This window comes from Aphis gossypii, chromosome 2 (assembly GCF_020184175.1).
Source record: "Aphis gossypii isolate Hap1 chromosome 2, ASM2018417v2, whole genome shotgun sequence".
In the NCBI taxonomy this organism is placed as follows: Eukaryota; Metazoa; Arthropoda; class Insecta; order Hemiptera; family Aphididae; genus Aphis; species Aphis gossypii.
In genome coordinates this window covers 43112945-43185033 of record NC_065531.1, presented here as the reverse complement: position 1 = coordinate 43185033, position 72089 = coordinate 43112945, and the positions used below count along the sequence as shown (strand labels likewise).

Below are 72089 nucleotides of genomic sequence, written 5' to 3'. Positions count from 1 at the left end.
AACAAGTTTTTTGATTGGTTTAAATCTCATGATCCTTTTACCAAGTCAGAAAATGTGATGTCCATAAGTACTGGAGTGATAGGAGACAAAGAGATAAATTGCCATCTAGCATATGAAATAGTCATTGGATCAATGTCAAATGTAATTGGAAGTAATTTTGGACAAGTCAAGTTTCAGCGAAAAAATCGAGTGATGCCTCTACGAGGTTTTACTTCAAAAGTAAAAATTTACGATGAAGAGATTCCTGTTAGTCCTGATGTTATTTTTCGACGAATTTCATACATGAAAAAATCGGATGAAGAATTTAAAGAATATTTTGAATTTGAACTGGCTCCCTATTCGATGAAAAAGGAATGCGGAAGACTAAGAAATCAATTTTTTATGATTTGTTTAATCCTGTAACTGACTATAATTTTGAAAACGCTGTTTACGTAATAGATGGTGGTTTTCTTTTACATAGAGTTGTTTGGCAAATAAGAGAAACATTTTCTTCAATTTTAAATAAGTATGTCAATTATGTGAAACAATATTACAAAAATAGTGTCACTATTGTTTTCGATGGATATCCAGATGATGCTACTAAAAGTACCAAATCAGCAGAACGCTATCGAAGAACAATTCGTCATGAAGCTGCAAATGTACTTTTTAACGAGACAATGTGTGTAAGTATGTCTCAAGAGCAATTCCTTTCCAATGATGCCAACAAAAAACGTCTTATATTTTTTTTACAGGAAAAGCTTTAAAATGAAAATTTTATTGTGAAGCAAGCTATCGAGGATGCTGACACTTAAATTGTTCGTAGTGCTATTGAGATCGCAAATAGTGCAGAGTGTGTTGTTATGGTTGGCGAAGACACTGATCTTTTGGTTCTACTGACAGCTTTATCGCCTTCATCTTGTACAAACATTTATTTTTTGAAACCAGGAAAAGGAAAATTGGACCATTTGTGTTATAATGCTAACAACTTAAAATATTCAAAACATGTTAAAGATAATATATTGTTTCTCCATGCTTTCAGTGGATGTGACACAACTTCAGCATTTTTTAGAAAAAGAAAAATACAATTCGTGAAATTGTTAGATGAAAAAAACGAATTGCAAGATATTGTTTCCATTTTCTCAGATGACAACGCTAATGCAAATGATATTGTTGATGCTGGTCAACTTTTTATTAATACGCTGTATGCAGATAAGTGTATCGAAATGTCGTCATTGGATAAATTACGATATCAGATTTTCGCAAAATCTTTAATGAAAAAGAGTTTCAATCTTGCTTCTTTACCTCCTACTCAAGCAGCTACTCGTCAGCATTCTTAACGTACATATCACCAAATTCAAATGTGGATTGGAAATGAAAAAAATCCCCTAGATTGGGGTTGGAAGAATACAAAATACGGTCTTGTTCCAATTAACACAAACAAAGATCCGGCTCCACAATCAGTATTGAAAAAAGTTTCGTGTAAATATGCGAAAGGATGCAGAGGATCATGTAGTTGCCGAAAACTAGGAATGACTTGTTCAAATATTTGTTTTAATCGTCGAGGACAATCGTGTACTAACTGTTTAAAAGACGATCAAGAAGACTATTTCAAAACTGATGAACATTTTGAAAAAATGATTGGAAATTACTGTGAAACAGATGGAGAACATGAAGAAAACGACAATAAAGAAGATCAATTAGAAGGCAACAAGACGAAAATGATGATGAGGAAGACCAGATAGAAAAAAGGGACCAAGAAGATATTTATGGGTTTTCAACATCAAAAATATTGAAAACAAACTAATGCAGTGTGTATAAATTATCATATATTTTTATTTCTGTATATTTCAAAAAATGTAACTGTATTTTATATTTAAATTATTTTATTCTAGAAAGAAGTAGATCAGAGAGAGCAGTCAAATAGGAAAACATGGGTCATAACATAAACAATAAATTCAATTGGTTTCAAATAAATTATTTAAAATAATATAACACTTGTATATATAATATATAGGTCCGTTACCCCAGTACCACCTAAGTATAAATACAGGTCAAAAAAATTCCATCAATTGTTATTTTATTTGTACACATTTGTAATAATAATTTAAACATTAGTACACCTCCCCAAACTCGGGAAAATCCGTTTTCCCGTGGCGGTACTGGCGTAACGTTACCCCGGTACCGCCATCGGCTTGTATTGCACCTACCCACTCCAAATTTGTACCAACGATTGTTATTTTATTTGTACACGTTTATAATAATAATTTAAACATTTGTACACCTCCCCAAACTCGGGAAAATCCGTTTTCCCGTGGCGGTACTGGCGTATTGGAGTAGGTAACTGATAATCCAATACCACGCTTATCATACTAGTCGTTTTCTCCACTACAATATGGTACCAAAAACGCTAAAAAAATCAATTTTATAAAGATTAAGGGTACGAGAAAAATATTTTTACAGTGATATCTATATATTAATAGTTATTCAATTCATTTGTACACATTTATATATGAGGAATATATTATATAATAACATTACACTTATTTTATTCAATTTCTGTTGATATTTTTTTTTTTTGTAAATTGTTGTATGATAATCATAAAAATTGGTTGGAAAAAACAAAGTTAAATCGTAAGCATCAAATTGTATAAATTACAAATTCTACATCGTTTGCTTGTTTAGTTTTTTGAATCGTTGATTTGGTATCGTCATAAGTTTCCCATTTCCCGTTGCCTCGGAAAGCGCTGGTAGTATAGTGACCTGTGGCTGAACCAAGCCCCCGACGTTCACCACCATGAAAATGAATCACGCCTCGTAGGTAATACATTTCCGAAGAAGCTGTTAAGTTTTTCTCTATTTCCGATAGTTTTGTATGGTTTGGTTTGGCAAAGTTTTGTCTCACCAATGTCACGGAAGATTTCTCAATGTCAGCCACACTGGTTGATGCTTCTAAATCTAAAGAAAAATGCATTATATTATGTAATGTTGCACGACGCCACGACATGACAAAAAAAAAAATAGATCATACATTCGTATAGTATTTTATATTTACCTTCAGGCAGTGAAATCAGCTCAACCAAAATATGTGTAGTAGGGCGAATTGAAGAAATCCTTTGATGTCCACAGTACACACATTTCTCTTCAGATTCTTTGAGATATTCGTTCAATTCTACTTGGATAGAAAACTCGTCATTAAATTTATTCAACGACATCATAGTAGAAGTTGTCTCAAGATTTTTGACAGAACAAAAATTATTTTGGCATCTGCTGTTTCTGATAAATGATGGCATGTCTGCCATTAATTTACTGGCCGTCGATGCTGCTGTGTCAGTCATATCAATACATTTTAGCCCACCAACTAGATATTTTACTTTATCGCCAAAAAACTGCAAAACTAGTAATAATCGTTCATAGTAAATATCCTTAAAATCATTTTGTGAAATCATCTTTAATATTAACTTTGCAGTTGTATTAGATGATGACTTATTGATAATGATATTTTTGAATTTTAAACTATCGGCAGCTGATGATGCTAAAATTGATAACATAGAATCTACCGAACAAGTGTTACTTAATACCGTTTTTCCTACTCCGGGAACCATAATAGCCCTGTTATTAAAACTATTTCCATTCTTTAATAAAAATATTGGAGTGATTGAACCTTTTTTATTAAAATCGACACACTCGAAACCTGTCTGTGATACAAGGTATGAATGTGAAGATCTCTTTTTTTTTGATAACTGTTTTTTTTTCCATACTTCTGTTGCATTATTTTCCATCTTTTCCGACTTTTTTCTATCACAATCCTTACATATTCTTTTCTGTCCATAATCTTCATTACCATCTGGTATTGCAACTGAACATCCGAAAATAGGAAGGGATTTTTTACAAAACATGCATTTGTATAATTCTGTAGGATATTCTTTATTCGTATAATCACTACATGTTTGATTTTCGTTCAATAATATGTCTTGTACAATTGGCTTCTTATAATTTTTATTTTTGTTTATTTTTTCAATATTTCTACTTTCATCGATTTCAATATCAGATGCATTTATATTTTTAGAGATCACTAAGATTTCATCTTGAAACTCATCATTTATTTCTCTTTCTATAGTTCTTTGAATGTCTTGAAGTATATTATCATCATAATGTACAAATACTAGGCTATCATTGGTTTTTTGAACAGGGTCAGGTTCATTTTCAAATGAAATACTGTCTTCTCGAGTGTCACATTGTAATGATGTATGATCATCTATAGAATACTGATCAATCATTACCTCTTGTTCTGTGGGTAAAATATGTTGAACACGATTATTTTCATATACAATAGTTGACTTATCTAGAATAACTGGATTATGAACTGATTCATTTTCAGTTGAAATACCATCTTCCCAATCTTGATTATCCCCTTGTATCAACAAATGGTCACCTTTATAATACATTAATAATTTTTCCAAGAACAAGTCAATCCTTAAGGGTAAAGATTCATTTTTAAAAAGTCTATTCTTCAATTGATTGAAGTTTCCTTCTATTCTACTACTAGAAGCAGTCTCTGTTCCATATCCAAAATTATCCCTCATAATTCCAGACCAACATGGGAAGAATTTCATGGTATTAACTATACACTTCTCTAAGCTGGGAAGAAACTGTGCATTATCAAACTGACCAATTATATCTTGAGTATTTTCTCTGGCTTTGTCTGCTATTGCTTGAGCCCATTGCTTAAAGGAATCCAATGAAGTAGAAGCTGTGTAATTATCATCACCATATCCATCATCATTTGTTTGGCGGTATTCAGTATCTATCTGTTCTACAAATTCCAAATAGTGTTTTTTATTTGAAATGAGTTTTGAAAGGAACTTCTTTTTTTCAGCACATGGAGTATTGGCAACTGAATTACAAGCTTCTGACAAAATTGGGCCATCAAATGTGCTTAAAATTATCGTAAAAATCGCTTCTAATATTTTTTCGGCTTCATAAATACATGTGCAAAAAATAAGGAGTCCCATCCCCCTTATAATTAACTCTTTAGTTCTAACAAATTTGGAGTCTTTAACTTCTTTCCATTGTGAAATAAGATGTACAAAGTGATTGACATCGTTTCTTATGAAGCAGGTCGGAAGCTCTTCTTCTTTTTTTAATACAACAATTGAATAACAAACTTGAAGGTACTGCTCGAGGGATTTATACTGAGTGAAGGTTTGAGTTAAAGCTGACATTAAAGCAAGTGATTGTCACATATAACGACCTTTGGGGATTTAAATCCACAACGTAGCCATCTGTTAAGCCATGTACTTATAGACAAGGTGTCATGGCGTTCGGAGAGCATGGACATAACAGTAAAGGTATGTTGATCGATACTCATTACACCTTCATATAAAAAAATTGGACCACTACGTATATTTTCATTTCTTTTAATTTTTCTTACACAACCACCTGTGGCATCGAATGAAATCGTAATGATCTTTTCTTTTCTAGAATAATCCTTGTAAATTTGAAGCTGTAAGTTACTCCAAAAATAAACAAACGTTTTATCATAACCAATGTCATGAATTGTGTTTAGAAAATCTTTCAGATATTTCATTTTATTCAAGGCAACTATTGGATCTGAATCAAGTCTATTACTAACCAATGCTCTGTGTTTTGCTACACGTAATGCTCCTAAGTTGGGTATTTGGGCAGGGATAGCATCACCTAAAATATATTATTGTTTCAATACAACTAATTTTAATTCAGGTTTTTGAAATATTATTAATATTGGTCAGCATAATTAAAATTCAAGGAATACAAGCAACACATTTTAATGGGCTTTGAGATGTTATGAGTTTTTATGAGTTGATGGCAACTTTAGATACTGAACAAATAAACAATGTATTATGTAATATGTACGTACATGACGTCTATAAACATGACCCACTCAATTTATATGATACGATCCAAATCAATACCAAAAGTTAACTAATAGTTAGCAAATATTAGCAAATTTATTGCAGAAGTTAGCAAATAATTTTTGTAGAAACTTCAATTTTTTTAGGTGGGGAAAGTTCTGGTATGCTGTAACCCTTTTTCCAAACGTTCCAGAACAAGCAACGGTAGTTAGAAAATATTAAGTAAATACAAGTAAATCTGTTTTGGAAATTGGCAAATTCTTTTATTCAAAAATTTTTTATGTCACCTATAAGACTTTGGTGAAGTTGGCCCTCCAATTTTCACATAGAAACTTCAATCTAGTGCCAATATTTAACAACCTTTTAGCAAAAAGCGTTGAAAATTTGCAACCTATTACCTCATAACCAACATCGGCATAATAAAACTGAAAATAAAATAAAACTTCACGCAGCCTCCCGACTTCGTCGGATCAACCTCAAACCATTTTCATAAAGAAGCAACTAGTTTGCAGCTGTAGGTATCCTCCGTTCATAAAATTGCAACCTCGCAACCCACTTTGAGCTTTCGACTTCAAACCCAGCACCAATAGTTTAAGAATTATAACTTCCACATAGATGATTTTCTAACGTCTGCAATAAATTTGGTAATATTTGCTAACTTTTGGTATTGGTTTGGATCGTATCATATAAAGTGGGTAATATTCATCGACGTACTTACATGATCTAAAAATACTAGTTTATCAATATGATTCTGGAAAATGGCTATTTAGAAACCCTAACAAATATAAAGATTATAATAAGGACAATAATAAATATAATAAATTACCTTCTGTCATAAGTACAGCAGCTTCTTCTCGAACAAATACAGAAGGATCAATTTTTTTATTCACCATTTCATTGACAACTCTTTCTTTTCGTGATCCAATTAATCTCCGTTTATGGCAATGTATCTTACGGAAATCTCCATGAAAACTGCACTTCAATACAACCCTAATTTCGAATACAATATGAAAAGATTATAATTGTTTGGTGTTTCACATTTATTTACAAGTAATAAAGAAATCATCGCATCATTCCAATAGTACTAACTTAAAATATGTACTGACCTTGCATTCATTGCTGGAATTTCATCAATTGTTCAGTAGAACATGGAGTGACAGTCCGAACATTTTCCATTCACATTTACAAAGGTCATTCCATAGAAGCTCACGTAAGGTTTAGTGAATGATAAGCAACAAGGCAGCCGAGTGTGTAAAAAAAAGTGGTCTTGGATAACATTACTCCATTCGTACGGGGTTAGCATTGTATATGTTCTTGGGCCTCTTTTTTTTTCATTGTAAACCTTTTCTCTGGGTTTGATTAATTCCCATTCTTCTACTGAGAACGTTATATCAAATGTTATTTTTTCCTTCGGTGAACTACAATCACTTTCATCACTTGAAGGGTCGTCTTGTATATTAGGCCTATACATTTGTATCGGTATAAAAAATTATTATGAAATGCGCTTCATTTTTCTTAATAAGGAAGGTAATTTTACTTTAAAGTTGATTCTGAACTAGTATTATAGTGGCCATCAGTTTTGGTAGATTTGGATGATGGTACCAAACCTAAGATTTCCAGTAATTTTCCTCCATCGCGGCATACTCGCATACGCACTGATCCAGGCGTTACTTTATCAATAAGATCCACACTGAGATTATCCGCAATTTTCTTCCAAACGTCTGCATTTATACCTGCTGTTTCTGAATTAAGTAATAATAAAATAAAATAGGATTATTAGAATTTATACTAAAGGTTAGCTGTGATGTTGCTAGAAGGTGACTATTAGTTTGATGTGGAATTAACATAAATATTAAGTATAGGTATTCTAAGTTGGACTTTATATATACATTTTTGGTAAATTAGTGTACTTACTTTGACTACTTTGGCAAATAATTTCATCCTTGTATTTAATTATCTCGCTATCAATTATTGAACCTTTCACCTTTGGTTTTCTTCCCATCTTGATCTAGGCTCTAGATTGGGTATATTTTATGAAAACAAATGTCCAACAAAATTGTTGGAAAGGTTTAATTTAAGTATGTTACATGAGTGACGCTAAGTTCACAAACGTGTAGAAAACTTCTATTTTTCATTATTTACAATTATTTAAAAAAAAAAACATATAATATATTATTATACATTGTATTACATATAATAGTATACCGTAATTACAAATTCAGTTTGAATGTATTTTGTTTATAATAAATTTAATTGTATAGAAAAAATTATGTGAAGTCAGCCCCAAAATGGAAATAAAGTTCAGCTCAAAATACCACAATAACTGTAAAACTTCAAAAGTAAGCGGCCACTTCACTTGCAAATTCTCAAAACAGACTTGCAAATACTTGCAAATTAAAATATTGTTTGATACCATTTTCAAAGTTTTAGAATAATATAGGTGGGCTAACTTCGTAACTATTTTGAAACAAGTATTTTATTTTTCAATTAGGACGAATTTGCACAAGGCATGGTTAATCAATTTTTCCAAAAACATTGCATGTACCTAGTTATCATAATTCATAATACCTTATATTACCATAGATATACCTGGTATACTAAAGCCATGATTATTTCTACGCTATTTTGTAAACATTTAAAATTCAAATGCACTTAAAATTTTTCCTATAATGATGCTTCGAGTTTTCTCTATAGCTACTTGAAGGAAAACTTACGTAAAACTTAGTGTTGTATTTATAATCCTTAGTTATAAGCACAAATTTTTTTATGATTTTTCAACTTCAAAATTACTTGCAAATTTTCGCAATTTCAACATATTTCGTAAAAATTTGAACTTTAAGTATTTATAAAAAAAAATTGTGACTGACGATTTCGGATTTTTTTTTCACTTTAAGAACAACTTATAAGAAACCTTGTATTAAATGTTCAAGATTTTCTGGTCAGCCAAAAAATCTTTATCGTTATTTAAAAAAAAAAATACTACTTAGACAAATTGAAAATTTCAATTGTCTATAAATAGTTTAAAAAAAATCAAAATTCTTTGAAAATTTAACCGTGTATGGAGAACGCTCATATAAACATTTTGTGAAAATTTCAAGTATTTACATTGATTAGTTTTTGAGTTATAGCAAAATAAAAAATTCGATTTTGACGAAAACTGGTTTTGCGTAAAAATCCCGTTTTCCCCTAATTTTTTTAGGGGTTTTCCCGATTCATTTAAAAAATATTCAAAATTTTTAACTTTGACCCCCTCAAAGTACCAACTAGATTCAATTTTCTTTTCAAAGAGGGACTGAAGTCAAAAATCGAACCATTTTTACTGCTCCAAATGTTGTCGACAGACACAAAAAAAAAAAAAACACACATCATTATAAAATCAATACATTCATCACTCCGTATAGAATCTAAAAAGATAATTATTTTTTAACACATTGATGGACATTCTGAATTGTTGTGGTTTTTTTTTGTGTAACTTTTGAAACGCAATTACATACTACTGCTATAGCAGTAGTAATTTGACTACTGCTATAACAGTATTGTCCACCTACATAGTAATTATCAAGTGCGTATATCACTACTGCTATAGCAGTACCATCAAATAACTAAATATTATGACGAAACAATCGATAGCTTATATAAATAAATAAATTATAAATAGTGAATTCAATATCTGATTGTTATTCCTTAAAATAAACAGCTGTCGTAAATAATTGTCAATAATATTACCGATAATATTATTATCATAAACAGCAAATACTAAAAATAGAAATAAGTGGTTTTAAAATACAGTGCCCAAAGATCCGTTGAGTTGTAGTGGGGCAGTGGGAAATTCTCTACCATATAAAACTATTGAAAATAGTACTGCTATAGCAGTAGTGAGTTTTAATAAACGAATATTGAACTACTGCAATAGCAGTAGTGATATACGTACATCAAATTTAAAAACTACTGCTATAGCAGTACTGTAAATCAATGTGTTAATTTTATGCAATCAAGTAATTATTAAATGTTTATTATATTATAGATAACTTTTTTTTTTGTCTTAAAAAGATCGCCTGGAAAATTTGGACTTAATATAAAAAAATTCGACTTGTTTTTTTTTTTGGTTTTTATGTTTTCGGCTGATTTACAAATTTGCGGATTTTATTTACAATTATTTACAATTGTTTGCAATAATTTTGAAAACTATTGCACAAAGACGAGTAGTACCTACGCTAAGCGATTCTAAATTCTGCTGGCAAGTATATACAGTAGCCGCCTAAAGCATCTTTTATGATTGAATTTTTGTACTTATTGAAAAATACTGTATTTTGTGAACGAATTATTTTAAATACAATGTATAAATAATTTTAAAATAATTTATAAAAATAGTTTTAATTTTTATACATTTCTGATAGTGAACATAGGATTTATTAAATCAATAATCAAGGGTTTTACGTTTATACACCAAAATATTACAGAAAATATAAGAAATAAAATATTTAGATTTTAAACATGTACCAATTTAATAACTCTCATATTATAGTACATTAAAAAAAATATTGATACCTTTTTAATTTAATTTTTCTTGCGTTAACTAGATAAACATTTACACAAAAAATTATTGATATTTAAAAAAATTTAAAAAAATAAATTAAACGATTTTAATAAATGTTTAAAAATAAAACAATATTCATGGGAATTGTATTATTTTCTTATGCTTAATACTTGGATATTTATAAACTACACACGCCTCGGATGGAAATCAGGTTCAACTTATTGCTTACTTGAGAATTATAAAATAGTATAGATAAAATAGTTACTAAAAACAGTTTTATTATATTTCAATTTACCGATTTTATACGATAAAAAAAAAATAAATATTACAATCTGTTTAATACAATATAAAAAGTTTACCAAAAAAAAAAACTATAGTTTTTTATAGTTTAACAAAACTATGTTTCTCAATTCATGAACACAGAGTACTATATAAGACAAAAAAATTTTAAGTTCGATTTTTTATTGAGTGATGGCCTCTGAACAATTGTTACATTTTATTTTATCCGAGACTATATAATCTTCAAGTAATAAATTATATCAAATTAATAAACAAATGTAATATTTACTTACCTTGGTCCTTTGTTGTGTTTAAAATAAAAAGACAATGAATATAATATTATTAAAACACTATAAACTCTTTTGATTTTGTCAAACAATATGAGTGTATACACGTTCCAACCAGTCAATACTAGACGTGACGGTAAAATGACAAAATTTTCTCAGTCCAATTATAAATTAATATTAGTATTAAGCATAAACTATTGAGGAATTCTTTAAATAACTATTAATATATAATATAAATATATTATTATTTTTGTAACAAACTGTATTATCCTACATCACCCGGGAATTCCGGAGGGCCGCTATTGCCATAGCCTATGTTTTCCCAGTGAAGTTCATAAAACACGATCAAAATAATTACTCGTCATCAAAAATAGGTATCTACACACTGGCATATACACCACATACATAATAGGAATATCTGGCCGTATACACGTAATCACTATAATTATTTATTAGTTATTGTTTTATTTGTGTAATGTGTATATATTAAATGTATCTTGTACTCTTATGAATTATAAGCTATATAGGTATCTACTGTCTACATTTATTCAGATTTATTAAAATCGCACGCCGTTAATAACACTACCGACGTAATGTTTGTCCTGTAAAATTGTAAAGTGTACATCGACGCGATACCATCGGCATAATATTTCACAATAATGATAATTGATTTATTATTGTCTAAATAAGAGTGCGCAGGTATTCTTAGCAAGGGAGGCAATACCTTAGCTAAGGAGGTCCAGACTCCAATCACCCCACCCGATTTTCCCGATTTTGGAAAAGCGAAAAATCTTGTAGGGGAGGCGGGCGCCTCCCCTGTCTCCCACGTGCGCACGCTAATGATTATGATTGCGTACACAGTACTAAACTCGAATTGAGGGTATTTCTTTATGTATAGTTATTAAACAATAATCAATATTATAAAATAATAATAATCATAATTATTCTAATATATAAAATAACCATAGTACATACAATTTACAAACCATATTGTGTTTACATTATAATATAAAAAAATATTTTTCTCGTACCCTTAATCTTTATAAAATTGATTTTTTTAGCGTTTTTGGTACCATATTGTAGTGGAGAAAACGACTAGTATGATAAGCGTGGTATTGGATTATCAGTTACCTACTCCAATACGCCAGTACCGCCATGGGAAAACGGATTTTCCCGAGTTTGGGGAGGTGTACAAATGTTTAAATTGTTATTACAAACGTGTACAAATAAAATAACAATCGTTGGTACAAATTTGGAGTGGGTAGGTGCAATACAAGCCGATGGCGGTACCGGGGTAACGTTACACCAGTACCGCCACGGGAAAACGGATTTTCCCGAGTTTGGGGAGGTGTACAAATGTTTAAATTATTATTACAAATGTGTACAAATAAAATAACAATTGATGGAATTTTTTTGACCTGTATTTATACTTAGGTGGTACTGGGGTAACGGACCTCTAATATATATATATATATATATATATATGTGTGTAAATTCAAATTAAATAATTACAATATCTTTAGATTTTTTGTGTAAAAAAAGTTAATATATGACATATTACGATTATTTAATTACATAATATTATTTTCTTAGTAACTATACTCATACTATTTTAACTAAATTTACAAGTAGGTATAAAGGAATAAATATTGATTGGTTTTTTTTACGATAATTTACATACGAATTTGTTATAAACGTATTGCAACGCCTACATTTGTAACCGATAATTTGAGAGTCAAATTTCAAAGTCTATTATTGGCCTTGATACTTACTCAAAATTATTGAATATAACACTGTTCGACGTAAAATTACAATTTCTTAAAATTGCAAGTTATGACTTTTTGTCGTGAAATTGACGGATTTCAAAAAAAATTAAAAAAAACTAAAAAAAAAATCAATTTTTTTTAAAAAACTTCAAAAAACGTACTTTTTTACGTCACTTATGAACCTTCATATTAGACTTATCTCATTATTTTTGGTCTTGATTTTGTAGAGAATTTAGCGTCCTATATTTTAGACCAGAGTTTTATGACATTTTTTCATAAAACTCATAGTTTTTGAATAATTATCAAAAAACTAAAAAAACTCCGATTTTAGAGCTGTTTTTCAAGATAGCGGCCAACGCCGACCTCGGTGGGGGGAAAAACATGTTCCCCTAATACTAGACTTATACTTAAGCAATTAAAACGATTTCCAGCTTTCCACTAATTAATTCCGAATTCAAACCTAATTTGACTGGCCTAAGAGTGTTGTGAAAGTGTCTATTTGTACATGCGTACTCAGGCCTCCGCACTGAATCGACATAGGGTTTGTAATGTGTGGAGAATTTTAAAATTATTCACAAATGTATTTTATTACATTGTATTGTACCAAAATAATATATACAGTTACAACAATAATAATTAAATATATTTCGTCTTATAAAAATTACATACCTAATAAATACGTGGTCATCAGTGCTAACTAGTATAATTTAATGAATAATAAAATAATAATGGATCAAATACCATAGGTACGTAATATTAATGATATTATACATAATACACACCATGTTCCATTACTTTTTTTATAAGTACCTATAATATTAGTAATAATAATAAATAACTAATAGTAAAATAATAAAATACAATACAAAATACAATTTAAAAAGTATTAAAAACATATTACACAAGTCTTCTTAGTATTTTCAATTGAATATTGATTTTCTTAATACTAATCAAATGGGTATTCCACACCGCAATTTATAACAAATATTTTCCAACTTCAATATACCTAATAAAATAAGGATAATGTTTTGACTGTTAAGTTTTACACTTGGTCTATTAGATGGCTATCCATATCGTGAATATTGCGATTCTTGCCAATTATCGGTCTCTGGCTAAACTAAACGCTAGTCTTACCACTTTAATTATCAGTCTGCTTTTTTTAATCTAAAATTGGTATTTTTAAATTGTATTACAAATTAAATAATAAATAAATAATTATTTGACAGAAACCAACATAATATAATATATTTTTTACAAATATGTCAATCATAAATAATTATTTTAATTTTGACGTCAATTGTTTGGTGATTAATTGTGGTGTTAAAAGTATCGAACGTTTTATTAATACAGTTATCCGAACTAAATTTAATGTGGATACTGAAATATTGGAATAAGTTTTTCATACAAAAAAAAGTATACTTGCCAACATAGCCAAAAAAATAAAAAAATAAATCCACATCTGTAGGTAGTATTCGCAAACGAAATTTGCACCATACAGCAAACATTACAGTTCTAATAAAAAAAAATGACTAAAGGTACTATTCAAAATGACCGAATGTTAAAAGATAGTTTCAACGGTGAAATAAAGGTAAGTTAAAAATATAAATATATAAGCAGTGCTGTAAATTTAGTAATCGCAATAAATTATGTTTTAATAATATTTTGTAAATATAAAAATATAAATTTTTTTATGAATTTTCAACTACAAAATTACTTGCAAATTTTCGCGATTTTGACATATTTCCTAATAATTTGAACTTTAAAAGCTTATGAAAAAATATTGTTAATAACGATTTTTGTTAATTTTTTTTTAACTAAAACAAGAGCACATCATTATATAATAAATACCTACATCCATCACTTAGTTCTATCTAATCTATACTCTATTCCACCTAAGAATGAACCGTTTCTGCTCATACAGACTGAGCCGCCGGCAGTCGACGGACCCCCCGACAAGTGTTAAGAGCACGGTGATTGGTTGTTAGCTGTCGTCAGCGCTCTCGTGGCAACAAACATGCGCGAAAAAAACGTGTTTTAGTCAGCGAGTTGTTCACTCTTAGGTGAAATAGAGTATAAAAACATAGTAAAAATATACTCGCAGTTTTTAATATACAAAAATGTATAAAAATATTTTGAATGGTCGATACATAAAATAATACAAACAATAATAATAGTTGTAACGAACACAACACTACCGCTAGTAGTATTTGATTCACGACATTACAAACAGTTCACGCTTAATTGTTACAACAGAGAGCGCGCAAGGGCGATAGTTTTTAACGATAGCCAAATTAGTTATCCGATAGAGGTGATTAACATATTTTAATAGGCTGTAATAAATTTTAAAAATCATTTAATATCGGTTTACTTGCCCCCATGTCGCTGTTATATCAAATAACTAAAACAGTATCGGTAGAAATGGCAGAAAACACGAAGTGCGCCCTGACACTTCTGTCGAGCACATGTTCTACCGAAAAATGATATAAGACGCACCGTATCGGTACCGGATTCACCTTCCCGACACGCTCTGACCGTGTCTAGTACCTGGCTACTGCAGCTCTCGGTCTCCAATCGGCCTCCTAACCGACGGCTATTGGACGGCTAGAAGCAGTCGGCCGACTAGCCACGTGCCAGAGTGTGTCTTCCGCCGCGCTGTCAGAAATTGTTAGCCGCGCCGTAATCGCCGCCGTTATTATCATCCGCGCCGCAATCGCCGTTGTTATCGTGTCCGTTGCCATACATACCACTATATCTATATATACGTGTTTTTTGCCGCTGCGATAGCACCCGCATTATACGATCTAATATCGCCGCCGTAATATACCTACATAATATAGCTATAATACTTTTTTACATTTACACAAGCTATCATTACTTTGTCTCATTTTATACTCGTGATTACGCCGGTTCACATCGTTGTAACGTATATCCCGAATAATTGTAAGTAGTTACAAATTTATATCTACATGTTTGTGAATATAATTAATATCAAAACCGATATATATTAATATTATATAAACTCGCGAAATAATAATCCTGTATAACTATTTTGTATAATATTAGCATGACCATATGTATATTTAATTCAATGTATAACTAGTTAATCTATGTATGTTGTTATAAGTCAATAAAATTATTTTGTTAATGAATAAAAAACTGAATTCTCAGTAGATAAAAAATTCATTACATAGTAATATATTAGAAATAATTAATAATCAATATTTTATTTGAACTTGGAGTATAGATAGTTTTTTTAAAGTTTTTCAATCAAAAGTGTACTTGAACTATAAATATATATAAATTTATTTGAAATTAAATATTAATAATATGGTAATTACATTAATTAGCTTTTAAAAAGTATTTGTTAAATTATTTTTATGTGGTTGTAAGTAAGTAATATTGTAGACTTTAAAAAAAGTACATACTTAAAATTTCAAAAAATACACTACAAACCCTTTAAACCATAAAAAAAAATAAAAATATAAAACATATACAAATCTATCATAGTAGTATGTATTTGGAGTTTCTGGTTCCATTTTTTACAGGGAGATGATAAAAATTTAGGGGGGAATATCCTCCTTACAGTGCAACCAATCTCCCTATCATTTTTTCAGAAAATATTAAATGGTAACCCAGTTACATTATAAATTTTTCAGTTATGATATTCAATAAGAACACATTAATTTAAAATATTTGACCAAATACTAATGAACCGTTGAACTATAAGTTGTATTATTTTTTATTTTACTTATAAATTATCTTATCGATTTGTATTTTTTAAGTATTTTTTTCAATTTTATTAAAAACCATGAATTTACAGAAGTTTTCCAACGATTTTCCGTCGTTAGTTTATTTAGTACGAAATAATTCGTATCCAGCACATTCAGAATATACCACATTTTTGTTAAGATTAAAAACATATAATTCATATCCATCCACTTTGTGTCAAACAGGGGCGTAGCCAGTAGGTAGGCCCGGGCCTACCCAGATTTTCTCTAGAAAATACCAATAATATTAAAAATAATATATTCGGACGCTTTACACGTTTTTACAACAGTATACTATAATATTATAACACTATAATAATTTGTCTGTATCAAGACGGCGCGGCGACGTCATTAAAATATCATTAGGACTATCACACTAGTCGATAGACGATAAGTAAAAATAATATTGGAAAATAGCTAAATCGATAAAAACGTTACTTACAAAATTCTCGAGATAAAGTTTTATTGGAAAATTAGTTTCACGATTAAAATCATTAACATTTTAAGCAATTACCTAGTATCTACTATCTACGGTAGATAATCTACCTATAATTACTAGTATTGTGCGATTCACAATCCCGAATGGTCGTTGTCGTTACAGTGTACATTTAATAAATAATATGAAACGGTTTTTGATTCCTAATAAAGTTAAATCAAATGATGTCACTAAAAATGTTTCAAGTGTTTTGGATCCGTCGAAAATTTCCAATCAATAAAACCATATTTGAAACAAACAAATTCCAATGAACTTTTGAAATCTTGATGTTTTTACTGATGTAGATTTTATGGCTACTGAAACGACAAACATTGATGAAGAAATATTTAATAATATTGAAAATGATTCTTTAAGCATTAATCAAAACGATGCAATGGATAACTTGCAAATAGAAAATTTGGAAATCATGCAAATAGAAAATATTGAAATAGAACTGTTAGAAGATATCCAAATAGACATGTTAGATGATATTAAACTTGAGTCGTATGTAAATCTAGAAACTATATCAACACCAAAAATAAATAAGCCGGTTCCATCAACTAGTTTTGAAAAAGTATCTCCTAGAGATATAATGCCTGTGCCTCAGCAACCTATTGAAAGTAAGCAAAGAAAAAGAAAAAAATATTCGACGTGGTAAAACTGTAATTTTAACAAGTTCTCCATACAAAAATGATTTGCAAAATCAAAAGGACAAAGCCAAACAGAAATGTGTGAAGAAAAATTTATTTCCTAAAAAAAAAAGACTGCAACTAAAACTAAGAAAAGAAAGACTGGAAAAAAAAAGTCATCTGATGAAAATGATGATGAATGCTGCCTGTATTGTGGAGAACCATACTCAACTTCAAACGAAGGCTGGGTACAGTGTAGGGTATGTGACAAATGGGCACATTGCTCATGTGCAGGGGAAGATGACAGTGACAAAGTATTATACCATATTTGTGATATTTGTAAACAAGATACCTGATACCTAATTTTAAGTATTATTAAATGATTATGTTTGTAATTTTATACATTTAAAAAGTTAAATATTTATGTTAATAATTTTATATATTTTAAAAAGTTAAATATTTATGTTTGTTATTTTATATATTTTAAAAAGTTGAATATTTTTGTTTGTTATTTTATATATTTTAAAAATTTGAATAATTATGTTTGTAATTTATTATATTTTAAAAAGTTAAATTATTATGGTTTGTTTTGTTTTGTTATAATAAAATTCAGATTTGTTTATCTTGTTTGGTTTTTTATGAATATAAACAAATATGACAATAGCTACATTTGATACTTTATACATAGAACTCTTCTTTTTCTGATAAATGTTGATGTACATCAAATTAACATGTTTGATGTATATTTGGGTTCATAAAAAAAAAAAAAAAAAAAAAAAAAAAACAATAACAATGTGTTATTACCAATATGATATGAAATAAATGTCAATTGTTATAAATTTAGACCTATGTCTCATCTTACCCTGCCCATGTCCCATCTTACCTTCACTATGGTCCATGATGGGACAAAACCCAACTTTAAGTTAAGGTCAAATATATGCATAATGAATAATTATATAACAAAACTGATTGAAAATTTAGAAACTACATATAATTTTACATCAAATGAATATCTTTATTTTATTAATAAAATAAATATACAACTAATTAAATGCAATTCAAGTTATGTGTCCCATCTTAGCCAGGTTTCCCCTATATGTCTACATAAGATTATGTAGGTATTGAGTATTCTAAATATTATAGACTGTCGAAGTATTCTGCAATACCTATGTCTGGATTTTAAAATAACGTCTTTAAATACAATTAGACACCTATTAGTGATTAAATATACTATAATATTATAGTTACTGTATATTTAAACAATACTAATATAGTTAATGGAACTTACAAAACGTCAAAATATACCAAACGACTTATGAGAAATAGCATATTACTTGTAAATCTTTAACATGATGTGTAAATGGTGTAATTATAAGTTTTATATGAAAAAAGTAACTTATTTTTAACTAAGTTAAGTTACTTATTTTTTCCAATTGACTTGTAATTTTAACAAGTTAAATAAAAAAGAAAAGTAAGTTTTAACTTAAAACTTAACTTAGATTTTTTCAAATTAACTTAACTTAACGAGGTAAAAAAAAGAGTTAACTTGCCCAGCCTTGGACTATTAACTTTATTGAGTATTTTTTTTCTAAACGTGCAAAAAAAGCATATTTAATTCGAATATAATAGTCAAACAAAATTTAATATAACTTAAGTCTAAAAACTCTTTGAACCTATTTATTATAAGGACAATTTTTAAAGAAATAAGTATTTAATATTTTTAATTTTACTATTTTAGAATAATGAATGATTCACAAAATATTCGTGATCTTTTGGATTCGAGTTTTATGAGTTCCATAAGTTCCCTTGAAACGTCCAGTCAACTTAGTATAACGTCCACCTTGAATAATGAATCCTCCAATATTGTATTTACTTCGGCTTCAAATTCTCCAGCCCAAATTAATCCAGTTTTCCACAACAAAAATAGTATCTAAAAGTTCGATCAAACGAAAATTAATGAGTGATACTGGAGAATATACGTTAGTACCCCAAGAAGGAAAAAGTGAAGTTTGGAAAAAGTTTAGGAAGGTTCTGAATGTCGTAGAAAATATAGATGATCCTGATTCCCCAGAATAGATTTCTACAGGATTTATTGCTTGTATTAATTGTAAGGATCTATACGGACAAAACTCATCTACTGCTACACTTTTCAGACATAGATGTAATTTAGGAAAAGCATCAAAAGAGAAAATTGATGCATATTTTGAAATCATGAATAAGAAAAAAAAGATATACCAAAAAAAACTTAAGGATGAAACTATTAAAAAATGTGTCAAATATTGTTCTATGGATATGAAACCTAAGTGTTCAATTGAGGGTGAAGGATTTAAACAGTTTGTTAGTCGTGTAATTGTTGTATACAGTAGACCGTAACTGTGAATAGTGAATATTGTGATCTCGTTTATTTTTATGATTATTAATAAATAATAATTAATCATTATTATTATACTTATTGTTAGTATTATCTAAAAAGTATAAAATATAAGACTTCTACAGTATAGTCATGAGTAAAAGAAATACAAATTTATATTCATATTTTTCAAAGAAAAAAAAAACTGATGATGCTGAAGAAATTTTAACACAATCTCAAACCACAGTAAATATTTATTACTTTATTAGGTACTAGTTAACTGTTATTAATTAATCAATTTTTTTTAAACGAATTGTAGGACATGAGCCCGTCTAATTTTTGTGACTCGACTACTCAGCAATCAAAGGTAAGAGAGATTTTGAACAATGGGATGACCAAGACGAGCTGGATGAAACAGAAAGTGAGATAATTTCTAACCAGACTAATATTAATTTTAATGTAACTGAAAAAAAAAATATAAAATGGGAAAGAGTTATAAAGGATTTAGAAGAAAGAAATTATCCACCAGAAATGCCTTCTATAACTGATTATTTTTATGAATATTTAAATGATGATATATTTGAAAAAATTGTGTATTATACAAATTTATATGCCATACAAAATTCGCAAACTAGATATAAACCCACCAATTGTAATGAAATAAAAAAGTTCATTGGGATTCATTTGATAATGGGCTGTCTAAAGTATCCGCGTGTTCGTTTATATTGGGAGAATGCTACTGCAGTGAATATTATTATTGAAAATATGTCCAGAGATCGATTTTTCACATTACGTAGAAATTTTAATTTAATCGATAATACTGAAATTCCAAAAAATAATACACATAAATTTATAAAAGTTCGTCCTTTATACGACGCAATTAATAAAAAATGTAATAGTTTGCCGGTAGAACGAAGGTTAAGTGTCGATGAACAAATGGTTCCCTATAAAGGACATTTGCAAATGAAGCAATATGTAAAAGGTAAACCCTGCCCATGGGGTATAAAAGCATTTTTACTATGTGGTGAAAGTGGTATGGTTTACAATATACTGCTTTATCAAGGGGCTACCACTGAACTAGATACAAGTACACAAAAAAAATTTGGTCTAGGCGCTAGTGTAGTATTACATTTAACAAAACACCTTAAAAAAAATAGGCATTTTCTTTTTTTTGATAATTTTTTTTCAACGTTTAATTTATTTGAACAGTTGCAAGCCAACCAAATATACTCTGTTGGTACTATTCGTACTAATAGATTCGCAGATCCACCCTTATTAACCGATAAACAATTAGCCAAAATGGGGAGAGGTACAGCCTTTGAAATTTCAACTAAGATGGAGAATTTCAATTTATGTATGGTGAAATGGTATGATACAAGGTCTGTTACCTTAGTTTCCAATTATATAGGATCCGGACAAATGGACACTGTAAGACGTTGGGATAAAAAATTAAAAATGTACGTCAATATTGAAAGGCCGGAAATAATAACAGCATACAATACATCAATGGGTGGTGTCGATAAGGTAGACCAACTCATCAGTTATTATAGAACATTTATACGTTCAAAAAAATGGACACTACGAATGATTGTACATGCTTTCGATCTAATAGTTGTTAACTGTTGGATACAATATAAAAAAGACGCTGACCATTATAACATAAATAAAAATAAAAGAAAAGATCTGCTACATTTCCGAATGGCACTTGCGGAAAATCTCATAAAAGTAGGCCAAAATGTACCAATAAAACGCAGGGGAAGACCTCGTGCAGACACAGGAGATAATAATGAAGTTTCAACGATACCCAAAGTACGAAAAGTCGATTCTAGTCAGCCAACAGATGATGTGCGAAAAGATAAATTTGATCATTTTCCTGAGTTTGATACAAAAGGCCACACTTCGAGATGCAAAAATCCTGGATGTAAAAGAAAAACGCACATATTTTGCATAAAATGTAATATCCACTTATGTCTTGATGGTACAAGTAATTGTTTTTATAATTTTCATCAGTAAAATGTTAACGAAAGTTTTTTTTAATATTTTTTTATATAATATGGGTAATATATAAAATATTATTATTTTTTTTTTTTTTTTATCACAGGTAATACACACAAAGATTTGTTTTTATTTTGTTTTTAATTAAAGTTGTTTTTATAAGTATAAATATATTTCTTTTATTATATTATATTGCGCATTATACTTATTAATAATTGTTCAGATTTTAATATGTTTTGTTACCATAGTGAACCAATGTCACTTATAGAGGACATACTCCTAAGTCCGTCAAAAATTAAAATTTTTTTTATTAGAGTCCATAGTAAAAGGAATATGCAAAAAAAAAAAAATTTTTGTGGTAGAAGTTAATTTGGGTCTGAAAGGGTTAAATACATTCAACAGATAACATTTTTATAAAGTTATACTGTCCTTTTAGATAAATGTTTATGATACTTCTGTTAATGAAATTAAACCAGATTATGATATTGGTCTTTTTTTAAATACAAATATTCAAGATAACTTACTTAAATACCAACTACTTATGACCCCTGTAATAATCCTTATTATTAGTATATAAATAATATGTATAAGTATGTATGTACTGACATTCGTTGACTTTGCTAAAAGTCCATATTATAGGAAAGCGTGTGCGCAGGTCAAAGGTGATGACTAGAAATAGAGTACACCTTGAGATCGTACGGACGTCATCATAATAAGGTGACTCCGCATAGCATAAATAGTAAGGTGATAGACAAACTCGGGGAGTCGAATACGAGAGACGACGAGAGTATGTACTTCTAAATCCAGTACAGACGTTGTTATGTTTTAATAAATAAATACTTTGAATAATACAAACAATTGTGTATCTTTATTATACATCTAATTCTATTTCGAGTGCTGAAGCGGACACGTTACAACACCCCATAGATTCCAAATCTAAAATATAACTTTAAAGATGATATTACACATGGAAAAAGGCCCTTTTTACATGAATAGCTTAAGCATTATGATTGGCTGTGTTATTCGTCTGTTTTGAAAGGTGCATTATGTAAATATTGTGTACTATTTGAATCTCCAATTAAAAGAGGTAGTTTTAAAGGTGTATTTATAAAAAAACGTTTTTTGGAACTATAAAAAATTTTATGAGTTTCAAAAGTTCATTTAAATAGTAAATGGCATAAGTTTACAACATTAAAATCCAAAGATTTTATTTCTGTTATGTTAAACAAAACAACAAATGTTCATCAAATTATTGATAATTCAGTTAAATTAATGACAGAGACTAATACATTAAAGCCAAAGTCAATAGTTTCATCAATATTTTTTCTTGGGACACATGGCTTACCATTAAGAGGTTATTCTGACGATTCTGCATTGTTTAATGATTTTTTGAAGTTTAGAGTAGAGTTTGGTGATAATATTTTAGAGGATCATTTTAAAAATGCTCCAAAGAATGCAAGTTATTTATCACATCGTATTCAAAATGAATTTATTAATATTTTTGGGTCTATTACTTCAAATATAATTTTGGAACAAATAAAAAAAGCTGAATGTTATTCTATCCTTGCTGATGAAACAATGGATATATGTGGAACAGAACAAATATCAATATGTATAAGGTATACATTTATAGAAAATCAATCCCCAACTATGAGAGAAGATTTTCTTGGATTTATAGCACTTAATAAATTAGATACAAAAAATATTTCAAATGAATAATTAAGTCATTGCTTGATTGGGGATGGATTTAAATAAATGAATTGGTCAATGATATGATGGTGCCAGTACTATGTCTGGTCATATTAGTGGGGTACAAAAACGAATTCAAGATAAGTGTAATAAAGCAATGTATATATATATACATTGTTCAAGTCACAAATTAAATTTAATTCTAAATGAATTAAATTCTATTCCAGAAATTAGGAATACAATCGCAATTCTTAAAGAAACAATTAATTTTTTTAAAGAAAGTTCTCTTAGAAGTTCAGTTGCTCCAAGTTTGACAAAATTGTATTTAACAAGATGGTCAGAATCCCACAAGGCTTTGAGGAAGTTCTATGAAAAGTATATTGATATTGTTGAAGCTCTTAATTATCTTAAAATAATTGGTTATAAGGATACATCAGTTAAATCAGTATATATTTTTAATTCAATAACTTCTCTACAGTTTTAGTTTGTTTAAGGGTAATTGCAAAATATTAAGCTATTATTGAACCAGTCACTAATAAACTACAAGGTGTAGATATTGATTTATTTTCAGTACACAAGCATGTACAAAATTGACTGATATTATTTCAGCGGATAGAAGTAATAGTGAACAGGTTTTTTAACATTTTGATGAAAGATATTAAACAGTATGCTGATGATGTTGATATTGAATTTGTGGTACCCAGAATTACTTCAAAACAGACCTTGAGATCTAATTATCCTACAAATAATCCAATTGACTACTACAGAATGTCAGTTTTTCTTCCATATTTGGACTCATTAATATCATCTTTAACATTTCGGTTTCAAAAAAAAAAATGATGATGCTTTTTGCATATTTTCTCTACATCCAATAAGTTTAAAAAAGTTCTCAAGATAGGGAATAACTGAGCATCTCAATCGAATTAAACAATTTTATGGAGAATTTGTGGACAATATTGTAGAGGAAGGTTTAGTATAGTATAATATGTGGAATTCAAAAGAAGTGTCAGATACGATGGATTTCACTGATGTTTTTAAAGAAACTGAATAACTTCCTTCTATACGAATGTGTGCTATGATAGCAATTTCACTTCCAGCAACGACTTGCAGTGTTGAAAAGTCTTTCAGGTATATTATTATTGTATTCATAAAAGCATCTATAAAAGTAAACAATTTAATTTCATGGTTTTACCTTTAGAGATTTTCTATAAATAATGATAGTTATTTCAAATCTAAATTAAATTGTTTTATTTTCCAGGATAAAAAAACTTATTTATTTTATTTTATAATTTATAACATACATCTTTAAACTATTATACTATTATTTTAGAATTCATTAAAAAGGTTAAAAACCTGGATCCATAATTCAATCTCAAAAGATAGATTAATCCATAGCTCTACTATAGTATATTCATAAAGACATTGTTAAAAAAGAAAAAGAAAAGGTTATAGATGATGTTATTCAGTTATTTTGTATGCAACCAAGAAGAGTTCAATTTTTATTTAATGATTAATAATGTTTAAATGTACCTACAAATTTTAATGAATATAAGAATATTGTTTACGTCAAATTACTAAACATCTAAATATTATTATTTTATTATTAAATACCACTATTAATTTGATTCTTCTATTATTTAATTAGTGAGTATATTATATTTTAAGTAATGTTTATTTTGCCCCTGGTGGGATTTTATCCAGCGGACGCACCTTGAATACGATGCATTTTGTATTGTTCTCGACAAGACATTGGAATTACGAGAACATAAAAAAATAAATTCTACTGAAGATACAGATAATCCAAATTGGCCTTGTCATGACGTAAACGAAGGTAATTTTTTAAAAATGATTAAATTACATTCATTAGAAAATGAAAATTTTAAAACTAATTTTAAATCATTATCAAAAAATAGTAAATATACGTTACCTGATATACAAAATGATTTAATGAAAGCTACATCGAATCTTACATTACATAAAATAGTAAAAGAATTTTATCTTGGGAGCAACATTTTTAGTTTAATTGTTGATGAGGCTAGAGATGAATCGAAAATTGAACAAATGAGCGTTTGTATAAGATATGTACACGATTCAAAAATAAAAAAAAGCTTTTTAGGATTCATTGAATTAAATGAATTAAATGCTCAAGCGTTGTGTAACAGATTGATATTATTTTTAAATAACATGGGTTTAGACATTGGTAAATGTGTTAGTCAATCATATGATGGTGCTTCGGTTATGCCGGGAGAATTTTCAAGTGTTCAAACAAAAATAAGAACTTAAGCAAAAAATCCATGCCCATACATACATTGCCATGCTCACAGGCTAAATCTAGTTCTTGTTAATGTTACACAAAATGTTCAAGAAGTAGGCGAAATAATAGGCTTATTAGAAGCTACTTTTGCATTTCAATCAGTATCTACTCTTCGTCATCATGCTTTTTTCTAAGAAACAAATTTCAAAATCCCACAGCACTGTGATACTTGATGGGTCTCAAAATATGAAAGTATACAATTCTTCAAAACTGATTTTGGTAGTATTTTAAAAGTTCTTAATACATTTAAAGAAAGTTCTAAAAAACGAGAGGCTGCATAGGCAAAAGGGTTGATTTTACAGTTTGCCAAGTTTTAAGTTATTGTCATACTTGTTTGTTTAAATAAAATATTAAACATCGTAAACTGTCTTTCAATTAACTTACAGTCATCTACTTTAAATATAGGACAGTACACTATATTAATTAAGGCAACAAAAAAACAAATAACGATTAGTACTACTAGATACTTTTACTAGATATTTTTTGTCTGAATGTTTTAATGTATCGGGTGAATCTAATGTTTTAAAGAATCTTTAGTATAGATATCTTACATGCATCTTATTTTTTCATAGTATCTGAATTGAAGTTAAGTGAAGATCGTGATCCAACATTAAATAAACATCCCTATAGTTTAATGACAAAAAATGTTGGACCATATCAACCAAAAGACTGTACTTTCCCTAAAGTCAATGGTAAAATATTCAGGATTGAGTAGTATAACTTATATAACTGGTTAGAGTATAGTGTCATAAATGATTCAGCATACTGTTTTTACTGTCGCTGTTTTCCACCATCATATAAAATTGCTGAAGCATCGTTTACATTAATTGGTTTTAAATATTGGAATAGAGCTAATAAAGCCTTTTCTAACCATCAAAATAGTAGCTCTCATAAAGAATCTTGTGCAAAAGTCACTGGTTTTTATTCTAGCAATAAAATGGGAAGTATAGCAACAATACTTAATAATATAAAAAATCAGTTAAATAAAATAGTGATTACATCACAGTTCTATTAGAAAATGTATTATTCTGTTGTTGACAAGGTATAGCTACCCGCGGGCTTGATGAATCTATTGATTCTTCAAACAAAGATAATTTTATTGAGTTACTATACCATAAATAAATATAACAATGTTCTAAAAAAATATTTTATTGATAAAGAACATTATTATACATATACAAGTGCACTTTATATAAATATAAATTAATAAAATTTATTAAATAATTACATTAATATAATGTCAAATCAAGTATTTAAAAACATAACTAGTAAATTCATCAAGTACTTCTCAAAAATAATTTAAAAGTTGAAGATATTCGTGGCCAATGTTATGATGGGGCAGCTGCCATGCGTGGCACATATAATGGGGTACAAGCTAAAATACGTGAATTAAATCCACTGGCTTTCTATGTTCACTGCTATGCTCACATATTAAATTTATGTTTAGCTGATCTCACAAAACAAGTAGCTTGTGTAAGAAATATTTTTGGTACCTTGCAATCCTTACACAATTTTATCAAAGCATTATCTAAACGTAATGCAATTTATGAATCTAATTATCAATTATCTAAGGTAAATGGACCAAAAAGTTTAAAAAAGTTATGCGAAACCAGATAAAGTTGTCGTACTTATGCGTTGAAATCTGTTTACTTGAACTTTAGTGAGATCATTGAAACGCTAGAACATATATATGATAATGACACAAGTTCAGGATCTGAAGCCAAAAGTTTGATGAATAATTTATTAAACTTTGAATTTATTTTTTGTTTATTGTTTTAAAAAATTGTATTTGAGCAAACTCACATTTTATCAAAATATTTGCAGTCTCCAAATGTTAACTTGTCTACAGCAAATGATATGTGTCAGAGTACTATAGGTGTATTAAAATGTCTAAGATGAGATGATGAGTTTGATCGTAAGTGGGGTGAAGTTATAGAAATGCTTGATAAATATCAAATTGAACATCCTAAAACAAAAAGAAAGAAAAATATTCCTCTGAAGTTCGGTGGTGGTGAAACACAGCCGAATAGTATTGAAATTAAAAACAATTATCGCATTACAGCATACTTCAGAGTTTTTGATGTCATTATACAAGAAATGGCTAATCGGTTCAAAGAAAATCAAATGGAAATAATTATGGATTAAATGAAATACTTAATTCTGAAGAACTATCTGAAGACCTATTAAAAATAGTTTGTAATACATATAACTTTAACATAGATGACTTAAGACGACGTGTCATCCAAAACGAAACGTATACAACGTCCAAGAGAATGCGCTGTTAGATGTTTTCACGATCCGCAAGCACGCGACGTTAAGCCACGCCCACTATTCGCGGTCGGCGGCCGGTCGACGGCTGCTCGTTCGGGAGCGTCGCTTATTATTATATGAACGTTCTTCTGAACACGTATATTATGTCGCGCTGTATCTACTATTTTCTTGATAACTACGCGCCGCGTACCCACCTTCCAATTATTAAATTAAGTTATTGCTAGCATTTGAATATACACTAAAATATAGATCATAAAAACTGTAATACAATATAGCTTAATTCGTATTTATACCTTTATTACTTCTAATTCAAATAAAATAAGATACCTATTTATTCTAAAATAAAATAAAATAATAATAATTAATAGGTAAAGTAAATATTATAGTAAATAAAAAAACAATTGAATTAATATTAAATTGTTCGTGTTTCGTCTTTCACGTTAATCTGTTATTTTTTAATATATCTTATTTATAATACACATTGTAGTAAATTTACTAATTTACTAATGGTGGAAAAATATAAAAAACAAATGTAAATAATAATAATTTATAGAAAACCATATTATATTGTTTGTGTGGATGTATTATTTCTCCATTTAAAATAAATACACCTTAAAATATAATTTGTATACTTATGAACTATATATTTATTTTATCTTGTAAATTTTTCATGTTTTGTATTATATGTGGAGGCTCAATAATGTCACTGTTTAATAATCTCTTTCTATATCGAGGGTCTATAATTTCTCTGAGTAAAATCTACAAATAAAATTGAATGAATATTATATACGATTCAATGTAAAATTAAGTAACTATATTATGTGCTGCAATACTTACAATTTGAGATGAGCTTCCATTTTTGAAGCCCAAAATACATCGTCATACCTTATAACTTCAAGATGAGTCCATTTTGATGTGTATGTAAAAAAAATACATATTTGACGACCAGTGATATGTAATTGCCCTTGTATTTGATAAAAATAATGGCTTTCTTCCTTTAAAGTGTATATATTGTGTACAACTTTCATATAAGGTAGCTAAATCAATACAATAGTTTAAAAATAGGTATATATCTATATTTTATATAAGTATATTATATAATACACAACAACATGTTAAATACTACCTTTTTATCAAAAACCGCTTTTTCTAAACTTTCGAAATTTTTAACAGAATATGGACATTTAACTTCACAAATCGCATCTTCTCCGATTAACCCATCTAAAATCAAAATTTTTATTGAATTAATTTATTTTTTGTTAAATATAGTATGAACAAATAATAATAATCAATAAACAATAATCAAATAAAATATAAAAAATGTTACCCGGAGTCGCTGCTAGGTAAGGAACCACTCTGTCGACAAACAATCCACATTTTGTTATTGGTTTTTTAATAATTTCTGTGAGGGTTTTTATGGCTGTTTGTTCAGTAATTTTACCATATTCGGTTTCGTTGGTAGTCACATTTCCATAAATTATATTATGTACCATTGTTTTACATGATGTATAAGGTCGCATCTTACATATTTTTCCAAAATTGGAGGCTGTCTAAACGCTTTCGTCTTTCTTCAAATCACTTTTGATTATTAGCTTGATTCCGAGTTTCTATTTCCAATGATTTTCTTGATGACTCAGAAAGTGTAATTGATAAAATATGTTTTGCTTTTTCAACTTCGAATTCTTCATCAGACATACAATCATCGAGTGGTTCTGCAAGTTCATAATTTTCATCCGGGCCTTTTGGTGTTGAAGTTTTGTTTTTATATTCTCCTTTTGATAAGAAAAGGGCTCGTCTATTTCTTAAACTTTTTTTTTTATTAGTTGAATATTTTATGAAACGTTTGGCAACTAGTCCTATTAAATAAGATAAAAATAAAATATGAATATCTGTCAAAATTAATAGTTGTCCATAACAAGTAGCAAAAGTTACCAAATAAGTAGTCAAAATTAAATTGTATTTAGATTTTAAATTTTTATTATATAATGTATCTAAATCATTTACCGTAAAACGGGGCGACTTCGAAACAACGGGGCGACTTCGAACAAATGAGTTTTATCAATATATATTGATAACAGAAACATGCTTTTAAACTAAATGTCTTATCAATCATGATAAAATGTTACTTGGGATGTCTTACAACCAATATCATGTGTTTTGACCTCCATACGTATATTATCATTCTTGTTTATGGAGGTTTATAATAAAGTGTCTATTTTCGTTCTATTAATAACTCAACTGATAACGACTGCACAACACTGTAAAATGATGATAGCAGAATGCGACTTTTATTCACGCATTCGATATTTTATTGTGTACCTCATCATTATTTAGTTTAAGTGATTTTTTCAATATTTAAGTGGTTTAGTGAAATAATTAGTACTTAAGTCATATTTTCGGGTGACTTCGAACATGGCAAGAACATACAAGAAAAAGGTAGGTGGCCGTAAATATCAACATTATAATAGCGCAATGCTAAAAAAGGCTGTAGATGCTGTCCGTAAGAAATTACTAACTATTTCTAGAGCTTCCGAGAAGTTTGGTGTACCAAAAAGTACAATTTGTAACCACGTAAAAGCGCTTAGTGATAATAAAAAAATTAACAATCCTGGTGGGCAGACTGTGTTGAGTCATGACGAAGAAAAAAATCTTGTGCTTGGATTAATTAAATGTGGTGAATGGGGATTTCCATTGAAATGCAGAGATATTCAGTTGGCAGTTAAGTCATATTTGGACAGATTAGGAAAAAAAACTAGATTCAAAAATAACTGGCCCGGTAAAGATTGGGTAGATTTGTTTCTTAATCGAAATAATGAACTTACATTGCGAATAGGAGAAAATATTAAACGTGTTCGAGCGGCAGTGAGCAAATCAGTATTGAACGAATATTTTGACAATCTTTCAAACACTTTATCTGATGTCCCTCCGAGTCATATTTAATTACGACGAGACTAACTTTGTTGATGATCCGGGTAAAAGTCTTGTAGTAGTTCGAAGAGGGACTAAGCACCCCGAAGTTGTCAAAGATACATCTAAAACAAGCGTGTCCGTTATGTTTTGTGTATCGGCTGACGGAAATATTTTTCCCCCGTATACCGTTTATAAGGCCAAACACATTTATCCTACATGAATAGAAGGAGGCATTCAAGGAGCTGGTTATAATCGTAATGAAAGCGGATGGTTCGATATGCCTATTTTTGAAGATTGGTTTTTATCGTGTTTTCTTCCGTCATGTAGACATTTAACAGGACCTAAAGTAATTATTGGGGATAATCTCGCAAGCCATATTTCTTTAGAAGTTATTAAACATTGTGAAATGAACAATATTCGATTTATTTTATTGCCACCCAATTCGACGCATTTATGCCAGCCCTTGGATGTTGCTGTTTTTAGACCAATGAAAAGGAGCTGGAGAAAGACTTTAGATGATTGGAAAAACTCAAATTCTGGGCCCATTCCAAAATGTGAATTTCCTAAACTATTAAAAAAATGTATAGATAGTTTAAAAAATAGCATGAGTGATAATATTAAGTCTGGCTTTATGGCAACCGGTATTTTTCCTTTGGATAAAAACAAAGTTATAGATAAACTCCCAAGTCTGCCCGAAGAAGATGAATTAAGTGAAGATCTCGAAAAATCAAAATGGACTGAAGCTTTCGTAGAAATCTTATCTGATTTAAGAAATCCGAAACATAAAGTAACGAAAACAAGAGGGAAAAAATTGAATGTACCGGCGGGTAAGAGCATAAGGATTGAAGATATCGATAAAAGCATTGATCCTGATGATCCCGATATCCCTAACGAGATCCAGGAAAACTCTATTTATATTGCTTCAACCAGTAATGACAAACAAGACAGTGTTTTATCATATAATAGTGACCCTGATGATTCTGATACATCTAACGAAAACCAGGAAAAAAAAATAAAAAAATTAGATTGGAAAAAATTTGCGAGGACGAAAGTTTATCGGAACATACAAAATTAAAGAAAGGAGAATTCATCGTTGTGAAGTATGAAATGTCCAAAAGAGATATTATGTATATTGCACAAGTAGAAAAAGAAGAAAACCCGTTAGTCAAAGTCAACTTTTTAAGAATGAAAAATAATTTGGATGGATCGGCGTACTTTATTTTCCCTCAAAATGCAGATAAAAGCAATGTTACGAGATCACAAGTGATACGTAAGCTCGTACCACAGAAAATAATGAAACGAGGACGGTTTACATTTAACATTGATACACACAACTTTAACTAAATAACTATGTAATCAGATATATGCAATTAATTATTTGTTATTTTTTTTATTGTTTGATAGGTATTCATTCATCAGATATTATATGTGTTACTTTTATAATATAATTACTAATTATTAATATTATTATTTATGTTACCTCCCAAAGCAGTATTTTTAAAAACGAAAAATGTTGTTCGAAGTCACCCACACCATGTTTAATTTCGATTTTCTATCAAAAAAAGGTCGTGTTCGAAGTCACCCCATTTTTCGGGTGACTTCGAACAAAGTTCAACATTTTTTAAAAGTCCGGTTTTTTAATTTTTTTAATTGGCATCTTTAGGATATTATCCTAATTTATCTAAAGAATATGAGACTTTTTTTATATAATTTTCCAATGAATAGTTGAAGAATTATTTCAAAAAAACATCAAAATATGTTCAGAGTCACCCCTTAATACGGTATGTTTTTTTCTATTGATTAATTTAAATCTAAACATTTAAGAACAATTTTTGTAATTTATAAAATATAAATCCATATATTATAAGTAATTTTAAACTATGTAGGAACTCCCATTATACTCTAATAATAAGTAAATTGTATAGTTAAGTACATACTTCATAACTTGTATGTAATTTGTATGAACTATGAATTTAATTAATATTAAGGTGTTATCATTTTTATAATTAAGTACCTGGGCTTTTTTTTTGTTATATTTTTGTGAATCATACGAATATATTCACCGCCGAAATTGAATGATACTACAGCTGCGTGAACTCTAGTGTTGAAGGATTGTTTCTGGAGGGCTATTCTGCTAATTAAACTACGCCATGTACGCACGCACTTGGCTTACTTTATTGGTAGAGTACTATTCTACTAAAATTCTCGCTTGGCGTACTTTGCGTACTCGGAGTAGTGTGCTTTCTTAATGTATGCTAACTACGACACGTCGGGAGGTGTCTCTCTTGACTTACTTGGCGTACTTAGGTATTCAATTTGATAATCATTCAAAAAATCAAAATTGTTATCATAATTTATTGATTATAATATTATTTGTTTATCTACATCGCTCCTTATTGTTGTAAGTTGATTTTTTCTCAAATTGTGATCAAAATGAGTTCGATGCGAATTAACAATTTTTTTTTTTTTTTTTGACGATGAACATAGCAATGAACGAGAAGATAGTAGACGGTTAAGAATAGAACGAGTTCTTATTCGTCAACGCACAGTCTATCGGCTATCAGACGAAGAATTTCGTACCAATTTTTGTATATCCAAGCATACATTTGAAAGAATTTTGCATGAATTAACTCCTCATTTGATTGGCACTCTTAGGAGTGACGGTATTTGTGTTGAAAAAAAGGTATTAATAGTATTATTCTATTGATATTTAAACATATATTAAGATACCCATGCAATATGTTTTTTACTGCAGGTTGCGGCAACAATACGATTTCTTGCACAAGGCTCTTACCAGAAAGCCGTAGGTAATGCTTTTATAATTGGACTGTCACAACCTGCAATTAGTAAAATGTTGAACGAGGTGTTAGACTGCATGCATATTCAGATGTGCTTCAAATATATCAAGTTTCCAATAACTACTGAAGAAAAGACACGTATTTCCGATTGGTACCTATATTATTAAATTAATTGCCATTAAATTTTGGTGGGGGCTAGCACGCTTCCTTGAGGGAGACCATTTCTAGAGATTCTCCACTTACTGTTCTTGCCTTGATGATTTACGAAAAATCTTCTGTTGCCTAAAAGGGCTTCGAAAACTCTTACAAACTCGTAATCCAGGGTAGTATCATATAGTTTCTTTAACATTAGTCTGTGGTTCACCATGTCGTATGCTGCCGTTAGATCTATGAGCACCACGCCTGTGACTTTCTTATTCTCGAACCCGTTCTCGATTGTTTGGGTCAGGTTGAGTATCTGTCCTATACATGATTTTCCTGGGCGGAAACCAGCTTGTTCTTTAATTAGTGCGCTGTCCACGAAGGTTAAGCAGCATTCTCTCGAAAAGTTTGTACGTGTGGCATAGAAGGGATATTGGGCGATAGTTCTTTGGGTCATCCGTATCTTTCCCTGGTTTTAATAAGGCTATAATTTTTGTTTTCCTCCATATTTTGCGGTATGTTTTTCCGGTTTCTTATTTCGTTGTATAAAGCAAGTATCCAGCGTTTGGCTTTTTGCCAAAATTGCGGATCTGTTCGACAAAAATATTATCTAGTCCAGCTGCTTTCCTAAGTTGCATTGTCTCTATAGCTATGTTCAATTTATCCTCCTCGAAAGGCCGGCTGAGGTGGTTTCCTTCCTTTTCTTTGTTTCGTATTATTCTTTTATTAGGTTTATATTCTTGTTTGAGTTTTTGGGGTTTACCATTTAGTAGTAATTGGTGTGCGATTTGATCGGGAGTGACGGTCCTTCCTCGGGAGTCCTTTCGCACTAGCAGGGTCACTGTTTAATCTCTTAATTAGGCCCCACGCCTTTTTACTACAATGTTTCATATCCGTTTTATTTAAGAGCTCATGCCATTTATTCCTTTTTTCCTGTGCAATTTCATTCGTGAGCTCTTCCCCTTTATTTCTGGTTTGTTCTTCGAAGCGATTATTTTCAAACTGGTTGATATATGTGTTGTAATTGTTCATGATTTCACTTATTAGTCCAGGTATATGATGTATCCTACATCCTCTTGGTATGTGTTTCCGGGATATATATTTTATTTTTTCTACGAAGGATTCATAGTGCTCCGGTAGTGGTACGAGATTTTCTATACTTGAATCGAGATCATCTGAAAAAAGGTTCCACTTTGCTTTCATGAAGTTGTATCTCCTTTGGAATGGGACAATATTAGGTCTCACTGCAGCCTCAATCTGGCAAATTATGGGCCTATGTTGTGTGTTTGGGATGGGGTCTCCCATCTTTTTGGTACATGGTTGACTGATAGAATTACTGACAAATATAAGGTCTGGGTTATATCCTTTCTTCCAGCGACCGCTGTTGAAGGATGGAGGTAATTTGTTATCGTGAATCAGTACCATATCTTCGCCTTGTGCCGAGATTTCTACGGCTTCGCCATCATTGTTTGTCTCCGTATAGACCCAGCTTGAACTGTGGCTGTTGAAATCACCTATAACTATGTTAGGTTTATGTTGTAAGCTGTCTTCGGATTTAAGATTAGGAACTATGAAAGGAGAATTTGGTGGTTTATAGATTGAGGAGACTGAGATGTTCGGTAAATGCACTGTGATAAATTCGATGTCGTTTTGTTCGTATACTTTAACTGCTTGGATGGTCATGTTAGGTCTTGTGAAGATAGCACTACCGTGTTTTCTATGGTTCCTTATCGTTGCTAGTTTCATTCCAGATATACTTGGTGCATTAAGAGTCTGGTCTCTTGGACGCACATAATATCGCATGATTTTGATTTGAAAATAGTAGATAGAAGTTCTTTTTTTGCCCTCGTATAATACCTTCGATGTTTATCGATACGATCGTCAGTGCTGGCCCTGATAAGGGCCGTTTTAGGCGCGGTTTTTTTATGACCACCAGACATTGTTATTATACTGATAGATAGGTTGCGCCTGGGTTTGGAAAACACCGTTACAAGGGGACACCACGTAGAGGTTTCTTCCTTGTCCTCCACTTCCTGTTTTAAATTTTAATTATATATTTTTTGTTTTAAACGAGACATGGCTAACTAATTCTATAAATAACTGTGAACTAGGGTTACTTAATTATAACATTTTTAGATTTGATCGGTATAGCTTATCTAGCAACTGTGTGGTGGAGGTGTCTTCATTGGTGTACCTAAAGATTTTCCATCGCACCTTATTACTGTTTCCCATCATAATATTAAACAAGTTTTTGTACGCTTCAAATTGTCGTCATTATCATTTATAATAGGTGGAGTCTATATGGAGGAAGTAATGCGAAAGCGGTTCCCTCCCGGTCGTCGATTCAACCCAGAAAAAAAAAAAGGTGGAGTCTATATTCCTCCTCGATTACCCTTGTTAGTATATAAAACTCATATCGAATCTATTGCTGTATTCAACAATTATGGCTCCTTACTTGACCTAATTTTTTGTAATAATCCTAACCTAAAAGTTGAGTGCTGTCTTGAACCTGTTGTTCCTGCAGATAAATACTATCCTGCCTTGAATATTGAGTTTCCCAATTATCAGAGTTCGCCTTCTTGTATTCTTGACCAAACCTACTTTAACTTTCGCAAAGCTGATTACTCAAAAATATGTTCGTTTGTATCGTCGTTTGATTGGAGTTTTTCATTATTGGATCTTGACTCGGCTGAATTCTCTCTTTGATGTGTTTTATAATTAATTTTGTTCCTAAATGTGTTTATTTTGTTTCGTCATATCCACCTTGGTTCTCCAAGGATCTAAAACAAATATTATTTTTAAAAAAGAAAGCACACCTTAAATTTAAAGCGTCTTCTAATGTCTGTGATTACAGAAAGTTTTCCCAACTTCGTGCCAAATTTAAATTTGAATCAAAAAAATGCTTGCGTTACTATGCTAAAAGATCCGAACAATTATTAAAAAAGAATCCCCGTAGTAACTGGAAGTTCATTAATTGCAATCGCTCCGATAATGATATTCCTAAGCAGCTGTCCTTCAATGGTTCAGTCTCATCAAATAAACAGGGAGCTGCTGACCTTTTGGTCTCTTACTTCTCGTCTGTATATTTAAATAACCAGTCTGTACTCAATCTTGATAACTTTTGCCATTTGTTCTACCTAACAATATTTCCATCAGTCTTGATGGTGTCTTCAATAGCCTTTCTTCTCTTCATGGCTTATCGTCGGTTGGCCCTGATGGTCTCCCCGGTGAGTTTTTGTTCCGGTTAAGATTTATTATCTCTTATCCTCTTTGGATTATTTTCAATAGATCCTTGAATGAAGGGATTCTTAAATTTTAGCATTTTCAATGCTTAAATTTAGTTCTGTTACCCCGATTCTTAAATCGGGTACTCCTTCATCAGTCTTAAACTATAGACCTATTTCAATTCAATCTCATATTACTTATTTAATAACTTTCTATTTGAATCATTCGAACAGCGTTTGCCAGTTGATGTGGTTTATACTGACTTTAATAAAGCTTTCGGTTTAGTTGATCGTGAGGTTTTGATTAAAATTCTTAGCAGTTATGGCTTTGGTGAGCCATTTTTGTCATGGCTCACCTCATACCTTAGTGATCGATATCAATGGGTAAATATATTTGGAATCAAATCTAAGCTGTTCTTAGCATCCTCTGGCGTTCCTCAAGGTGGACATCTGTCACCCTTATTGTTTTCTCTTTTTATTAATAATATCAACCGGGTACTGCGTCATTCTCGTATTCTGTACTTCGCTGATGATATTAAATTATTTCTACGTATTGGTTCTATTGGTGATTGTTTTAATCTACAAAATGATCTTGATAGCTTTGTCAACTGGTTTAAAAATACTGGCTAATCTTTAAATGTATTTAAATGTAAGATTTTTACTTACACACGTAGTCGTTTACCAATAATTTATTCCTATAATTTTCTAGGCTCTGAAATTGTACGTGTTGATGAATCTGTTATTGATCTTGGATTTAAGCTTACCCGCTCTCTTTATCCACGCCCACATATTGACATGGTATGATGTAAGGCTTTGAAAACTCTTGGATTCATTAGTATTCATTAATATAATATAAAATATGTAATAACTACTTTATACCTTCAAAAATACTTTTATGATTTATAAAACTCTCAGTAAGTTGTGATATAAAGTAATCAATGTATGGTAAAAATACTGTTACACGATAGTATTGTTCGGTGGAATGATTTTGTAAATTTGAATTAGCTCTATGTGTTAGTTTAGAAGAAATTATTTTGTTTAGAAATTCAATTCCAACATCATCTGCCATTTTCTGTAATATATTAATAAATATTTGGGGGGTATATTTATGATGTAGGTACATTATAAATATTATTTTAAATATTAAAATGAAAGATTACTTTGACATTATTATAGATTATTTTGAATTCTATTTCATTATTTTCTCTGGTACATTTTAAAGTAGCTATTACATTTTCTACTATGCATATTGTCTTTTTCAAATCAATTTGAACTTTTTGCAACTGTTTACACAACGGAAGTCCATAAGAAAATAATACTTAAAACAAAATTTAAATATAACACAATATATGTACCTAAATGTATATAATATAGAAATTATCTGAACCTTTATAACATTCAAGGAAATCAAAAACTCTGAATCTTTTAACGTTTTCTGAAGCATTTCAGCATTTGTTGATTCTTTCCAGTTAGATATAATGTATAACGCATTGAGAACAAATGAAAATAGTTCAGAAAAATCATTTACAGAATCATAACGTTGAATCCAACGAGTAGCACAAAGTCGTTTGAGTTGTTTTACTTTGGGTGCATTATTTGAATTCTCAATGGTATTTAAAAGAACAGAATTTCTTTTAGGGGTATTGAAAAAATTATAAACTTTTTCAATCACCCTCAAACAATTTCTGATTGGTTTTATACTGCTAGCCGTTGAAACAGCAAAATTCAGCGAATGTGCTGCACAATGTACATATATAGCGTTGAGATATTTAGATCTTACAATAGTCTGTACTCCTTTAAATCGACCCGCCATATTAATGGCCCCATAATAGCTTTGGCCATATAAATAATTGCAATCAAGTCCACATCTGCTTAAGCCTACCAACAAAAAAATTTAATTAAATAATATAAATAAATAATGTGAATAAATAAATAAATCATAAATGTGTTATTTACTATTACCATTTAATATTAAGTTAGCCAAGTCATTACCAGTCAAGCTATCAATTTCAAAAAACTGTAAAAAGTTCTCATGCAACTTATTGTTTTCATCAATATATCGAACACATATACTGAGTTGCTCTTTAGTCGAGATGTTTCATCAGCCAGAACAGAGAAACATTTAGATTTATTAATCACATTAACTAGTTTCCTCATTAAAATTGTGTTACATGACTGAATTATTTCATTTTGTATAATTGGACTCGTATATTTATTACGTTTCCTTGAACCCTCAAGAACATAACGTAAAAATTCATCTCCTTTTCCTTGGTACTTGAGAATACCACGGAAATGGCCTTGCCTTGAATCATCTAAAAATAGAAGTTAAAAGTTGCAAACAATAATAACATGTATTTTACAATAATAATTGTAAATCCATTATAAGCATGACTGGAGCATTATTGTCCAATAGTTATATGACATTGATAATTCAGCTAAATTATAATTATTATTAAATGGTAAAAGTTTATACAATTAAGTTTTTAGTTTCTATATCTATCCATCTATCCATCTATCTATCCATCATATACCATCTACTATGATACCACCAAAATCTCTATGTCCTCTCAAAGTCAACTCTTCTTTACCACATAGAATTATACACTCAATAATTGGTCTTATTTTCCTTCTACTTTCTTTTTAATACTTGTTTACTAATTAACATAATTCACCTACATTTTCAGGTCCTATAACCCCGAGGAAGCAGATTTAAAAAGTGTACTTATTTATTGGCGCATACGTTATGCTGGCTAACATATCTGCCTGCTTCAACCAGCAACTCATTCACAACCAACTAGTCAACGTATAATAAGAACAGGTACTATAACATTTTGTAATTTTTATAGGTAGAATTTTTTTTTTTTTTAATGATCCATGATGAATGTAGGATGTAAAAAAAAAACTAAAACGAATTTTTTTTTTTTTTTTATTCAAAAATAATCATTTCCTCCACCTCCATTGGAGTATTGTCTTGTTGATTCTACAACAGAATTAGATAATATTTTGTATTTACTATAGTTTTATGAATATGAATAGTGTATATGTGATAGGCATATAGTCAAATCAGGCATTTTATTAAATTACATTTTTATATAGGTAATTTCACTATCATCACTAATGGTTTTTTTATATAATATATAAATTAATCAGTAATAATTAATAGAAAATATCGTTACATTTTTTAATTTCTGAAAATTATTTAACTAAATATCTAGACTGGTAGTGAAATTGAATAAAAAATTAACTTATTTGACTATTTGTCATTTAGTAAAATGCTTAGTTTAACTATGACATAATATATTTAATAAACTTATTCTTCAGTGTATACACATATTCTTTAGTGGTACACTATTGCGGTGATTGAGGATGATAGTATGCTAATAATATATGAAATATTGACCTATTTTTTTTTTTTTTATGAACATCAGTGATATTCAGAATTTTTTTTTGGAGAGAGTGGTTGTTTAGTTAAATTACAAAAAAAATCCTTAATAAATACACATTTAATGTTTGGTTGCAAATATTTTAGATTCTTAATGTAGTAAAAAATATATTTTGATATTGAGTGGTTATGAAAACCAAAAATGAGTCATTTTAGTTATTTCAATGATGGGCGTCCATAGGTAACATTTAGGAGGGGGGGGGTCAAAATAAAAAAAATTCTCAAATGTAAGTTAATAAAGATAATAATAATATTATGTAATATTTATAGAGCTACAAGTCCATAATATTTTTTTCCAGGGGGGCAAGTGCCCTATCTTTCCCCCCCCAATGGGCGCCCATGATTTCAATTGAATTGCACTATCATAGATGTTCGCGCCAAACAATTAGCGCAACCAAGTGTCCATGCCCGACGACGACCAGTCTCCTTATCTTCTTCCTTTTAATCGTTTCCCTTCTCTTTCATCCACCTCTCCATATATAGTTACTTGTTGAATTATTATAATTGTCTTGTTCATTTATTATCGTTGTCGTATATTATGTTATCTATGTAAATTATTGGTCAGATGTTGCTGTCCATTATCATTATTTGTTGTTTTATATCATTATTTATTCTTATCATTGTTTTTATTATTATGCGGCCAACGCCCTAATTATTATTATTATTATTATTAATTATTAATGTTTTTCTCTCACAGTTTGCTGAGCTTTTTTTTGTATTGTAAGTCGCATTGAGCGCAACCATCACAGCAATTATTGCTACTACATTGTTGTATGTATTATTTATATTCGTTGTCAATGCGACACGAATTTCATTGTACTTGTCCGAGTTTCATTATACTTGTCTCGCCATCCAGGCATAAAATTATTGGAGTTTTTATTTGTTACGATCTTCCTCATCAACCGATTTGTCGTGTGTGAATGTCATTACATCGACTCCTACTGAAGGTTAGTACATTATACATCGCATACTCGTCGGTTACGATCTCTTCGTCTGCTCATCGTGCTGTTCATCTCCTGCGTAAGACCGCCAGCACTCGCCGTGGTGTGTGAGAGGCCGCCCAGGTCGTCCAGATCAGCAACCTCGTCGTCAGCATCTCAAGACTTCAGTATTTTAAGTCTTGTCCCTAATTGTGTAAGCTCGGTGATCATTGCACCATATCGATCCGACCACCGAGCCCCCTCCCCATAATCAACTTGCACTTTTCCTAAATTCCCTCCCGTTCTCTCCCGTTCGTTCGGTCAGTGGACATTAGGTTGCCGACTTGCCAATATTCAGGCGAAGGCATAGGGTTGCCTATCTATTGCCATTTACGGCGTTTAAAAGTTATGGCCAATGCCCCCAATGTGTATATTATTCTCGATAATATGTCGAGTGGTCCTTCGGGTAGTCCCGAGTGAGGGCTCCTACAATAGACCTATTATTTAATTAACTATAGAGTAATTTAATATTTCCTGAAGTTTGAACTTTTCTATTGGATATTCCACTGATAAATAGATTAAATGAACACATGGTTTGATTATAATTAACAGAAACTTAGTATAAATATTATTATATTTAAATATTTGATATGTGCATTTAAGTATTAAAAAAAAAAAAAAACTTACTAATCTTTTTTTCCGTAAGTTAAGGACCTGTCTCAGGTCCTTGGTTGTTTTCTAAAATTTAAAAAATTGTATTATTAAAATAATCATATTCAATTTGCACCTAGTCAGGAAACTTTTATTGAATTCAATAATTACCTGGTTTTCTGGCCGCCACCAGCATCTCCCTTTATGGCCAATATTGCATATATTACATTCTGATTTAAACAACAAAATAGATGTTTATTATTGCTTAATCAATTAAAATTTAATATCCAATATAGGTATACTAACTTTTTTTTTATTTATAGCTTTGGCCAGTTCAAACCAGCATTTGCCAAAATGAAGTTTTGTACACGTCTTACACTCTTAAAAAAAAAAATTAAATAAATTAGGTATGTGAAATTAATCACATAGCATACTCAATAGGTATACAATATACATACTCGGTTTTTTTGTTTTATTTTCATTTGTCTTTGGTTGTTGATTGTCATCTAAAAAAAAATAGAAATTAATCAGTTTGAAGTTAAATAATTTACTTTTTCATGCTTATTACTTTTTAATCCATTTTTTTGGGGGGCAGCTGGTTGTTCTCCATTATAATAGAAATTATTAATCGTTGTCATCTATATAAAACATAAATAACTATATTAAATAATATATAATTTCAGAATTGATATTGTTAATAAATTATAAATCATTTAAGGTCCACAAATTTTGAATGATGGTATTTTGTTTATCATATGAATAGAGTTAATGATAAATAAAATAATTAGGACTTATTGACAGGGTTAAGTATAAATAATCAAATAATTAGGTATCTACATAGGATAATAAATATATTTTTAATCTAATCATTTTGATGAGATAATAGGTACATCAGTGGCGGATTAAGCAATTTGCCGCCTACAAGCAGGGCATTTGCCGCCCTTTCATTTTATACTTTTTTTAAAACAAAATACATATAGAAATACATTGTTAGTTTAATAATTCTTTATCATATTAAATTTAATACAATCGTCAAATATTATTAAAATAATATAAATATTATATAATAAATTTATTAAAATATTTTTGTTCGGCTTTTTAGGTTAGCGAATGTTTCGATTAGGTCTTGAAAATCAATTGTAGACACTAATTCAGATTCGATGCAAATGAGAGCCAAACTATTTAATCGATTTTCGCCAATTGTAGATCTTAAATACGTTTTCGTTCTTTTGAGACACGAAAACGATCTTTCTGCTGAACAATTAGTAACCGCCATACAGGAATATATTCTCAAAGCGATGCTTACATTCGGAAATAGTTCTTCTAAATTTTGATTCCTAAAAAATGTAAACAAACTTTGATGTTGTTGTTTTTTTTCTGTTGCATTTTGCATATAAGTTTTGAAATGTATGCATTCTTGAGTAAATGTGGTTTCGTCAATGTCTGTTTCATAAAACTGTTGGAGTTTGTTGGCTCCTTGGACAATATCATCGGTATCAATTGACTTATTGTCTATGTTGATCAAAAATTTGAATTTATCGTAAATATTTTCATACCCAGAATGTCTCATTTCCAGTTGTTTTCTGAGTTGATCCAATACGGCAAAATAAACGATTTTTAATTTGTCTTTACCACCAAAAACTACTTCATTTGCTCTAGAACTACATTCGTCTAGTTCGTCGCATAAAAGGGGTCGCGTAAGACGACGTTTTTTGTCCAATTCATATTCTTCTTTTCTAATTTTTTTTGCTTCATCAATGAATTGTTGGAATATTTCATCAGATCTTATTTCACTCACATAATCAATTAAAGATTTGTATAGATCAACAACATGTTCTAAGTTAGCTGATGTTGATTGTAAAACTGTGCTTGTTTTATTGAATCGTTCCAACAAAGAAGTCCAAAATACGGCCATAAAGACCGACTCAAATGTACTCAAGTTGTTTTTTAAACCTGCAGCTTTTCTACGGTTTATGTGTTTTTCAGAATTATTATTTTCTATATCATTCAATGTTTCCATAAATTCTTCCCAGCTATTTTTGAAAGAAGAACATGCATTATAACGACTAGACCACCTAGTTCCAGTAGCTCTTTTTACTACCTTTTGATTTGGTTTCAATTTCTGTTTCATCAATTGCCACCGATAAGTAGATTTTGCAAAAAAATCATAGATGTCTTCTAAGTGATCAAAAAAAAATGCCGCTTCTTTGATAGAATCGACAGAGGATAATCCAAAGAGGTTTAGACTATGTCCTCCACATGGTACATAAATTGCTAATGGATTTAGATTTTGGATCCTTGTTATTTCTGTAAATTCAAACCAAATTCTTCGAGTGTACCTGTAACTGCATTTAGCATGTCTATTGCCTTATGTCCAACATTGGGTATAAATTTTAAAAATCGTTCAATGTCAGCTGGTGTATCTTCTTGAATTTCTCGTTTTACATATCTGATTACAAACGACAATTCATCCACGTGACTGATATCGGGCGTTGAGTCAACAACAATGGAAAAATACTTACAACGATTTACTTCGTCAATAATCACATTTAATACTTTTTTCGCAATCAAAGAAATAAACTCTTCACAAATTGTAGAAGACAGATAGGATGTTTTACCCCGACCCGGATTTCCATAAGTAGCTAAATGATTAGACATAAAAGGATCGAATTCCGCAATAAGCTCCAAGCACATCATAAAATTCCCATTCTTATTTGACCCAAATTGCTCATTCTTCCCTCTAAATGGTAATCCTCGACTACCAAGTTTTTTTACTACCGCTACAACTCGCTGAAGCACATTTCGCCAATAATTCATTTCATTTTGAATTTGTAGTTGGAGCCCTTTATCTATTCGATTTTTCAACTTACTTCTGTTTAAAAAAGTGCTAGAGCTTTGAATATGCTCTGAGGAATTTTCATGGGAAGTTAGGCCGCTGTGTACATTATTCCAATCATCATATCCATCTGTACCAAATTTTGAATTACCATTACCAAATAAACGACACGGAATGCAAAAAAGTGCCTTTTTACTCGAATAATAGCATAAATATTTTCTGTGCAGTTTCCCATTTTTTATTTTTCTCTCAAATGCAAGTTTTGTCAATGACCGATATCCACTTACTGAGGAGTAATACCTTCTAGTGACAGAAAAATCTTCGGGTATATTCTAATCGATGTCTCTCGAAAGTAGTTGGTCTATTGTCGTCTCGTTTATTATCCATTTGGCAGGATCTCTATTTACAGTTAAATCATCAAGAGATACTAGAGATTTTGGGGCTGTACATTTAGCTATATCTATTGAAATCAGATTTCTAGCATCACCTGCGTGGTTTCCTTTCTCTAGCTCTAAAGGTGTTGAAACGGACAAAATGGTAGGGCTAGGCGTAATATCTAATTCAGTATTAGGATGACAAGTTGAACTCGTTGAAGTACTTGTAGTTGAAGTAGATGAGTCTATATAAATATAATAATATTCAATAATAAATTTAGAATTTTTTCGTGCATATTTATTTTTGAAACGTTCACTGCGGATTATATTACAATACACATTCCTATATTACCTACATGCTACCTATATTACTTATATTAATATATTATAAATTATAATATAATTTCGCACACTAAACACCACGGAGTTAGGTACAATAATACAAATAAGAAATGCCGATTAACGCACAAAAATAATAAAATAATACAACTGCGATTCGTGACTGTGATGTATCAAATCATTTTAAAACATCTAATATTATAAAAAAAACGTCGATTTGCGACTACGAATCGATCGGTGGCGAAGTGGTGCGAGGGCGATATTATAATATAAATGATATAATTTAATTAATATTATTTTATTCAAACGTCGGCTGAGACACATTGTATTGTAAAATATATTGTGCGGATGACGCCAATTTATTGGCAGATTAACCTAACCGCAGAGAACGTGTCATCAAAAATTTTAAAAAAAATAATATTTATTTTATAGAAATATAGAGTAAATTGTTTTTACCTGTTTTTAAGTTTGTGAAAAAAGTATCGAGTTTTCTTATTTTTTGAATAACCCATTTTTATTTTTCTTCATGCTCTTCTCGCAGCTTTTTGTATCTTGCACCACTTTTTCTTTTTCTACCATCACTCATTGTGATGTAATAATTTGAAGAATTATAATAAAAATAAATAAAGACGTCGTTACACTCGTGACACAAGTTGTACTGTCGCAGTGTCGCGGTATACTAATAAGCAGAATAATGTAATTATAAGGATTAAAGAATACGTATAACATTCTTTGTAATTTTGTAAGTAATAGAATCACGAAAATAAAATATTATTGACAAAAACAACGTCGTATCGGCTATCGCCATAATGTACAATACCTATGTGTAATCATATATTTAATATAAACCGTTTCCGGGAAAAACATAGATTCGCTAATAATAACAATTCTAGTTGATCGCATTCACCGAAACCATTTCAGTATTTTACTGAGTTAATAGCCTAGTTGCTAATACTCATAACTCTTAAGACGTTATAATATTATAATTTTATAAATACATTTTTTTCTTAAGTGCGGCAAATTTGCCGCCCTCACAAATTTGCCGCTCCAATTACCTGATTGTTTTGCCTGTAGGGTAACCCGACGCTGAGGTACATACATTTAAATAAAACTCCCTAAATAATGCTTGTTTAATTTATTTTTATTATAAAATTTATTTAATTTCATGAAAATTACATCAATAAATTTTAAATTATTCATAATAAAAATTAATAATAAATTAAATGTGCATTCGGGCATTGATATTTTATATTTTGTAGATTCGTTATTTCATTACTGTACAATTGTATTTCAGTACATAAAAAAATGGCTGTATAGAAAGAAACATTGATGTGTATTTATTAAAATAAACACACTTAAATAATAACTTAATGATTGTATGATATGTGAATAATATTTATAATACCAAAAGAAGTATGTAGACAATACAGGAAAAAGTAATCTATATAATTTTAAAAGATGACCGTTGTTTTTTATTTACATATTATACAAAAAAAAGTACGAATAATGCTTAACAGTGTGTACTTATCGTGAGTTAATTTAATTGTTGGGCAAGGGATCCCGTACAGGTATTCATGACATCAGTGACAATGTCACACAAATATATCTTATTGGATAATATTTTGAGATTAAAATTAGTAAAATGAATGAACTGAGTATAAAATACAAATTACTATGTCTATACTATTTTGAAAAATATTTAAATCAGTGGTTTAATTTTTTTTGACACTGTGAACTACTTTGAGAACTTTCGATACGTCACAGACCACTATACATTTTAGACTTTATTTATTCTCATAGCCAAGAATCATTTTTTTTACACATTTTAGAATTTAGATTATGAATAAATAAAATATAGTGAAATTCCTTATAGCTTACATATTATAATAATAAATAATAATAATATATAATATAATATATTATATAATAATAATAATGTTGTTATTGTTCAAGTTTAAGTAAAAGTTTTACATTTATCAAAAATTTCACACAAATTACTATTATTAAAAAAATGTATATTGTATTATTATTTTTATCAAAAGTAAATTAAAATTATAAAAATAAGTTGATGTGATTTTTGGGCTTGTATTTCCTTTACTAATAAAGATATTAAATTAATATAATTAATATAAAATTAAAATATTTGTTTAAATTTTGTAGGTAGGTATGGTCTGCGGACTATAGGTTGGTGGGAAGGGAACCTCTGATTTAAATATAATATGGTATATGTATATGACGGGTTTCAAACACATTTAGTTACAGAAATTATTAAAAGCATATTTTGTATTTTCCAATTTTATTTAGGAATTTAAATTATAATGACTTATAAACATTATTTTTAATAAATCCTACTCTACTATTTTTTCTTTTATGACTTCAATATAATAGGTACTACCTATAATTTTTAATATAATTTTAATCCTGAACTGGTTCATAAAACGTCACTCCGATGTAAATTTGTTCAAGAATTACTAACGACAGCAATTAATCTTATGAAACATTTTTTACACATCGCAAATTATATTATGCATTTAAAGAAATTCTAATTGTTTGTGTGTTAACATTACTTATCCAGTTAAAAATAAAAATATTAATATAAAGTTACGTCAATATTGTACTTACTTTAATTTTGGTGTTAAAAGCCGTGAAGGCGTAGTCAGTGTGTTGTGAAAGTACACCGTCGAATGGTCTAATTATTTTCGTAATTTAACGTGTGTGCCAAAATCGGAAGTTTATCTCTACTGATATACCTATGTCTGAAGTATCCTTGTCAATTATTTTTTTATTTATTTATTTTTTTTAATTATCATTATCGTAATTTATTACCTGTACTCACTGTATAATTTTACCCGTTTTTTACCGATGCTGTTCGATGTGGGTCTAAGTCATAGATACTTTTCATTGTTATACCTAATGTTTTGGCCTTTTGAAATGTCAACTGTCATATTAAGTAATTGGCGACACGCACGACGAAATATCAAAATACATTTCTTTTGGACTTTCGAAATTGTAATTGTTATCTTAGTAATTGCTAACACGCGCAACAAAATATCAAAATACATTTTTTTTCTATACCTTTGTAGTAACCAGTTTTTTAACCAAATTTTCGTTTGATGAAGTATGACCCCACACCTGACACCAAATTTTATGTAGTAACCAGTGATAGCTACTGCACGCTTCTTTTACGACAAATGCACGTTCCGTCGTAGGTTGGAGAGATGAGGTATATAAGTTAAAAATAGATTAATAAGATAATTGATACATTTATTAACTTGTTAAAACAATAAATGAAAAGGCTTTCGTTAGCGTAAGCACAAGTACTTAGCTACCGGAGAGCAAGTGACAACACTGACTAGTCTAACTGACTCTTAACTAACTCTAATTAAATCTATGATGAGGACTCATATTTATATGGAACATGCCGTGATGGAGAATCGGATGATCTACGTCTATGAAGTGGCGTGATGTGTTTAATCCAATCAGGAAACGGCATTAGTGGTCAGACTCGGTGGCGTGATATAGTTATAGGCCACTGGACTTTGGAACTACGTTTTTATACTAAAAACGTCGGTTTACTACATTCCTCCCCTATAAGACGATACTCCGTATCACATCGGGGTAGGGTACACGGAATACCTTGTCTTGATCTGAGGTGCGGATGGTAATGGAATAATGTCGTCCTTGATCTGGTCCTGTGTTCGATTAGTTGCTGGAACGTCTTCGTTTGGTTCTGACTGGTATGGTTCTTCGATTTGTACTGGAGTTTGAAAATGCCATAATTCTACTTCTGGATCTGGTGCGATATTTCTTCTGGATCTCCTGGTACCGCTTATTGTGCACCATGGTTGTTTTTCTATGCATCTTATTATAGTTAGAACAATATAGATAATTGTTATTGTACTAATTACATATAATAAATAGTCGTGTCTGCGTTTACTGTTTCGTATTTGTTCTGTTTTGGCATCTTTGATCACCATTTCCTTAATTTCTGATGTTGACTTAGCGACTATATTTAAATGTTTGGTTCGAATATGCCTATTTTCCAAAATATTAGTCGTTAACCTAGCATATCGATCTTCAGGTTCTTTAATTTGAGAATTTGGTACAAAATCAATTAGTTCAATATCTGTTTCGACTTTATGTGGAATAGGTCGCGTGACGCATAGGCTTTACACGTTTCGTTTAAAGATAGTATACCTACTCCTTCTAGGAAATGATTTGTACTTCTCTTGTCTTGGTCGCATGTAATGAATATGGTTTCTCCTGGTGTAGCATAGATCCATTCGTTCTTGAACTTCAATTTGTGAAATAGATTTGCTCGCAACTGCACTTGCATGATTTCACAACTGTCTGGAACTTCTTTTGGCTCTTGTAGTAAAAGCACCTCGCATATAGGACGTCCGCTTCTAGGATGTAAAGGATAAATTTCAGGACATAAAAGGAAATCGCCGGCATGTTTACAAAGGCTTTGGTCAATTTCATCATAGACTGAATACATTTCTTTAGATTTACTTACAGCTAAATACTTATAATTAGGTTTTATATAAACACAATTATTATTATTACAATCTGGTAAAGGTATTAGCTGAAAAAGTGTCAATTCGTATTGATATACCAAAGGTATATTTAAAATAAAAACAATTTTGTCATTTGAATAATATATCGTTATGTCTGAGAGGGGTATCATTTCTTGTACATTACTTTCATTTAAATCTATGGGTAAGTCTGTACCACTTGGCATTCCTACCTTAATATTTAAAAGCTGTTTTAGTAACTCTTTAGGGGTTAATAAGCTTGGGTGTATTAATCCTACTCTGGCTGCTTATATGACGTCGAATAATATATCGGTCTCGGCTTTATATATTTCTAATATTAGATTGATTTGAATAAAATGATACGCTAGAAAGCTTCTCATATTAGCTTCGGATGTCATATTTCGATATATCATACCTGATAAACGAATTTACTAAATAATACTAATGATAATGATATGACTATGACTACTTATAACAAATAAAAAACCACTAGAGGATCCTACAGCTATATATATATAAATATGTTATGACACCTTAAGTGTTCATAAATCGGTCTCGAAATATTTTTTTGTATTATTAATGTGGATCCTGTAGTCTTTCCTCCCTTTCTTTATTGTTATATTTTCATTGTCGTGAATTATTATCACCTCGTATGGCCCTGACCAATTAAAACATAATGCGTTTTTCTTGTTCTGTTTTTTTAGTAACACTTTATCTCCTACGTATAATTCTAATATGTTTGCGTTTTGGTCATAATATTGCTTATTGGAATTTTTCTTTTTTATTAGATTTTCCCTTGCTATCTTATGTGTTTCTTGCATTATTCTTTTTAAATCTAACGCGTAATTATCATAATTGTATTGTGGTTCAGTCGTTTGAAAAAAACGTGTCGGAATTATTTGTTTTTTCCCGAAAAATAACTCGTATGGAGTATAATTATTAATTTGTTGAAGTATGCACCGTGGTATTATAGCAAAACATAGCATAACTAATTAACGCGTCCCAATTATTATCTTTGTCTACAAAACTGCGTAAGTACGTTTTCAAAGTTAAATGTGATCGTTCCAAATAACCATTTGATTGGGGATGCCACGGAGTAGTTTTAGTTTTTTTCGATTTTTAATAATTTACAAACGTCTTTAAACAAATTTGATAAGAAATTGGTACCACAATCTGTTAGAATAGTAACTGGTATACCATAGATACATATAAAACATTCTACAAATGCTTGTGCTACTGTCGTTGCGTCTGTGGAGGCTAACGCTATGGCTACGCCATAACGCGACAATTCATCTTGTATAGTTAAAATATACGAGTTACCTGAACTTGTTACGGGTAATGGTCCTACTATGTCTAGACATATTTTATGAAACGTAGTAGTTACGGTAGAAGTAATTAACATAGGTTGTTTTGTTTTTTTACCCGATTTGTTTCCCTGACAAATAATGCATTTTTTAATGTAATTTTTTACATCTTGTTTCAAATTTCTCCATTGATATTTCATTTTTAATCTTTTTATTGTACGGAAAGTACCTTGGTGCCCCCCTACTAATGTGTCATGATACTCTTTAATTAATTTTTTTCGTCTTCCGTAAAACATTGTTCTTTATATATCGTTACTTCTATATCAGTGTTTTTAAAAACAAAACGAAACATTGCGCGTATGCGCTCAAAACAGGTCAATGTCGTTAACCCTTCTAATCTAATGATTGAAAATTGTTTAATTTGTTCACCGACACAGAATAACTTAATTTCGGCTATCGCGTTATAATATTGCTCTGCGTTCATCTCTGTATAATAATTATTTTTTAAATTGTAAAATATTATTAATTTGTCTAATTGTTTAACAACGAAAAAATTACTTTCATTAAACGTTATTTGACCTAGCAAATTGTTACTACTAATAATCTCTCTTATCGCCGGATGCGTTATTATTTTATCGCTTGATATAGGTAAAATTACGTTTTCGTCGGGTTTCGCGTGTTTAATACTGCCTTCTATTTCTTTTATTTTAGAATTAAATATCGGTTTATTTTCCGCCTTTCTAAATTCATCGAAATCGTTAATTGGCTCATTATTTGTAACTACGTGTATACGTGATTAACAGTCCGCGTTTGCATGCTGTGGTCCCGCTCTATAGACAATTTCGAAATCGTACTCTTCGAGTTGTAAACGCCAGCGCATTAATTGCGATGAAACATCTTTTATATTAAATAAATATGTCAATGGTCGATGGTCAGTTATTATTTTAAATTTTTTTCCGTATAGGTACGGTGTGCGCGCCCAACTGTCCAAACTAAAAAAACGAAGGACCACTCGGTGACGTCCGAGAGCGAATATAATAAAAATACTAATATTGTTCCAGGGCGTGTATAGGCAACTCAAGTTGCCTACGCCGTATACTCCTTAGTGTATGCAATATGAGGTGCAATACGACAACAATGACGTGGTCAAATAGAGGAGGAACAGGGAAATAGGACGTGACAATTAAATTATAGGGAGGGGCGCTCTGTGGTCGGATCGACCTGGTGCAATGACCACAGAGCTCACATCCAACTGGGAAAATATACTTAAAATTAACTTATGCTACGGAAGTCCGGTGATGATGGTGATCAGCCACAGACGTGGGGTACTCTCGACGACCTGGGCGGCCTCTCACACAACGATCAGTTGCTGGCGGACTTACGCAAAGGGAGACTCGTGCACTGATGAACACTCTCGACGACCTGGGCGGCCTCTCACACAACGATCAGTTGCTGGCGGACTTACGCAACGGGAGACTCGTGCTCTGATGAACGCTCTCGACGCCCTGGACCTGACAGCCGCGATAGGGTGACACCCAATAATCGGTGGGCCGCGAAGAGTTCTGTGGTTAATGGGCTTCCACAATGAAGAGAGGAACAGCAAGTAATTTGTATAAATCATGAAAAACAGTTTATTTCATATATGCGCTTAATGCGACTTATCGTGACAACAATTAATTTACATACCCGCTTAATGCGACTTATCGTGACAACAATTAATTTACATACCCGCTTAATGCGACTTACACAAAGAAAAAAGTACAATAATTTGTTGTCGCTTTAATAGCGAACAACAGCGATGAATAAAAACGGGGAAAAAAAACAAATTATGGGCGTTTTTACATAATAAAAGATACGAGAGATATGAACAAAAAAAATGATAATTAACATATGCGGCAAACGGCTGACCAATAATTGTTTAAGAAAAAGATGTATAACAAAGAGAATAAATAACATTAAGACTAGATAATAATATTATAATAATTTAACAATTAAACATGCAGGACGGAGTGGAGTACAGGGGAGACGGGAGAGATAAGGACGGTTATCGTTGTCCAGAGTAGCGGTCCGATTTGTTGGACGCGAACATACGGCCTAAAATATTTAACTGCCCATACTATCGCTAACAATTCTTTTTGAATTACACTGTAATTTGTTTCGGCCTTATTTAACGTTCTACTTGCATAAGCTACTGGTTGATCTTTTGGTACCTCCCCTTGTGAAAGGACGGCCCCAATAGCATATTGACTTGCATCCGTCATTAAGTTAAAATTCCCGTTCTCCCAGTTAGGGTATACTGTTGCGTGCCAGTATCAGATTTGAATCCAAATGGTTAATTTGAATGAAAGTTAAACTTAATAACGAAATATGTCTTTATTGCATATAAACAAAATACATGTAACAAATAAAATAAGTGGCTGAGTGACGTGAAAGTGCTCAGTTGTTGATAGCTTTGGTACATCTGTCGTTGCTGGTCTTCGGGCTCCCTTATATATCGTGGTGCGTCTCTTGTTTACGTCGTGCGGTCGCCTTTTGGGTGAAACCAGGTGTCCTTGTGGTTGTTGTTGCAAATTCGGACACGAATTTGAAAATGTGCAATAACATCTCAAATGTATCATTAGTGTACTATAATTATTGGTGCGCTTACTATTCCGACACAATGTGGTCATAGTAGCAACCGCATTGCCCTCGACACGAGGCATGGTTATGCTAACTTAGCCTTGTTAATCTCGTAGATATCTTACAGATATCTCATAGCTCATAACATAACATTACCTATTACCATTTAATTGTTTTATAGATCAGCAAGTACTTATAAATTTCTATTCACAAATGACAAATCAAAAACAAATCAAAGTAAGCTCCAAAAAGAAGAAATTGTCAAAGTTGGTAAAAACATAAAATAAACGTAACAAATGTACATATTTTTTTTATATACTTATAAAAACGTCAAAAACTGAGTTATTGAAGCTAATTAAAATGTAAATCATTATTAAACTTACTGTTTAGCACTACAGTATTGACTATTGAGCATTACCTAACTAATAAGTAATAACTATTATTTATTAATTATTATATTTTACTATCACTAATATCACTATTCTGTGGTGTTATCCTAATATCCTATAAAAGAACGTAGTTTGTACTACTAACAGGTAGAGTGCAGTTACATCGCATGGGTACGAACCCCGTACAACTTTGTGTCCGCTATCTTCTCCGTAGTGTCCAGTCCTGTGTAGTAGTTCATGGTACAGACCATAGATATTAGATAACAGAAGAACGGCACTGGCAGAGATAACGTTACTGCAGTGATAACGTTTGATTAGCGTATAAAATTTACGTTTATTTTATAATAATTTGACGTTAATCCGTTAAACTGTTGTTAAAATAAATTTTTTATATATCTGTGCGTTGATTTCATACTTCATAGTTAATCGATTAGTCAATATGGAACCTAGTAAAAAGAAAAGAACTTTACATTCATACTTTTCTAAACAGGTAGGTTAATATAATAGAATTTACAATTAGATACTATTTGATAACATGAAATATAAGTGTTTCAATTAAATTTAATATTATATCATATTGATAGAATAATGCGGTTTCCACAAATGTAAGTATCAAAGAAAAATACTTGGATGACCCTATTCCATGTATTGAAAGTGATGACTGTGTGGGGATTAAAAAAACTGACCAGGTAGATATATTATATTTTATGTTAATGTATATATTCTATAGTTTAAGGTCTTGCTATAAAATGAAACATTTTTTTTTTTAATTATGTTCTTTTATTTGTTATCAGAGTCAAATTTTCTGTAGTGTAGCTGACACAAAAGATATTGAACTTTCCAACCTACCTAAATTTGGTTTAACCAACCTAAATTTAGTTAAGTCTTCTACACCAAATCAGGTAAATTCGTAAATCATAAATACTGAAAACAAGTTTTTATAATATGTGTTATAAGTTTAAAGTGTGTAATTATTGAAAAACTTTTAATCTGTCTTATAGAATTCCTACATTTTCACCTAATTGAAAGTGTCAAGTGATCAGGTTTATCTATGATGCTCCTAATGCAAATAAGTATTCAATAATGGTTTAGAGTTTATAACAATTAAAATAAATTAACAAAGGTACTGTAAAAGAGTTTTTTTTCTACAATGATCCAATTGGTATTTGGTAATGAATATATTTCTGCAGTAGTTAAGTGCACTGCTTCAGAATAAAGGTATTTTAAGAACGGTTTTAATAACTCTGCAATAATGAATGATTCACTGCAATAGGTGCTATATTAATCTATTAAAAAATTGCATGCATTGCTTTATTTATGAAAAAACTAATCATCACTGCTTGGCTTTTAAAAAGTATTACTATTTAATTTATATTTTTAGTTGTTCAAAGCTCCCTATTATATTATAGTATAGTATATAATATGTATAGAATTTAGATATATAAATAATACAATACAATACAATATTTATCAATTAAAAAGTAATAAAATATAATAACTTATTTTGATAAATAAAATATAAACAAAACAAAATATTATCATTTATCAAAAACAATATAAGACTTTTTAAGTAATAACATTAGGAAACAGTTGTATGTATAAAGACAAGTTATAACTTGTTATACTTAGTCTGCTAATATTATGTAAAAACAAAAGAGCATTTAATTAATGACAGTAGTCTTCTTATTTAAATTAAATTATACAATTCCAGACTATTACTGATCCTGCAGATCCGGTCTATCCTATAAGTTCCAATCGATATGAAAAAATGGAAAGAATAAAAAAAGACCCATTTCAGCCACATGCCATAATATTTCCTCGAAGAAAATTGGGTGCTTCAGAAATAAATTTTCATGATAATTGGTATAGTCAATTTAATTGGTTGGAATACAGTCCATGCTTGGATGCTGCATTTTGCTTCCCATGTCGATGTTTTGCTAGTGAAATTTCTTCAAAAAGGGGTCATGCTGATAAAGCATATACAAAAACTGGATTTAGAGGCTGGAATATTGCTACCACAAAGTTTAAAGCACATCAAATAACGTCTATTCATATTAGTAGCGTAAATATATTATCTGAATATCTTAAAGCAAACCCAATTGATGGAATACTAGTAAAAGAAAAACAATTAGAAATAAGTCGTCAAGAAGAACAAAGAATTGCTAATCGAACTATTATGAAGAGACTCATTGATATAATAATTACTTTAACGAAAGGTGGTCGAGCTAGTAGAGGACATAATGAAAAAAATGACAGTTTTGAAAAAGGATTGTTTTTAGAAATAGTACATCTTCTTTCTAGATATGATCCTGTTATTAAGAATCATTTAGAAAACGGAGCAAGGAATACAACTTATATAAGTAATCGCATTCAAAATGGCATGTTAAATAGTATTGAGAACATTATGCTCCTTTTAATAATATCAAATGTTCAAAGTAAACCAGTATCTATTATTTCTGATGACACCACAGATATGGGTCATCATGAACAAATGTCAATTGTTGTTCGTTACTTTGATGATGACACATTTAACCCTGTTGAAAGGTTTGTTGGACTTCAAAGATTGAAGCTTGTTGATTCACAGTCAATTTTTAATGAGCTATCAATGGTACTAAAAAATTTAAAAATTCAGTGGAGAGATGTTGTTTCAGTGTGTTTTGATGGGGCTTCTACCATGTCCGGTTGTATTTCAGGGGTACAAGCTAAGTGTAAAGAAGTAAATTCGAGTATAATGTACGTACACTGTTATGCACATTGTCTTAATTTAATTCTTGTTGATGCTTGTACATCTAGAAAAGAAAATAGAATTGTATTTGATTTTTTTGGAGTAGTACAGTTAACTTATTCATTTATTGAAGGAAGTGCTATACGCCATGCAGTTTTGGAACGAATATCAGCTGATATCAATGCATCGTTAAAGTCAATGAAATCTTCATCTACAACAAGATGGGCCTGTCGCTCTGAGGCAGTGTCAGCTTTAAAACATAATTATTCGGCTATTTTATTAGCACTTGAAGAAATAGTAGATAGAGCAAAACAACCTGATGTTAGAGCTTAAGGACGGGGTTTATTGTTTCAACTCAAAACTTTTCAATTTATTTTAGGACTTGAAATGATGGATCCAATTCTACAAATTATAAATAAAGTAAGTAAATCATTACAGTGTGAAAATGTTGATTTATCATCAGCAATGTATAATATTAACACTCTTCGATCAGTGCTTATCGAAAAAAGAAATGAAAATACATTTAAAACTATGTTTGATATTTGTACTTCTATATGTGAAAAAATTGATGTTCCATTACCATTACCCACAAAACGAAAAGTTTCAACTCGTATCGACAATATTAATTCACACTTCCAAGCACAATCATTAGAGGAAGAATTAAGAGTCCAATCATTTTTTCCTATGCTTGATATTATGATTAGTGGAATTGATGAAAGATTCAATCAAGACGCTATTAATCTAATAAATGCAGTTGATGGATTAATGAAATTAAAAATATGTATCACAGATATAAATCTATTAAGCAATCATTTTAAATGCAATAAAGATGAATTGGTAGCTGAAATTAATTTGTTACAAAAAAATGAAACAATAACAAGACAAATTGAAGGCAACTTGAGCGCTAAAATGCTTCATATTTGGCTTCAATGGTTAAAAAATTATGATAAACAAAATATTTTTGGACAATTTACTAACATTTTAAAGAAGTTTTCAGTTATACCGGTCACAAGCTGTACATGTGAACGATCGTTTTCAAAATTAACTTTAGTAAAATCTAAGTTAAGAAGTACTATGCTTCAAGAAAGACTAAATGCATTGATGCTGATAACGGTAGAACAAGAAATGGCCATTAACTTAAATCCCGACGATGTAATTGATCATTTCAAAAATTCTACACAACGCAGAATGGTGTTATAATAAAATATATTATTTATTAGGTAATATGATAATGTTTTTTTTGTTTTTTAATTGTACAAGTTGTATGACATAACTTTTTTAAGTTTTATCGCTTTTATTTTTATTTGAGTTTTAACTAAATTTTTTTGAATTAAACAGTAAGACATTTTAATATTTGTGTATTGTGTATATATTTTATCAGAATTTTACATTCTTAAAATAACTTTCAGGGGGTGCCTGTGGTAATGCAGTGCTTAATTTTGGGGGGAGGTAAAATTACAAAATTGGCTAAACACAGTATAAACATTGTAAATAATGGGAAACTAAGGTGATTGGGGGGGAGGGAAAATGCCAATTTTGCCCCCCCTCCTGGATCCGCCAGTGCTTCTGCATACCCTGAACAAGAGGTCTGCGCACGCCTATGGCACCAACTCGTCGATTATATATTATCTGATTTAATGTGTATTTAGCAATCGATGTGAAAGGGACTTGTTTTTAAACACATTTATATATCTTATAAATACATTGTTTTTCTGATGAGTAACTAGGTACTTAAATTTATAATTTTAATACCTAGTAGGCACATACTTTATAGGTGCAATGGTATGTTTACGGGAGGTGATCCGAAAGATATATCATGTTTTAGATCCATACTTTGGTTTTGAATGAAATTTATTTAATATTATTATTTGTATATTGTCCGGGCCACCTTCTTCTGTTTTAAATTTTAATAGTATTATAGCCCATAGAAGGGAAGCTTGCTTAATTGTAAATATCACTTTGCGTGGTATTTAAAGCTTGATAATACTACACAAAACTCAAATTATAATTATAATTTGGTCTCCATATTATGTTTTTTTTTAAATTATTTTTTTCATCATTAATCTACTCATGTCTCATATATTGATAAATTATTTATAATTTATAATTATAGTTTTTCATAAATTATCATAATTTTATGCTTCAACAATTTTCAAATTCTTAACTGAATATTATGCTCAGTAAAACAATTTGTGAGTCGATGTTTTTAGAAACGTCACGAGAAGTATATTTTTTGAAATTGAGATGTTAGTAAAAATGTATATACTATAATTATAGTAATATCATGTGTTTTTGAGTGAAAAAAACCGTTGTTGTAGTTGTAGTATTATTAGTAGGTGTATGATATATTTTAATAAATACTTTTTCTTAAATTAATTTATTTTTCAAAAATATTTATATTATACAGTTTTTATCAATTATCCATAAGTTTTAAATAATTGTCTCATATGACGCTTTTGCAATCATAGATTCGTGTATATATAATATATTATATTAGTATCTATGTCAAGAATTTGCTCATGTATGAGAATAATTTTTATCCTTTATCAAGTTGTGTAGCGTGTATGTACAATGTACATTGTACATTTTATGAATACAGCAATTAATTAAAATTAATCGCTGAAGAAAAGTCCGTTTTAAAAAAAGTTTGACAAAAAGTCTAAGCACATTATTTAGTTTCTAACAAAAAGTCGGAAAATACAAAATATTCTTAATAACTAATATTTATTTTTAAAATTTAAAAATGTCTATACATATGGGTACGTAGGTATTATATTATAGTCCAGCCAGCGATACTAGAAGTTTGGCGGCCACGCTCCCGGTGGCATATTAACATACTGTACATTCCTACACGACCGCTGCTCCCTGATTGGCCGATTCAAATTTACCGCGGTTTTATTAATAGTATTAATTATTAAAAATAAGTAATAATAGTATTAATAATGATTGTTATGTTATCACACTGATTGGATTCTTCTTGATTTGATAATAATTATTATCAAATGCCGCGGTTTTACATAAAATATATATAAAAGTGCATATAATATATATATATTACTAGCTGACCCGACACGGCGTTGCCCGTGTGTTACTTTCTTTTTTTGCATTTTCGTATGCCGTGTGTTAATTTTTAATTTAATCTTATTGATAGTGCTAATATTACGTCGAATTCACGACGAAAGATTTGTAATGTGGCAGTTTTTGTGCCTACGTATTTTAAAAAATTCTCCTGAACAGAACCGTCACCCTGGTGATAGGGCGTTGTGAATAAAAAATAATTAAATAAAACATATATAATGATTTAAAAGTAAGTAATCGCTTTATTGTTAATCATGTGAATCATAATTATTATTATTATCATTGTACTGCTTTGTGGTATACGATGTTTTTTGTTTGATTACCTGGCGCATAGATAAACAAATCTGATGGTTTTCCAACACGGGAACAGGCAACATACAATTGACCATGTGAGAAACATGGGTTTTCTAGGTTAATACCACAAACACTTAATGATTGCCCCTGGGACTTGTTTATAATCATAGCAAAAGCAAGACGCACTGGAAACTGTAGTCGTTTAAACTCAAATGGCACATCAGTCGGAATCATTGGGATGCGCGGTATGAGAACATCTTCTCCTTTATACTTTCCTTTGAGTATAGTTGCTTCTATCACATTGTTTAGTAATTTTTTTATCGCTAACCGTGTACCGTTGCAAAGACGCGGTTGGTTGATATTTCGCAACATTATAACCACCGATCCAACCTTTAATTGAAGATTGTGAGGTGGCAATCCTGGCAAATCCAGCGAGTTTAAAAATTCCGGTGGATAGTTGACTACATCATCTTGATTAGTAGCCGAATCAACTGATTTATATATCCTCAATTCGCCTGTAATTTGTTCTTGAATTTTGAAATTTAATTCATTTACATCTATGTTTTTTGCAGCCAGTATAGCTCGTTCGCTCAACCAATCATGGTTTCTGTAATTTTGAGAAACATCTGGAAACACCTTCTGAATAAGTTCATCTTTTGATCGAGTTAACTGACAAAAACTTTGAGGAAAGTTAATGCAGCCAGTCAACATGTCTATAGGAAATTTGCCATTACCAATGTCAATGAGTTGTTTAGAGAATATGTTTCCAGATTGGTCATTTTGCAACTCGACACGTATATTCTTGCTTAAATGAAGTACTTTGACATGTTTCCACAAACTGGAGGACTTTAGACATGCATTGAGTTCATCAGCTGGCGTTGATCGTGGAATCACCGGCAATGTTTGACGAAAATCTCCTGCTAATAAAATCATTGCACCACCAAATCGATTATTATTGCTCCGTAGATCTTTTAAGGTTCTGTCCAAAGCCTCCAAAGATTTTTTATATGCCATCGTGTATTCATCCCAAACAATCAATTTACATTGCTGCAAAACCTTTGCCATTGCAGAGTTCTTCGAAACGTTGCAGGTTGGAGTTTCATTGCTTTGCATATTTAAAGGCAATTTTAGTGCTGAATGGGCTGTTCGACCACCTTCAAGCAAAGTTGCTGCGATTCCCGACAAAGCGAGTGCAAGTGCAATTTTATTTTGTGAGCGAATTGTTGCTAATATTAATGAAATCAAAAAAGTTTTTCCTGTACCACCAGGTGCATCTCAGAAGTAAATCCCTCCAGTTTCATCATTTGTTACTTTCATAAGAGTTTCAAATACATACTTCTGTTGTTCTTTTACAGTGGAAGATTTGTTTGAATTAATTCTTTCAAAGCGTTGAGATCATACAGTCTTTCTCGATGCAACTCTTGGTTAAAAGCGTCATGCATTGGACGATTGGGCGCGGTCAGGCCTAATTGAATTAATAGTTTGTTTGACATTATCAAGCACATGTCCTCAATTGAAATCAATGCTTCATTGTAAATTTCTTCACTGATTTGTATATTTGGATTTCCCATTCTATTCTGTATTTGATACAAAATATCATCACACATATAATCTTTGTACTTGATCCACAAATCAATTGGGTTTGATGGGAAGCATGTAGATATTATTATAGAAAACAATGTTCGTATTTGATGAGCGTGTGATGATATTACAGCATCATTGAGAGTTTGATCCCAATGAGCGTCATTTTCAAGCAATTGCAAACGTTGACAGGCTTCTCTGTAGGATACACACAATTCACCATCAACAGTTCGTAACTGTTGGAATGATGTTGGGCCATGTACATTGACTAATAGCAGTCGTAAGTAAAAACATTCATCATTGCTTGGATGTACTGAATAAATCCGGCCAATCGCATCGGTGGAATATACATCTGTATATCCTGGAACTGGTTTTCCTTGTTTCCGTCGTATAAATCTCCTTGAGGATTGATTCCAGGTATAATATTTTGGCATTTCAGAATATAGCAATGTTTGTGCGAAATCATCGTTTTGGCATGTCTCAAAAAAACTGGTTAATGTAGTAGATGGTGGCTGAGCAGCTCTTTGTACTGCGTTCTGTGCTGTAAAATACACTCTTTGTCCATTTTCTAAATGCACAGCTAAGTGAACAACAGAAGGGTGTCTCTCATGAATAGGAAAAGAAAATATTCGCCAAACTGCTTCATTACTACTGACATAGCGGCCCATTTGGTATTGGGTAACTTCATCATTTGAATTCTCTGCACCAATTCCAATCACAGCCATATCACTCCCTTTGGTTACATATTTGCAAATGTATTTAATAGATTTCACTGGATGGCAAAATTCAAAGTTGATGTGTGCTTTGAATGTCTTTGATAAAATGGGTGAATATGGAACAATCCAACGATTATCTATTTCAATATCTTGTTGATTTAATTTGACAATTGTTGATTTTCCATTGTCTGCTGTCGATCTGCGACGATACAATGGATAACCGTCATTACCAGTAATTGTTTCCGATATTAATGTCCGTGGATATCGTTTTGAACATTTACCATACATCATACACGGTGAATTTTGATTAAGAGTTCCACAGGGACCATGTATCATGTTTTTGATAACTACCTCATGCAATCCAGGATCTACTTGTACATTAGGGATTTCAGCTGATATCACTGCATCAACTTCATTTGGCCTTATATTTTCAACCAACCAAATCAAAATGTGTGCATGTGGCAATCCTCGTTTCTGCCACTCCACAGAATACATCCAGCAGCGTGTCTCACCAAACACATTATGTTTTACGATGAAATCCATTAAAGATTTCAACTTTTGTCTAAAGACTCTGGCTGTAATATCATGACGATCAATGGGTGATTGCCCAGAGAATAACTCCTGATTGATTTCTATCCATTGCGGATTGCATGTAAATGTGATGAACAAATCTGCTGTACCATGATGACGAACATACGACATGGCATCTTGAGCATATTCGTGCATATGCCGAGGGCTTCCGATGTATGTTTCTGGAAGAATAGTCATCCGACCTACATTCTGTGCATTTCCATCAGTATTAATCGCATCTCGAAGGTGAATATACTCTTCAGATCGGAGTTTGGTTTAATTCAACCTGATGAATGTTAATCTCTCCGTTTCAATTTTAACATACATGTCAACAACATATTTGTGATATAATCGCCGACATTTCAATATGTGATTATCTTCATTTTCCCGAATCATTAGGCGGTATGAATAATAGTTCATTGAACTGACTTTTTTGTTGGTTTCAGAACCTGTAAATAGATTTTGTTTTAATAACATTCAAATATAAAATTAAAATACATAATATAATGACTGAGATATTATCGCCATAGCTAAACTAATATTTTAGTTACCTGCAATGGGATTTATCATTTTTATTGAGAAATCGTAGCCATCTTCACCTTGCCAAAATATAATGAGATATTGCAGTGCATCATATGAGCGGTGTGTTTCCTTTATACGTTGTAATTGATCATTCCGACGATGTAAAACAATATCACGGGATTCCAAGTTTTCTCCAACTACAACGATAGCAACTTCATCAATAGTTGGTGCATTAAAACGTCTTGTATGTTGACCTGCAGGTGTTTTTATCAGCTCTGATTAAAATTTTGTGATTATCGGATGGCATCAGATCCAGGGCAGTTTTAAACAATATAATCAATTGATTGTGTTGATGAAATAAAGTTTGTAATTGTTCTACAATAGACCACTTTACTAAATTGTTATGTGCACAACGCAGATCAATTTCTTGTGGTGAATTGCCCATAAAATAAATTTGCAGGAATTTGTTGTCGCTATCTGACACTGGTAACAGTGAACCTGCTCTGTGATATATTTGCCCTTGTATCTGTAAATAAAAAAAAAATATTATGGTGTGGTATAAATTAATGGATTGTCGGTGATCAAACTTAAATAATATTTGATCTTAAAAAGTATATATTTAGTTTTAACTAATATCTATCAAATATAAAAGATAATAAAAGTGTCACTGAAACTGAAACACCATATAATATGATGACTAAGTGATATATTTCGTAATGATTAAGAAATTGAAGATTAGTGACACATCTTAACTTTGGTGACAGAAAATTTTGTTCGCTAAAATAATTATGAGTAACTGCTATAATACATACCTTGAAAGTTGGCATAAAATTTTCCCGAACTACATTTGTTGCCCCAAATGAAGTCATTTGAAAGCAATTGTTATATTGTTGGATATTTGTCAAAAAGTGTATAGAATCTGTTCCTATTCCTGAAACCAATGAGTACAATGGTTCTGGTGGTGGATCCAATGGTATCAATTTCACTTTACCATTTGCGCAACACAATCCATTGGCTTCGTTTTTGTATTTTAATGCCTTACAGTGTGAGCAAACCGAGTTCATAGAACCAATAACAATACATTGGTAGTTACTGTAGTCAATTGACACATCGTAACTGAAAGCAGCTCGATTTAAACTTGCGCGATTATTAGTTGAATGTCGCGCTCGCGCTTCACGCGTATGTGAATTAGATCGGTAATTAGCTTGGTTTGTAGCATTTCTGGTTCTTCTACCTAAATTGCTTCGTCTTATAGGAGGAATATCAAACATAAATTATTTTTTCACTAATCACGAACTAAACAAACACTAACTAACTAAACACTCTGCACAAAACACGATATACGAATTTGTTTCGTGTAACAGTTGACAAAAGCAAACTCAGTCGATTAGGTAACAGACAACTTTTAGATTCTGAACGAAGTGATGAATGTATTGATTTTACAATGATATGTGTTTTTTTTTGTGTCTGTGTACAGCATAACTAGTCGAAATAATGCTCCAATTTCAAACAATGGGAGTGGTTTCCGATGTAAAAGTGAATATCCTTGGTGCATTATAGAGGTAAAAAGTTAACATTTTCCAACAGTTTTCAAAAAAATCGAGAAAAACAAAAAAAAATGACGAAAAAACGGCAATTTTTACGCAAAACCAGTTTTCGACCAAATCGATTTTTTTTTATGGTTGTAATTCAAAAACTAATCACTGAAAATACTTGAAATTTTCACCAAATGTTAATGTCAGTAGTATCCGTATAAAGTTAAATTTTCAAAAAATTTTGACTTTTTATGAGTTATTTATAGACCACTGAACATTTTTTTTTTTTTTGAGAAATTTTTTTTAAAGTGTCGATAAAAAATTTTTGGATGACCAAAAATATTTGAAAATTTAATACAAGGTTCCTTATGAGTTTTTTTAATGTAGCTAAAAAAAATTAAAAATCGTTAGTCACAATTTTTTTTTATAAGCGTTTTTAGTTCAAATTTTTACGAAATCTGTCGAAAACGCGAAAATTTGCAAGTAATTTTGAAGTTGAAAAATCATAAAATTTTTTTCTTTTATAATTAAGTTTTGAAAATTTGGTACAAGGTTCTAAATACATTTTTCTTCAAATATCTGTAAAAAAAACTCTACCGGATTCAGATAAAAAATTTTTATGAGTAATTGAAATTTAAATTTTTACAAAAACGGCGTTAAATAACAGTTTAGCCTCAAACGATTTTTGATATTTGTTATTATTCAAAAAGTATAAGTTGTAGATACTTGAACATTTTACCAGCTATTAAGATTCACGTTTTCTTTACGTGATTTAATTTTCAAAATATTTTGACTTTTTTTGAGCTATTTATAGACAGCTGAAATTTTCAATTTTTCTGAAAATTGTTTGTTTATGTGTCGATAAAATCTTTTTGGCCCTATCAAAATACTTGAAAATTTAATGCAAAGTTCCTCATAAGTTATTATTATAGTGATTAAAAAATTATAAGAATACATAGGCACAATTTTTTTTTATTAGCATTTGAAGTTCAAATATTTACAAAAATTCGTCAAAAATATGAATACTTGCAAATTATTTTGTAGGTATATTTCATAAAAATTTTTGTATAAGTAGCTAAGAGTTGAAAATTTAACACAAGGTTTTTCATAAGTTTAGCTTACAATTGTTATAAAAGAACTTAAATTTTGTTGTATTCAGGAAATTAAAACATAAACCACCTTTTTCACCAACCACTAGAAATTATATCCTAGGCTGACAAATCATCTTCGTTCAGAATCGTTTTTCGTATACAATGATAACTATCATTGGATTCAAATTTAACACTCCTATAATATATAATAATGATCCATACAGCACCTAATGTACAGCAGAGCGGTACTCACTTGCTCGCTTTTTTTTTTTAAATTTGATATGACTTGAAGTCAAATCCTTTTAAGAAGTACGAATTGTTTTATTTATTTAAAAATAATAAAACACTGTTGGTTGCCATGGATATGATCAGTATTATATTATAAATATTATAGGAAGGGCTATTTTAAAAAGAAAAGGGCTATTTTTAGGGTTTTTCCAGCAATAATTCTAATTTTTCTCGCCGTAAAAACCATCCTTGGACTTAAACGAACATTTGAAAAAAAGATTTGGCCAAATTGGTCCAGGCGTTGTATGTATGTCTATTTGCATGCATTTTTAAAAACATTTTAAATAAATGATTTATTTTATTTAAATGGTTGCCATTGACTACCAAAAATAATTTAGTTGACTATTTACTGGATAGATGGCGCTTCTGTAATTTCATCACCACCTCGTCATATTTCTCTAACCCGATAACTTTCTCAAATTTTTCGTCCGTAAGAACCTTCTCCTGGCAATTACGACCCAAACAAAAAAAGAATGAGCGAAATCGGTCCAGGCGCTTACAACACTTTTGCGATTCATTTTTATATTATAGATTTATTTCGCATTACTGCTGCGGCGCCGCCATCGTTTATTGAAGAAAAACAACAATAATTATACATATGGGGGAGGTAGACGGGACAGGCCTCGACTTACCTCCCCCAAAATACATGGTACATTCATTTATAAACACAGTATTTTTGTTACGTTGCTTTCCGTGCTGATAATGCACCACCCTGCTGGTCGTGGAGTGCTTTTCGCGAGCCGACCGAAGTCCGCCGCTCTAGTAGTCTTGTTCAGTTTTTTATATATATAAATTATAGAAGTATTATACCTGGCAAAATATGTGAAGAATCTACGCAATTGTACTTGGTGATCTTGAGCATAAGTCTTAATGTTTTCAAAACCTCTTTCAATTAAATGGTGTGGCAATAACGCCAATGCCGCGGTCATTTTCACACACATTCTAGCTGGTAAGTTTTCTTTCACATAGTTAGTGTAGCCCATTTTTTTCACATTTCTTTGTAAACTCTATAAATATTTTTTTTGTAATTTGATAGGAGGTAATACTTCATCAATTAAGATTTACTATTCAGGTATCCCATAAAGCAAAATGTGAATCAGCTAATTTTTCTGAAAATTTTGACGTATTGCAATCGAAATTTGAACGAAAATTTCCGGAGTTATTCTCCTTTAAATACTAAGGAATAAGGATAATAATCTATTATAGTTCATACTAAATACTTAGTAAATAAATACGAACTCAATAATTATAATTCGGTATGCAAGATAAAATATCAGTTAATAATTACTACTTATTACTAAATGCTTATGAATTAATATTTAACCTGACAATTTTCGAAAACAAAGGAAATAGGTATGTATAAAATAATTTCTTTTCTATTTTATCGTGTACCTATGTTATCTCATAGCCTATAGGTATAACTGTATAATCATAATTATTTTCTTAGAATTAAATTACTAAAAAACCACACGTAGTAGGTAACACGAGGGTAAAATAGTTAGAATATGTAATAGTTAATTAAAAATACATATTATAATATAAATAACAATAGGCATTACATAGCTATAACACATGAACTTATCGATATTTATAAACGTCCAGGAAAATGCTTCTATATTACGCACATGCTCGAAGATCGGGTAAGGTAAAATAAATTTAGATAGCGGTGTTTAGATAAAAGATAATTGCCAATAACTGCGATAAGCCACGAACCAGACTTCAATTAATAAAAGTAGTTGGCTATATAGTTTATTGTATACATATATCTGTGATTGGCATAGTGACATGGTGTTGGCTGGAAGAAGCATAGATAATATCATTGATTATAAATACTATAGATCGCTCACTGCACTACAAAATACGTTGCGCGGAAATTAATTCCGATAGAGTGCGATAAGGTATTATTTTTGTCTATAATAAAATTAATATTATGACATAAAATCATAAATTATTATCTAATTGCCCGCCGCATCGTCGTTGTCGTATGTTATCGTCAACCGCCGTTGCGTGTCGACCTGCTGGCCACGACCATACTCTCATGATGAACATTATTTGGCAATTGGCATTTGCGCATTGCGCGTTGCGCTACAGTTTCCCACAGGTTATCTGCGGCAGCTCTTGAATCTAACAAAATTTAAAAAAATAATAATCGTCGTCGATCATTATCAACGATAGCAACTAGATTAATATTTTTAAAAGGAATAAAATACCTATAGTATACACATGTTATATGAACCGTTAATGCTTTGTACTTTTGTACTTGGAATATATTTTAATTTCTGCATACAAGCAATACTTTTCAAGTTATGATGTGATTTTTTACAGCGATTATTTTATTTTTAAATAATAAACACCTGTTATAAATAATAAAAACAACAGTTAAATATTATAATGAATATAACTATATAACTAACAGTACACAGTGTTTAAAAACATATAATAAATAAAGTATAATAAAATGTTTAACATAATAATTTTACGTCATTACATATTTATGTATTTTATTTTTATAAAAGTACATGTTTGTTTATAAAATAATATTAAATTCAGAAGATAGCCGTTTATATTATATTCTACTAGTATGTAAGTGCATTAATTATATGGAATGTATCGTGTAAATTTTATAAGTGTTGTAAGATTCTTAATTTTTGATTTGGTTTCTGTGTGAAGGCAGTTATTTTATTGTGTTCAGATATTTTTGAAGACCATTTACATGTTTTGTATATATTGACAACAAATAGCAATTTCATAATGTACTCAAAATGTTTAGCACATTCTAGTTGTACAATATTTTTGGGCATGTTTTGATTTGCTTTGGTCATCAATTGATTAACCAAATATTTTTCACTTTTTAATTGATTATAGAGTTTTGTTTGAAAACATTTAAGCATATAATTATAAATTGTTCTAGATTGTCAGATGGGACCTTCAACCCAGAATCGGAATTTGATTCGATATTTTCAAATGTTTTATTTAAGATTAACAGCTGGTTTTTATCATCTAATGTTGTATTTGATTTTAATAAGTAATTTTGACATTGTTCACAATGAAATTGTTCCAAACATTTTTTCGCCAAATATCCAGCATAGTATATTTGTGAGCACTTTTCAAGTGTTACAAACGTTTCTTTCTCTGGTTCTTCTTCTGACGTTGAATAATTAAACGTGTATGTTTGTGATGTCGAAAGTTGTCTATTTGATTCCAAATTTTCTTTACTGCTATTATTATTTTTTATAGTATCTATTTTCGTTCTTATCGGTATTTTATTAGAAATCAAAAATACGTCATCATCTTCTTCACAGTTGGACTTTTCCGAAGCGCAATTAACAACCCAAAAGAACATACACTCGCAAAAGAATATCTTAAAGTACGACAAGTTGGGTTCTTACAGTAACCTCCTTTTTGACGGAATATTGAAAATAAGTTCTCAATAGGATCCTGACACAACCGGTTAGTCATTAAAAAAAATTTTGTTAAAGGTATAATAGTCAATGACATTTCTGATTTTTGAGACTCATACAAATGTAATATTGCATTTAAAGTCCAAATGAATCCTGTGAAGCATGGCATTATATCTTTTTTAATTTTATTTGATGTTTTAAAATTTTGTTTTTCTGCATTTTTAAATGTATCGATTGACTTTTTAATTATATTTAAAGCATTAGGATTATTTTCACTCATAGGTCTTCTATTAGGATTTGTATCAAACATATTTTTACTGTTTAACACGTCAAATAAATCATTTAGTTCTTGAAAAAAATTAGCCGTGTCTAATGCTGTTGTTGAATTTAACTGCCCAGTTGCTACACATGTTTTAATGGCTGCAGACACACTATTGCTAAACGTTTGAATTGCAATCTTACAGCTCATTTTTGCCATGGATTTGGATTTATATGCTGATCAGTGATCACCTATTTTGCACATAGCTCGGGTGGTCACAATTAAACGATCAATTTCATACGTCTTTTTAAAATCATAAAACCTTATTGTTTTCGTACATTCCGAAGTCTTTAATAATATATTACCGTTTAATAAATAAACAATAAATTAACAAATACAATATAATTAACACTTCATAAACACCGTGAGATCAAATTCCTCGGAAACTCTTACTCAAACCGTTATTGCAATTACATGCAAGTTTTGGGTAAAATAATAACAAAATCCATGTTGCAGATATTACTTAACATTTCTGAAAATAAAAACAAAAGTTAGTTTACTAAAATATATTTAAGCCAGTCATTTAATTAAAATTAAAATTAAAAGTATAAATATTATGTAATAAACAAATAAATATTTAAATATTTTAAATTGTATACTAAATTGAAATCCGCCCCTTGTCATTATTTAAAGTGTGTAGTCACTTTCTATGTGAATTTATTACCTAGGTAGGTACCATCATAAGATTGGTCTGTCACTAAACACCTGTATAAGCTAAGTTGTCTTTAAGTAGGTATTAATAATACATTAAAAAAAACATATATTTTGAATCATAAAACGAAAACTTAAATACATATTTAATCCGTATTTTCAAGGTTCATCTTATATTTTAAAATGTATCCACTAGGTATTATAATAATTCATTGTATAATAATATAAATACTAAATAGTATAATACAATGTTTTTGAATCCACCCAGGCGCTAGCATAGAGACATAGTTAAGGTAACTTGGGATTCGGAGCCGGTAAGCGAAGGGAGATAACTTCTATACTTGTTATTTAACCGGTAAAAATCTGGACTGTAAAATATGTAGATTGACCTACTTGAGGTGGTGTTGCAAAGCAAGTCGAGGGATATTTTGGTTTTTTTTTTGTCCGAAGCGAGTGAGTGGGGCTACGCAGATATTTATATGGTAAATAATTTACGATTTAAAGTCAGAATTGGTCCTACTGCAACGCGCAGTAACCAATCAGATGCTGTTATTTGGAAATCTATTGTTCTATCCCGGAGTGCACTATCTGGTTTTATTTAATCTGT

The 72089-nt window shown here is 30.3% G+C and overlaps 7 protein-coding genes and 1 pseudogene across 7 annotated transcripts; 2 read left to right on the top strand and 6 right to left on the bottom strand.

Moving 5' to 3' along the window:
• Positions 1 to 20468: 20468 nt before the first annotated feature.
• Positions 20469 to 22150, top strand: LOC126550085 (piggyBac transposable element-derived protein 3-like). The gene has a single exon (XM_050201007.1). It carries the CDS (start codon positions 20492 to 20494, stop codon positions 21971 to 21973), a length of 1482 nt encoding a protein of 493 aa, XP_050056964.1. The 5' UTR covers positions 20469 to 20491; the 3' UTR covers positions 21974 to 22150.
• Positions 22151 to 28895: 6745 nt separating this feature from the next.
• LOC126549784 (uncharacterized) lies at positions 28896 to 29749 on the bottom strand (annotated as a pseudogene).
• Positions 29750 to 43390: 13641 nt separating this feature from the next.
• Positions 43391 to 44446, bottom strand: LOC126549783 (uncharacterized). Its single transcript, XM_050200157.1, has one exon. The coding sequence runs from the start codon at positions 44444 to 44446 to the stop codon at positions 43391 to 43393; it is 1056 nt and encodes a 351-aa protein (XP_050056114.1).
• A 170-nt stretch (positions 44447 to 44616) lies between these two features.
• Positions 44617 to 46450, bottom strand: LOC114128425 (zinc finger MYM-type protein 1-like). The gene is made up of 3 exons (XM_050200156.1): positions 46441 to 46450; positions 45600 to 45770; positions 44617 to 45281 (listed from the first exon to the last, which is right to left on the bottom strand). Exons 1-3 carry the CDS (start codon positions 46448 to 46450, stop codon positions 44617 to 44619), a joined length of 846 nt encoding a protein of 281 aa, XP_050056113.1.
• Positions 46451 to 55150: 8700 nt separating this feature from the next.
• Positions 55151 to 57769, top strand: LOC126549782 (zinc finger MYM-type protein 1-like). The gene is made up of 4 exons (XM_050200155.1): positions 55151 to 55201; positions 55296 to 55400; positions 55506 to 55613; positions 56423 to 57769. Exons 1-4 carry the CDS (start codon positions 55151 to 55153, stop codon positions 57767 to 57769), a joined length of 1611 nt encoding a protein of 536 aa, XP_050056112.1.
• A 2719-nt stretch (positions 57770 to 60488) lies between these two features.
• On the bottom strand, positions 60489 to 61921 carry LOC126549781 (ATP-dependent DNA helicase PIF1-like). Its single transcript, XM_050200154.1, has one exon. The coding sequence runs from the start codon at positions 61919 to 61921 to the stop codon at positions 60794 to 60796; it is 1128 nt and encodes a 375-aa protein (XP_050056111.1). The 3' UTR covers positions 60489 to 60793.
• A 236-nt stretch (positions 61922 to 62157) lies between these two features.
• On the bottom strand, positions 62158 to 63873 carry LOC126549780 (uncharacterized). Its single transcript, XM_050200153.1, has one exon. The coding sequence runs from the start codon at positions 63871 to 63873 to the stop codon at positions 62158 to 62160; it is 1716 nt and encodes a 571-aa protein (XP_050056110.1).
• A 556-nt stretch (positions 63874 to 64429) lies between these two features.
• Positions 64430 to 68094, bottom strand: LOC126549779 (uncharacterized). Its single transcript, XM_050200152.1, has 3 exons — positions 67922 to 68094; positions 65010 to 65289; positions 64430 to 64723 (listed from the first exon to the last, which is right to left on the bottom strand). The coding sequence occupies exons 1-3, from the start codon at positions 68092 to 68094 to the stop codon at positions 64430 to 64432; spliced, it is 747 nt and encodes a 248-aa protein (XP_050056109.1).
• Between the last annotated feature and the right edge of the window lie 3995 nt (positions 68095 to 72089).

Coding starts and splice junctions, on each gene's coding strand:
- LOC126550085 (XM_050201007.1), top strand. CDS start 20,492: ATGCCTTCTATAACTGATTATTTTTATGAATATTTAAATGATGATATA.
- LOC126549780 (XM_050200153.1), bottom strand. CDS start 63,873: ATGACTATTCTTCCAGAAACATACATCGGAAGCCCTCGGCATATGCAC.
- LOC126549783 (XM_050200157.1), bottom strand. CDS start 44,446: ATGAAACAGAAATTGAAACCAAATCAAAAGGTAGTAAAAAGAGCTACT.
- LOC126549782 (XM_050200155.1), top strand. CDS start 55,151: ATGGAACCTAGTAAAAAGAAAAGAACTTTACATTCATACTTTTCTAAA. Junction 55,202..55,295: donor ATTCATACTTTTCTAAACAG/GTAGGTTAATAT, acceptor TCATATTGATAG/AATAATGCGGTTTCCACAAA. Junction 55,614..56,422: donor AGTCTTCTACACCAAATCAG/GTAAATTCGTAA, acceptor ATACAATTCCAG/ACTATTACTGATCCTGCAGA.
- LOC126549781 (XM_050200154.1), bottom strand. CDS start 61,921: ATGCAAAGCAATGAAACTCCAACCTGCAACGTTTCGAAGAACTCTGCA.
- LOC114128425 (XM_050200156.1), bottom strand. Junction 45,282..45,599: donor TTCAATAGATATAGCTAAAT/GTACAGCCCCAA, acceptor AATTTGGTACAG/ATGGATATGATGATTGGAAT.
- LOC126549779 (XM_050200152.1), bottom strand. CDS start 68,094: ATGGGCTACACTAACTATGTGAAAGAAAACTTACCAGCTAGAATGTGT. Junction 65,290..67,921: donor TTCTTCACATATTTTGCCAG/GTATAATACTTC, acceptor AATTGACTACAG/TAACTACCAATGTATTGTTA. Junction 64,724..65,009: donor ATTTTATGCCAACTTTCAAG/GTATGTATTATA, acceptor TTTTATTTACAG/ATACAAGGGCAAATATATCA.